We start from the raw sequence: 72089 nt of genomic DNA on the forward strand, positions 1-72089 counted from the left end.
TTGCCATTTGTTTCATGCCTGGCTGTAAAACATTTGGCTCAATAGATCTGGGTAAAAGGGCATCTGTTAATCTTCCTTCCTTCCTGTTAGCCTTTGAAAAGCTGACAAACTTGTTTTCTGACAAGACACTGTTAATCTATGCAAGAATTCCTGGGCTCCTTTCCTGTCTTTAGTTGTAGTTTCTTTGAAGTCCAGGAAGTCTTATTAGCATCTTGGTGTTAGTTCCAGATTCTCCCAACAGTATCAGATTCAAGGTGGGAGGAAACCTGGGAGGGGTTTTAGAACTTAGGATGAATTCTATTGGATGATTTGAATCTTTGTAACCTTTTGATATTGTAATAAAAAGATCTGGCGAAGGGGAGGAGGCAGGCACTTTTCCTCCCAGAGATTTGCTGGTTGAATCTTTGGTCCTTTGTCTTTGTTTTCAATGTGGTATTCCCACATTTTGGTGCCCTCTCTGAGGTTATTGGAATGCCAATGCAGCTTCTCTGAGGCATCCATGAAAAGAGGATCAGGTAAATGATCGCTCTTCTGATTTTGGGCTTAACAAAGCTCCCTAGGTGCCATTAGACTCTGTCTGCAAACAGAGGGCTTTTGGACTGAAAGATTCTTATCGTCCGGAACCTTGGACAGAACCTGTGCGCACAGAAAATAGGTAAGAATGGGGGGAGATCTAAGTATTTTGCAGAAAAAACGTAAAAGAGATTTGCTCTTTTTGTTAAGTCCTCATGGTCACAATCAGGTGATGTCCCCACTGATTGACCAGTTATTGCATGAGATTTCTCATGTTGCGTCCTTCTTCCCTGAGGAAGGTACCCTAGATCTAGAAAAATGGGACAAAGTGGGTTTGGTTTTGAGTAAATCTGACCGACCCTCTGTTCAAATCTTACATACGTGGAAACTTTGCCGATCAGCTGTAGCTAGAGTGGCTAATCCATTGCTTCAGCTTCAAGATGCTTCTTCAGCATCCCCAAGCCCAAGGATTTTGCCCCCTTCTCAACCTCCAGAGCTGGGAAAAGATTTTGCTCTTAAAGCAGCTTCAGCCCCTGCAGCAGCCCTGCCTTCCGCCAGCTCCCTGTTGCCTGGGTCTGGTTTAGAAGTAATGCCACCTTCTTATTCTGTGGGTTCTCCTTCTGAGGTACCACAAATGGCAGTGCAACAAATGGTTAGTCAGGCTTTAAAGGAGGATGATAGTGAGATAACTTTGGATGTTCTGCCTTTAATGGCTAACCTTCCAAATGAGCAAACAGTCATGGTAAAATCTCAAGAGTTGCCTGTTATTCCATTGATTTTGACTGAAAGAGAGCAGCAAATTGCTGATGATGATAGTTTTTTGAATGCAACTGAGAGCAGACTTCCACTGAGAAAGCTCTCTAGCCCTGATTTCACTGAGTTGCCAATCTCTGTTAATGTAAGCAAGGTCAAAGATTTTTTTCCTGTATTGAATGAGCAAACATGCATTGTTGAAGATGGCTGGCAGGAATTGTTTGATACTCCACAACAGCACTTTTTGGTTGTTACAAAATATGCTGGAGACTCTTTTCCTGCTTCCAGTAAGCATCAAAACTTGTCATGCATGGTAAAAAGGTTTCTGCAGGAAGTTTTTGAGTTTAGTACTTATCAAAGCAGTTTAGGGAAAATCTTTTTTCCAGAGCAGCTCTGCCGTGTTTCAGTTAGTAGAAGATCTTTTGAAATTGCTGCATATGAACCAGATTGAAGGGAAGATTTAAATTTGCATGTCTTTCCTTGAGGAAAATTTTTTTGTTTGGCTACCAGAAAAGTTTTGCTAGTGGATGGTTTTTATTTCTCAGCTAACCAGAACTCTCTTTGTTAGAGAAGCTTGTTAAAGTTTTAATTCTTTAGTTTTCAGTTGATTGTAAAATATCTGCTTACCAGCAACCAGACTGGAAAAAATTGAAATTTGATATTTTTGCTGCATTGAAGTAAATTCTACATAGCATACATACAGTGAATTGGTTCTGAGTTTTTAATACTTATCTCTTGATAGCAGTATTGTTTAGCTTCATGTATTTTTATGTTTAGATATGCAGACATGAGCATGAGAGTAAATTTATAGGCTCAATTCTGCTCTATGTATTTAGTTTAATTTTTTTTCTATCTATATGTGGGTGAGAGATGTAATTGAGGATTGATTTTACAGAATTTTCCTTTTCAGAATGTCTAAATGTTCTCTGACTTAAATTTCATTTCTAAGGAATACCAGCATCAAAAATTAATGGTTAATGTTCTTTCTCCAAGACTTAATTTTTTTTCTCCTAGCACTGAGTGAGATGCTATTAGACTGGGACATGCATTTACGTTCCTCTTCTTTGTGTGTGAGATGTTGGTTCTTTGTTCTCATTTCATAGGTTTACACTCTGCACATGCTCAAGCACCCTCTGGTTGTGATTTTTTCTTTAAAGGAATCTCCAGTGGCAAGGTTATGGGTTAATGATGTTTTTATCCATAATAACTATTTACTCTAGCGTTATCTTCAGAATTTTGTTTCTTAATTTTTTATTTGCTGATAAATGTTTGATAATTTCTTCTATTGATATGATGTATGATATTTTAGGATGCTGTAACTGGTGTTTAAATGGCAGGTCCTGATTCCTCAGACTTCCAGGAAATTACATGAAGGAAATTTATTTGAATCCTAAATAACATGTTTTTCTTCTAGGTAATGTTTCAGAAGTGCTGAATATGATTGTTGGCTGTAATTTTCCTATTTAGTCTTTGGTGGTATAAAGTTGGTTAACATGTCTGATTTCTTTTATCTAGCTTTTTTCATGGTTTTTATTGCTGTAGTTTTCTCCCATATTAGATTAGTCTGAAGATGGATACAGAGCAACTGCATGATTTCTTTGTTTCTTCTCTGTTGTTTTGTTCAAGTCAAGTTGCCAGTCCTCAATGAGGAGAGCTAACAAAAGTTTTATTTTTAGCTAGTGAACTTGCTTCAACATATTTTTTTTTCTCATTGTATGTTTTTGGGTAATAACATGTTTTCTTTTCCAGAAACTATTCTCTAACTAGCTTTTGGGAATGGGTTACATAAATACTTTGTAAAGATTTCTTTCTTTGTAGGTTTTTTTCAATTTATCTACATGTGCTCTTCTACATTCCTAGGTCCTTTGTTCTCAATTCCTCCCTTTGGGGGGTGGGGGAAAGGGCTAATCAAGTTTTTTTAGGTTTGCTTTTACCTCTAGTTGGAGAAAACTTTACTCAAGAGTAAATTTACCCACCAGGTTTTTTTCCTTCACATTTTTGTTAATGAACTTTTCCTGAATGCCAATGGGTTTTTAACTTCAGTTCTTATAAGATACTATATTTTAACTTCCTACGTTTTTTACTTTTATACTTATTAGTTGCATTAATGTATTTTATATTTCTGCTTTTGTGGATTTCTTCTTTCTGCAGCTTCTACACGAAAAAATAAAAAATAAAAAAAGAAAGGTGAAATATGGGAATTTAGCTAGGAAGCTACAGAAATATGTTAGTACTATAATACTATTATTTAGTCTTTCACTTATCTCAGTTTAAACTTTTACTATTCAACTTTAATTTAAACAAAATAAAATAAAAATAAAATAAATAAATAAAAAACTTTTTTCTATTTTAAGTTTTTATAATATATGTTTTAATGGTCATAGTTTTCTTTTAATATACTATTTTAGGATTATTTTAGGTTCTTTTCCGGTTGCTGAAACATCTGCTGATTCAAATATGGAAGAATAGGATTTTTTGCTAACATTGCTCAAGCTCATAATTTTGGGGCAAGGGCAATTCTGCTTACTTTAACAGGTTCCTGTGGAAAATCCAAGTTGATGTGGTGAGGTGGACCTAGCACCAGATTCCTTCTACAGAAGTTTCATCCTAGTCCTAACTGAACAACACAGGCATAACTGGACAAAGTACAAGGAAAGACAATTTGGAGAACCCTGAAGACTTGATGAGTTCCAGATATCAAATGTCAATTACAGAATGCAGAAGTTCCAGGAAGATTCAGAGACTTTCCAGAGACTTTTAGCTAAAGACTTTCTTGTACTTATCAAGTTATCAGAACATACCATCTATCAATTGATTGCTGTGATTTATATTAAGCCTATTCATTTATTGCTTATGATCTTCTGTAATCATTGTGGTTGTATTTTATGATTTTGTTTTATATTGATAGTGTTGTATGCTTATGTCTATTCAATATTTTCCTGATATGATGTAGTCTAGTTTCAATCTTGGTATTATGGGTAATTGTTTATTTCAGGATTGCTAGGGTTTATAAGTTTGCTTAGGTAGAATTTATGATCACATATGAGTTATTAATCTCAGTTAGTAATTGATGTTTTCATATTGTATTCTTTCTTCATGTTCCCTTTGTCTTTCTCAATCTACCTCAGGAATCTCTTGGATCTCTGTTATTCAGGCATCATCTACAGGAATGTGATGAGGATGCGATGCCCTTATTGTCCTAAAGGCAGGAAACTTTCTTCTGCAAGCAAAATTAAATTAAAAAGGATGAGATGTAGTGGTGACTTTCTAGTGATCTATGGAAGGGAATCAGGTACTCATAATTATGTGTGCCTGTAGAGGATGTCTGAGCTTCGTGGCTCCCTTGATATACCTCTGCTGCCTGAATTATGAAAATCCTGGTCTTGGACATAGGTTTCTGGGATGATTACTGACTCCATCTCTTTCCACCTTTAAAACACGTTTCAGTCTGGGTTGCAAGAAACAGGCATTTGTTGCCATTTGTTTCATGCCTGGCTGTAAAACATTTGGCTCAATAGATCTGGGTAAAAGGGCATCTGTTAATCTTCCTTCCTTCCTGTTAGCCTTTGAAAAGCTGACAAACTTGTTTTCTGACAAGACACTGTTAATCTATGCAAGAATTCCTGGGCTCCTTTCCTGTCTTTAGTTGTAGTTTCTTTGAAGTCCAGGAAGTCTTATTAGCATCTTGGTGTTAGTTCCAGATTCTCCCAACAGTATCAGATTCAAGGTGGGAGGAAACCTGGGAGGGGTTTTAGAACTTAGGATGAATTCTATTGGATGATTTGAATCTTTGTAACCTTTTGATATTGTAATAAAAAGATCTGGCGAAGGGGAGGAGGCAGGCACTTTTCCTCCCAGAGATTTGCTGGTTGAATCTTTGGTCCTTTGTCTTTGTTTTCAATGTGGTATTCCCACAACATACCAATGCCGACTCTCTTAGATAATGGCATTGCTCCGAGTAAAGTCCCACCCCCTCCGTCTCTCCTATTCTACGTCATCCTTGCGTCGGCTGATCTGAGCTTTCTGTTTTCCTACTCTCAATGCATGCCTGGTCCTGGGAGTGGTGGGTTGGAAATGCTTTCTAAAGACACTGAGCCTGTCAGCTGTTTCGCCCCTGGTGTGTCTTCTTCCTGCTGATCCTCTTCCAATATTTCCCAGCTTCTCCCGTCTGGAGCCTCCAAACTATGACCTTCTGCAAACCACTGTTCTGAATCTATACTGTCCTCCTGTTCTCAGGAAGCTTCAGGAGGCAGAGGTGGAGCTAGCTGCTCCAGCACCCAGAGCAGCGCACATGCTGTGCACCTGGGAGTGGGGCTAGCCACCCTCATGGCCAGGGTGAGTGTCCCGAGGGGGGGGTGCTGCCCGCAGAAAGCATCCTCGGGAGTGCCACCCAAGGCGAGAGGTGAGCATTCCGGGGGGGGGGGGTCCGCCTGTGGCGAGTGTCCCAGGGGAGCAGCGCAGCAATCTCACTCACCCCCCCTCAGGGATGACACCCGGGACGGCCTGCACCCACCTTCCTCTGCTAGTGTCAGGAGGAGAGGAGGTTGGTCCGTACCATTCCTCAGTCCAGCCCCTGACATTGGTGGAGGAGGTACTGATATTCTCCCCTGGCTGTTCTAATGCCGGACGAGCACCTGTGCCACAGCTAATCCTGAGCCACAACCGCTGCCTCCCCACGGCTGCAGGAAAGCAGCCATTTCCACCGAAATATACAACACATCCATTCTTGTATAATTCCTCCTGAGCAGTTTTCATCTGAAAAAACTGGCCACTTAAGGGCTGACATATCCCTGCCCCCACAACAATGTACCTGGAATGTGTCATGATGCATCATCCTTTGGCCAATGAAACACAGAAGATCATAGGCAGCTACTTTATACTGAGTCAGACCACTGGATCACTTAGTTTAGCATCGTTGGCTAAAATTGGTGGCTACTGTCCAGGGAAAAAATTGAACCTGGGTCCTTCTTCATGCAGAGCAGATGCTATACCGATCTACAGCCCTTCCCCCAAAGAACATGACATTCCAACTAATTGTAGCTAAAATTTCTATAAAAACAAAAACCAAAAAAGCCTTTGGAGAGATGCTGCTGCCCCTCCTTTTATTGGTAATCCACACTCGCTCTAAAATTTCAAAACAACAACAACAACAAAAACTTTTGTCAGGCCATAGGGAATGCCACCAAAGAATATCCTCCTATTTTTGCAAGTGTGATAGGGCATTCTAGCAGAAGGAAGATTCTGATCCTACACCTCCACTGCTTTGCAGGGTATCTTTGGGGGAGGAACGGCTAAGGAGCCCCTAATATGGTTGGATGGTGTTCCCCTCCTTCCAGCAACTCCTGCAGCCAAGCTGGTGCCAAATGTGTTGCTCTGCTTTCCTTTGGACCATATCAGCAAAGCCAAGAGGGGGATCTTGTCATCTGGGCAGCCCAGGACCTCCATACACAGTGCCCAGGCTTGTGCAACAAATTGGTTTGACTTTGCCTTCAGGGGTGCACTCCATTGTCTCTTGAGACGGACAGATGCCAGCAACAACAAGGGAGGGCATTCTTTGCCCCAAGCCAGTCAGATGCGCATCAGTTCACCCTTGGTTTAGGGAATTGGAGATATTGCTCATCACAAGATTAGGTCAAACCAGGATATATGCAGCTGCGATCTTCTTGCAGGCCCAGTATCTGTCTCTTGTCAAAGATGTTTCAACACACTTTAAAAAGTTTCTTTTCAAATGCTGGTTTGAATTTCATCTGAAGGAACATAATGAAACAGAAGGGGATTGCTGTGCCCACTTTGAGCTAATGCATTATGATCTCTCAACAGAAAGACTTTGATCTCAGACCCTTCACAATTTTCTTTTCTTTTTTTTAAAAAAACTTTCAACTACCATTGAAAATCGTTCCCAGTGTGTTTTGCTCTAAAGTGCAAGAATCTTACCAAAGTTCAAAGTAATGCATTTTCGCTTTGTTTCATGTAGCGAGTGTTTTTATTTGTTGTTTTATTTCTCCCTTGATCTGACAAGGTGCAGACTTTGCTTTATTTTCCTTATAAATGTATCTTGACCCTCTTTATATTTGCTATATAGAAATCCAACAGTAAAGGAGTTTGCGCCAAGTGAGCAATGCTCCCCAGCTAGATATAGGTAATGCACATAACTCAGTAAATATCCCACACATGCTCTGCTACATTTACATGTTCTTAACCACCTGTAATATTTCATATGAAATATTAGCACAGTATGCTTGCCTAGTCACCCACGGGTCAGGTTACATTGGTAGTACACTGGAAATAGGAAATGTGTTTGGTTACTTCCATAAGTTTTTTATTCCCAGAAAATACATATTCAAATGTGGATTTTCTATTAAAGCATCATTTACATTAGCTCTTTGATACATTGATTGCCTGTAGTTTCAGTAGTGCAAAATCTGCTGGATAGCTAAATTCTGATCCTCAGTCCAAGATTAGCACCTTTAGTATTGGAATTTACAAAGATTTTCAAACATCCTAATGTGATCCCTAGAATATGAATCTGAATATGGATCAACACAGAACATCTACAACTTTTCTGAAACAATTCTCCTTTTCTGAAACAATTTTTAAAATATCCTAAACATGATTTTTGCATTAAACAACTTTAAAGAAGCCGCAACAAAATTTGAGATCAAGAAAGGGGGCAAGAGGGCAGCAATGAAAACAGATTGTTTTCATTTCAAGATATAAATAGGATCAAAAAGTTGTTTGCAACTATTAGAATATTGTGTAAATATTGTGTAAATATTCTAATGCATGACAACCAAACCACAGAGAAATCAAGATGCTATGTTATATCTGTATTGTTTATCAAAGAATTTGGGCATAAAAAATCCTTAAAATATGGGACATAGTTTCTTAAATATGCAGTGCAGGTGTTGCTTAACTTGTGTGTGCCAAGGCCCCTGTGAACCACAGTTCCCTAATCTCTCTGTCTCTCTCTCTCTATATATATAAATGTAACATGTCCATGTTTGTGGCCGATGACTTTTCTCCAAAACTGCTTGACCGATTGCGTTGAAATTTGGACACAACTTTCCAGTCCAATATGTGAGTGTTTGCATAAACTTAGATTACACAGATGTCACACCTGTCACAGGTAAAAACACAATTTTGTGAAAAAATAGCGCCCTCCAGTGGACATCAAAGGAACAGACACCATTTGTGACTGGCACTAATGGGATGTGGGGTCCAATGACAATCTGGAGGAAATCAGGTCAGTAAAGATTGCTTAATGCCCTGTGGTTCAACCAAGAGATTTTGGCACTGGAGCTCACACTCTGTTCTCGTGTTTCACTGTGGCAGCTTGAAGGCAGGAGGAATTTATGGCCTGCCATCACTGCAGAGTTCCACAGGTTTCAGCTTGGAAGGGATCAGCCTGAGCAATGTGATGCCTTCATTGCAGACTTAATTCAATCCCTTTCATTCAATTGAAATTAATGGCTTGCATCACTGCTGGCCTCCAACCCCCTGCCTTGATAAAATCGTGAGTGATGAAACATTAGTTTAAGGAAGGTAGTTACGATTCTCAGGAAACTTCAGTCAGCCCCCAACAACACATTGCAGGCCCAGGCCACTGATTCCACACACACACACACACACACACACACACACACACACACCACTCAAGTAAGCTACCAATAAACGAGACCACACAGTTGAATGGGATCAAATCATGCCACAACTTTATTGACTACGTAAGCATTTCAGTTTCCGGACTGCCCACCAGAAATGACATCAGGGTCAACCCAGCAGCGGGGATTCCTATGACTTACATCAAGAAGGGGGATCCCCGCAGGGATCGCTGCCTCTAGGAGTGCCGAGGCCCCAGCCCCCCCCCCCCAGTCTAGGCAAATGGACAAAAGCGACTCCATCAGGGATCCCTTTAATGCAGGCTTCCTCAAACCCGGCCCTCCAGAGGTTTGGAGACTACAGTTCCCATCATCCCTGACCACTGGTCCTGCTAGCTAGGGATCATGGGAGTTGTAGGCCAAAAGCATCTGGAGGGCTGAGTTTGAGGAAGCCTGCTTTAATGGGATACCGTATTTCTGGAGGGGAAAGAAAGGGTATGACCGCCCCTCCAACCAAGACTAAGGTTACCCAACTGCCAAAGTTGTGATGATTGCTACGAGGTAGGCAAAACCTCCAGATTATAGCCAATTCACCTACCTGTCCCCGCAAATACAGTGACCACCACAGGCCACAGCAAGGTCAATTCAATGAGTAAATGCAAAATTACCAGAGTGGGTGGGTTGATCCAACGAAGAAGAGTTGGGTGTCCAGGGCTGGCGTGGACGGATTTAAATCCCCCAGGAGTGGACCTGAGGGGAGTCTTATTGTTTCCCCATGCCCACCCCCCAAATAGCCCAGCCCTGCACGCCAGCCTGCCATTGGCCGTGGCTAACGTGGAGCAGGATTTCTGTGCTTTGCTACCTCTGTGCTTGTGCAAAACCAGAGCTTCCTCACAGCTCTCCTAATTAAGGCTCAGCAAAACAATTAATTTCTACTTGACATGTGTTAATAACTAATACTATATTAAAAATGCGGCATTTGTCATTCTACACGGAGAGAATAAGTAGTGCAAGCAGCTAGAGATTTGCCGATACAGGTATGGAAACAGATTGAGAATGACAACAAAACGAACCATTTCATATGTTTGAATTTTATCACCTGCTGTCGTGCCGCAATGGTGACAAGCCCTCCCAACCTTTCACAGAATGGTAAACGGTTTCCATCGGGGAAACAGAAGCAATTGAAAAGCAAAACATAAATATTATCTGTTGCGAACCTTTAAAAAAAATAAAAAATAAAGCTTGTCAATTCTCTCTTGAAGCACAATAGAAGGAACACAGCTCCTTTTCTGTGGCAGGTAGAAACATGGAAGCCGCCGGCTTAATAATACTTTTTGCTGGTGATTTTTCTTGAAATACCAGGGCAGTAATTTTGACATCAGTGGAGGGCTGTTTAGTTATCTGGTACCGGTATGTGCCTCAAGCAACAGGAGCTGTCTCCAGGCATTTGCTTGAAGTCATGTTCAGCAAAAAATAGGGGTAGGTGTGCGCTTGCTAGCTTCAACCCCCAACATTCTAACCCCAACACTACTCCACTTCTGTGTTGAGAGGAAAGGTCTGAATGGAAGGTCTGATGAGGATTCCAGATCATGAGGATTAAATGCATTCACACCACCACAGTGAGAATCCCACTTCAGACTTCCCTTCTCAATGCAGATTTGGCAGATAGGGATGTCTGTTCTCTCTAGATGCCCAATGAGGACTAGAGTGAGCTGCTTATGTACATGACAAACTTGCCACCACAGAGTCTGCGAGGACCACAATGAGCCCATCCGGTCTCCAAAACACCAAACTGGGAGAGACCCTGACCATGGATCTTGCTGAATCCCAGGAAAACTTAGCTGCATTTCCGTCCTTGTCTAAGTTATTCAGAATCACCTCCAGGACTCCAGAAGCAAAAGTGATAATGAATAGGAAAACAGGCTGCCATCAGGAATACCTGCTTTGCTCCTCAGGGTCTTCCTACTTCCAACATATTCACTGAGGAAGTCTGTAATGTGGACTGGGCACTGTCAGGAGCATTGTTGTCATCTGTCAGAGCACATGGATTTGACAGATTTGTTTGTGGAAGTCATATAATTAGGAAAATAATCAAGCAGAGGCTAGGTACTCCCATTTTTTCCTTTGACAGGTTTCCCACTTCAGGCTAGCAATATATACGGGAACAGTTCTTTTCAAGATTACTTGAATATCTGATTAAAATCAAAAGTTTTTATTTCAGTTGACTGAATATCCTTTATTTAACCTCAATGTGCTTTACAAAAATAAATTTTACTATGCAGTCAGAAGTAAACACTACTAACTTCAGTGGAGCTATATTCACCGTGTTGGTCTGACACAGTAGGAATATATATATATAAATTGTCCAGTAGCACCTTAGAGACCAACTAAGTTTGTTCTTGGTATGAGTTTTTGTGTGCATGCACACTTCTTCAGTGGAGCTGACACTCCGGCAACTCTGCAAAGAATTGTAACCATACTGACAGTAATAAATTGGATATTATACCATGTAATTCTGCTCTTAGGTGTGTGGGTGTATACATGTGTGTTTAACAGGACACGGGTGGCACTGTGGTCTAAACCACTGAGCCTCTTGGCTTGCTGATTGGAAGGTCGGTGGTTCGAATCCATGCGACGGGGTGAGCTCTCTGTCCCAGCTCCTGCCAACCTAGCAGTTTGAAAGCACACCAGTGCGAGTAGATAAATAGATACCACTGTGGTGGGAAGGTAAACAGCATTTCCATGCACTCTGGCACTCGTCATGGTGTTCACTTGTGCCATAAGTGGTTTAGTCCTGCTGGCCACATGACCCAGGAAGCTGTCTGTGGACAAACGCCAGCTCCCTTGGCCTGAAAGCGAGATGAGCACTGCACCCCATGGTCACCTTTGACTGGACTTAACTGTCCAGGGGTCCTTTACCTTTTACCTTTTTAACATGTGTGCATAATAATGGCTGTCTGCATTCTTGGACTCTCCTTGGGAACGTGGCTTTCATGATGAGCTCTTGCGTGTCCCAATTTACCAATACTCTGTAGCGTTCGCACCCTCATCTGTGTCTTAGCTCTGAATGCCTTTTGTGTCTCCTTCTCTTGCTGTTTGATCACCCAGAAGGCTGCCTGCAGCTGTAAGACCTGGTGCAAGGGATTGCCAATCACCTGGCTGGCTGCAATGCATGGTTGAGTCGGCACTACAGGGTCAGGATTCAACCCTGCAGGACTCAAAAGTGGTGGTTGCAGCTCACAGTCTGCTCAGGGTAGACTTGCATTAAACGTCAAACAAATCAGCAGAGGCAGAGATTATTTGTTTAATTGTTTCATAGCAACCACACCCAACTTCCAATTAGAGTTAGAAAGCTTCACGCAAATAGTATGTGTGATTTTGGACCCACACATATGCTGTAAGGACCACACATATGCTGTAAGGCAACACCATGCAAGGAAGTTTTTTTAAATGGTTTCAAATCCATCATCAATAGCAATGTAACAAGATAACAAAGAATTACACACACACACACACACACACACACACACACATTGAATGTTGGGCTCATTGTAAGAGCTGATTGGTAAGCGGGGAGCTCTGCCAGCTGACACCTGACGGATGAAATGCCGGCTTCTTTTGTAACCTGATCATTGTTCCTATTTTTAGTAAACAGGATTTAAGCACCTGCTTTGCTCCTTCATAATTTCCAACATCTGTGGAAGGCTCCTTGTACTTTGTCATTCACCAAGTATCACAAGCGATTCTCTCTGACTGCTTCATTTATCATTGTAACACCTGGCTCTGCATTTTGAATGGATTGTTTCAAAGATTCTCTGTTTGGTGTGTAGGGTATTATGGTCCAATACACTTTGGCCCCACGCTAAGAGGCAATAGGAAGATATGTTGAATATAGCCTGGGCCAAAGTGTATATACAAGGCACCATCAAGGTCTAGCATCTACAATGGAGGCCACACTGTCATGTGCTCCTTCCACAGTCTGGAGTACTATACATAAGTCAGGAAAAAATGTCTGTCCTAAGACTTTGTTGCCTTTGCCTGTTTGTTCTCACATACACTCTGTATTATAAATCTGCTGCTCAATCCTATGTGTATTAACTCAGAGGTAAATTTCACTTTGGTCGATGGAAACACATAGGATTATATGCAGGGGTCAGCAAACTTTTTCAGCAGGGGGCCAGTCCACTGTCCCTCAGACCTTGTGGGGGACCGGACTATAATTTGGAAAAAAATATATGAATGAATTCCTATGCCCCACAAATAACCCAGAGATGCATTTTAAACAAAAGGACACATTCTACTCTCGGTAGTGGCTCCCACCCTGTGGAACGCCCTTCCATTGGAGTTCAGGGAGATGAACAACTACCTGACATTTAGAAAACATCTAAAGACAGCCCTGTTTAGGGAAGTTTTTAATCTGTGATATTTTAATGTATGTTGGTACTTGTTGGAAGCCGCCTAGAGTGGCGGGGGAAACCCAGCCAGATGGGTGGGGTATAAATAAAATAGTAATAATAATAATAATAATAATAATAATAAGTATAAGCACCAGGCAGGCCCCACAAATAACCCAGAGATGCATTTTAAATAAAAGGACACATTCTACTCATGTAAAAACATGCTGATTCCTGGACCATCCGCAGGCCAGATTTAGAAGGCGATTGGGCCGCATCCGGCCTCCGGGTCTAAAACCCATTGAACTCAGTGGGATTTGCTGACTGATTCAGCATATGCATTGCTAATCTTCTTGCATTACTTACCAATCATTGATCTGCATGCATAAAAATTGTAATTTTGGATAGAAACTGGGAAATAATTCTTTTTAAAAAATCAAGTGGACCTGCCAGCCTGTGTGATACATAATTGTTATGCTGTGTGATTTTAGGACTGTTTACCCAGAACCATTCTATTTGGCAAATGTGCATAGGATGACTGGGGACCACTTGTGATGCCATAGAAGCTGTTGGCAGCTGAATGGATATAAAGGAGGACCAAGGGAAAAGCCTCTTTCTATTAACCAGCAAATCTTTTCTGTGAACCGCCTTGAGACCTCCGGGTATGGAGCGGTATATAAATTCAATTAACAGCAGCGACAACAACATTTCTCCAGTGAAAATAGGGACATCCTATTCCATCGTCATCATCATCATCACAATAAAAATCAATTTCTTATTTATACCTCACCCATCAGACTGGGTTGCCCCAGCCACTCTGGGTGGCTTCCAACATATATAAAACCATAATAAAACATTAAACATTTTTTAAAAAACCTTCCCTATACAGATGTCTTTTAAAGGTTATCTAGTCACCTATCTCCTTGGCTCAGGCATCACATAACTCCATACCCTCCAACATTTCTCCGATGAAAATAGGGATGTCCTAAGAAAAAACTGGACATTCTGCAATCAAATCAGAAACCGGGACAGCTTCTGTAAATCTGGGGATGTCCCTGGAAAATAGGAAAACCTTGAGGGTCTGTTCTCATATTGCTTTGGAAAGTGCAAATCTGATTCGATCTGCTTTAAATGCTAACTGCATCAAAGTCCCCCTCCATCTCTACTCAGAAATAAGCCCTGTTTTGTGCAATGGGGCTTATTCCCAAATTAGGAAATGGGTGGGCATGTGAAAAGGCCAGATGATGGATGAATAGGATGTGAGCGTCTACCCACATGTCAGAATTTTCACTTTTGACACTGGCCCACACATCGCTTCATGCAGCTCCCAACAGGCTACCCCCAAGGACATGAAGCCTTTGAGTGGGGGGGGGGTCCTCCCATCTCTGCATTATAGTAATCAATGGGGACTTATTGTTTTGATTTATGGCATTTGTCTTTTTTATTTTTAACTTTCTGTACAGAGACTACAGTTGGCACTTTAAAAAAATGGTTTGCCTGCAGGCTAACGCAATGGAGTTTCTTTGTGTGTATCATATCACAGGGTGACATTTCTAGACATTTCATAATGCAACTTTTCATGATGAAGTGAATGTTTAAAAATGTACCTAGAAAGGCAATGGCACGGCACTTTGTCCTTCATTTCACTTTCTTTACAGCATGATTGCAATACAATTTCCTATTGTTCAGCCACTCATTTTAGCTGGTTAAAATAACACTAAATTTAGATGATTAAGAACAGTGTATCATATGAAAAAGGTAAGGAGAATTTCACATTTTGTTTACAGGAACCTGAGCCAATTTAGAAGGTTCTGAACAGAACTGGAAATGAAACACTGGCATATCTTTTCGTAAATGCAAAATTACAAAACGTCTGTCTAGTTCTCAGGAACTCTGTGGGAAAGCAAGCAAGCTCAATTTCCAAAAAATGAAAGCCTTCTAAGCATAAATCTCTTGAGTCTGATGGGAAAATAATTTGGTTGCCACAAAAGAAATGTCTGCAGTTAGAATGTTAATGTTAGAATGTCTGCTGTTTACCTGTGCATTGAAAGTAAATGGTCAAAGCTAATTTGAGACGTCTATCCGGCAAAGCATGTGCCTGTATCATTTCCAAACATTTGAATCATTCCCCTTGATACTTTAACACAAAACAGCCACTCTTTCGCATCATGACATTAGGAAAGATATGAGAACTGATTCTATCTCGAAACCGGGATTAGAGCCTAGAGAAAGGGAGGAAGCTGGTGTGACTCTATCCATCAGATGTTTTAACACAGTGATGGGCAACCTTTTGAGCTTGGTGTGTCAAAACTCGCCAAAAAACTGAGCATAACTCGGGTGGTGTGTCACTTCAAGGGGAAAAAAAAAAACATAATTTTGTGATATTTATAGTTTAAATAACAAAAATGTATTATTGTAATATATAACTGTATTTAATAAACCAAAAACTAATTATTTAACTAAACCAAACCAAAAACCCCTTATTTATCACAAAGTGCCCAGAGTTGTTGAGCTTTTTGGGGGGAGCTGCTGATCAAAGTTTTGGAGGGTTTTTTGGGGGTGTGTGCAAAAGTTGCTTTGCTTTTTTGGGGGGGATGCCCCAAAGCTGCTGCTTTTTGGGGGGGGAAAGAGAACAGAAATAAATGACGAATAATACCTTCGCTGGAACTAACACGCAGCACCAACATAGTCTGCCAAAGCGCCAAAAAACACAGCACAGAACGGATTTAAAAACGAACACTGTTACACCCAATCATAGTCTGCCAAAGCGCCAGAAAAAACAGCACAGAAAGGGTTAAAACCAATCTCTGGCTACCAGCAACAACAACAACAAAGGATCCGGGTTTTAACAGCGGAGACAAGCTCTAGCGGAGACAAGCTGTAGGAACAAATGGGGGGAAAACAACAACAGGCTGCTTGCCAGCAGTGAGGGCTCTGCGTGTCACGTCTGACATGCGTGTCATAGGTTTGCCATCACTGTTTTAACAACTGCCCCGACTCTAGCCAATCTTCCAACAGTAAAGTCCTGTGGATTGGGGTTTCCAAACATGGGTGATTGAGGTAAGATGTATTAGATCCATTAGTTGCAAGTGACTTTGATTCTTCAGTAATAGCAACCAGGTTTCTAATTACAGTTTGTGGTGTTTGCCCGTTCTTTTGGAAATGTTTGTACAGGGGGAGAGAAAGGGTTAATAGGTAGACCAATAGAAAAGCCCAGAGGCGGAGCCTACCTGCTTCTAAAAGGCTTAAACAGAGGTTTAGACAGTTGGGAAGATAGTTGGAAATAGAGAGACAGTTAGTTTGGTTGGTTTATTGTGGGCGGTGGTAGGCATAGGAGTCAGAGTGGGTTAGAGACAGAGGGTAGACAGAGAGCGTGAATCAGATTACAGTGTTTCAAAGTATTTAAGACTTGTTTGCGTTCACAGTAATCTGGAATCTTTGTTAATACGTTACAACCTGACTGAGTCTGAATATATTTATCGGGGAAACCTGGTTGGTGGCACTGGAAGAGAATAGATGTGGTGGCACAGGGTCAATAGTCCGTGGAATGACCAGGGGCTCTGTGTGAACGCCACACAGTTGTACCTTGGTTGTTGAATGCCCTTGAACTCGGACATTTTGGCTCCTGAACGCTGCAAACCCAGAAGAGATTGTTCCAGTTTGTGTTCTTTTGGAACCCCAACGTCCGATGGGGCTTCGCGAGCTTCTGATTGGCTGCAGGATTTGGTTTTCGAACGTTCTAGAAGTTGAACGGACTTCCGGAATGGATTCTGTTTGACTTCCAAGGTACGACTGCACTTGGGTTCTGAATTTCTAAAAGTACTGTAGTCATATTAAGGCAGCAAGCAGATATGAAGAATTTCAAATAATCAGTTTCCACCATCAATTCCTTAATTATTGCACTGTTCTGTGAAGAAAACAGAGTATAAATCTTCTAAATAATAGCAATGATAATCCTTTAGGAAATGATTTATCCAACAACACGATGACACTCCATGGTGACTTCACCACAGCCACAACTGCCTTAAGGTTTGACCCAGAAGACTTAACTTGTCATGTGAACTGAACCTGGATTTCTAAGGCTTGTTCTTGGCTCACCAATTGTGGCTTGCTTGGAAGAAAGCAAATCACAAGAGCTGTTTCGGGCAACATGATGAGCTATGTACACAATCATGTTAAACCATAGTTAAATATTAGCTGTGCTTTAACATGATGTGAAAACAGCAACTATGTTCCAAACTACTGTCTGAATATGCATAGCAGGAAGTAGACTGGGACTTCAAGAATGTTTGTTCCCACAATTGTTTAACTGTCCTGGATGAGCCAGGCATTCACATGTGCAAATGGATGTGTGAGTCAATTGAAATAAATCCTTTCTTTGGCAAATCCTGAATACATTTTCAAGCAACTCGTAAGTGGCTTCATTCCTGCAGTGAATGCCTCGAACAATTAGGCCAAAACTAAAACAGAGAACGTCGTCTGTTCTTGTTAAAGTAACAGTTGCACATACTGTATGTTCAAGACCCAAGACCCACTTCCTGTCAGTAGACAGCCATGGATATTGCAAAAAAAAATACTGCCACCAGCAGCAGTCAATTATATGGAGCAGCAAGGAAAAAATGAGCAATTGTATAAAGCTGAGAAGGGAAGCAGGTTGGGGGTTGAATGGAAGTTTCAGGATTATGTCTCTAATATTATTGTGTCTCTAATATTATGTCTCCATTGATTATTATATTATCATTTCAAATTTATGCAGTGTGGGGTTTTTTTAATAAAAAAATTCTCTATGTTTGCTTTTGAAATGACAGTCTCACTTCTGAAGAAACTGTTTTTATCACGTGCTGAAGGGCTGGCAAGTCATGAAGCTATGCTCTTCATAGCCTCTGCAAATGGGAAGAATCACCTCCACTAAAACAAAATATAAAAAGCTTTAACAGCTTTGCAGTGACAGACTTCATAGGCCACACAGTCTGTGTGAAATTGGATTCAGTGTGATTATTTCTGGGCAGTAATTCAGAGCAAATAACATCAAGAAAAACCTTGCGTAAATCCTGACAGAAAAAAATGGATTTAAATCAAACTAATAGCTTGCAAAACACACGAAATATGCTTTGTACTGTGCCTTGGAGATACATGGCCAAATCCATATTCAAAAAGTACGGGGGGAGGGGGGAGACAAACTAGAGTGATTTGAAGAATAAATTACTTGTCATAGTGATCTTTAAAAATGCCAGAATTTAATGCAAAAATATAATCCTAACATTTATTGCAGCAAAAATAAATGTCAACATATTAGACTTAACTGGCTAAGCCTTGTGGTAGCATTTCCACAAAGTGAAAGGAACATGACAAGCTGTATTTCACATTTATTGGAATGAGATTTGGTCTTCTTTATCATAAGCAGTAGATTAAAACACTTTATTTTAATTTACTTCACAGTACTGAGGGGGGAAAAACATTGACTCAGATAAGCAGCAGAATACTATATCCAGTCCTCAGTGAAGCAATCAATCAATCTCAGAAGCTAAATATGTAATTTGACACCACTCGGCTTTGCACTAGAATGCCAACAGTAATATAAAAGAGTTGTGACATATCTCACGCTGTGATATTGAATGGCAAAACTCCTGTTTGCTTCAGTAGAATAGAGACATTTAAATGAATAGCCCAGTAGTAGCTTTCCCCCCTCCCCAACCCAACATTGTGGGGATGGCCTTATAGCCATGGCCTTCAGCTCCCAGAGCAAAACTAAGATACTTGGCTTTTGTGGATAACTATCACAAGCAGGCAGCAGGGACCCAGGTGGCGCTGTGGTTAAACCACTGAGCCTAGGGCTTGCTGATCAGAAGGTCGGCGGTTCGAATCCCTGTGACGGGGTGAGCTCCCGTTGCTTGGTCCCAGCTCCTGCCAACCTAGCAGTTCGAAAGCACGTCAAAATGCAAGTAGATAAATAGGAACCGCTACAGCGGGAAGGTAAACGGCGTTTCCATGTGCTGCTCTGGTTTGCCAGGAGCGGCTTTGTCATGCTGGCCACATGACCTGGAAGCTATACGCCGGCTCCCTCGGCCAATAATGCGAGATGAGCGCGCAACCCCAGAGTCGGTCACGACTGGACCTAATGGTCAGGGGTCCCTTTACCTTTACCTATCACAAGCAGGCAGCAGGTTTGAGAATGGTTGTCAGATCTTCTAAAAAATTAAGTTAATTGGATATCCAAGATGATCTCTCCCCATAGTATGCAGCAACTTTTAGATTCACATTTCACTGTTTGGAGAGGGATGCACAACTTAATGAAGAATGTGGTGCACATTGAACTGTTTTACAATAATATGGTTTGAGCCGAGTTGGATCAACTTCACACAAAGTTCTGCTGTTCCTGCTAGCATTAACGAAGAAGCTCTTGTGACCATGTCTTGTGACAAATATGCCCTATGACCAGTGCCGGATTTATGTATAAGCTAAACAAGTTACAGCTTAGGGCCCCACTCTCTTGGGGCCCCCGAAAAAATTTAAAGGGGAAAAAACTGGATGTACATTTCCAAAATATAAAAAAGAACTAAAATAAAACCTACATACAGCAACAGTGTTTTGTGTTGTGTAGGCTCCTATGATATAAGTACAGTGGTATCTCTAGTTACGAACTTAATTCCTTCCGGAGGTCTGTTCTTAACCTGAAACTGTTCTTAACTAGAGGTGTGCTTTTGCTAATGGGGCCACTTCCTGCCACTGCGCCGCTGGCACACGATTTTTGTTCTCATCCTGGGGCAAAGTTCTCAACTCAAGGTAACTCTTCTAGGTTAGCGGAGTTTGTAACCTGAAGCGTTTGTAACCTGAGGCATTTGTAACTTGAGGTACCACTGTAATGGGCCCCGCCTGCTAGCCTGCTCCCTAAAATATCACTGGTTCTCAGCAGGACGCAGGCTTGCCAATCGGAAGGTCGGCGGTTTGAATCCCTGTGACCAGGTGAGCTCCCATTTTTGGTCCCTGCTCCTGCCAACCTAGCAGTTCAAAAGCACAGCAAAAGTGCAAGTAGATAAATAGGTAACACTCCGGCGGGAAGGTAAATGGCGTTTCCGTGCGCTGCTCTGGTTTTGCCAGAAGCAGCTTTGTCATACTGGCCACATGACCTGGAAGCTGTCTGTGGACAAACGCGGGCTCCCTTGGCCAGGGTACCTTTACCTTTACCTTTATATACAGTGGTAGCTTGGTTCTCAAACTATATATACTTCTTTTTAATTGTGTTTCACTATTAATATACTTCTTCTTAATTGTATTTCAAGTTCAACAATTACTTTGATAAAGGGGAGCCATACTGGGTTGACTAAACATCTTCCAAGACAATAATGCCCACTCACATCACAAAGAACTCATAACCCACCTACTCTCAGCAGCCAGGAGCATCATAGCCAGACAGTGGAGGGACCCGTCAGGAATAAACATAGACCAATGGTACCCAATAGTATGGGAAACAGCCTTATTAGAAAAACTAAGCAAAACAGTCATACCTCATGTTGCATCTGCTTCAGGTTACGTCTTTTCAGGTTGCGTCCCGCAGCAACCTAGAAGTACCGGGGTGGTTACTTCTGGGTTTCACCACTCACGCATCTGCGGAAGCGCTAAATCGGGCCCCGCGCGTGCACAGACGCGGTGCTTCTGGATGTGAACGCGTCAAGTTGCGGACGTGCCTCCAGGACGGATTACGTCTGCAACTCGAGGTTCCACTGTAAACTGAAACTGACACAAGGACAAATAGAAGAAGACGCCCTTTATCACATACACACACAGCCCAACAAGACAACAACAGAGTTGCCATTTTAAAACTTGGAAACCCATCGCCACAGGTTACCTTTCAAGTCTGAAAACTATGGGAAGCACATCTGGCACTTGGAGTATCCCCTCTTACAACTATTTTGGACTCCCCAAGGTTTCACTATATAAGCAACTTGAGCCAATATAAACAATGGGCAAGAGCAGGAATATTCAGGAAATGGAGCATTCTCTCAAGAGGATACCCAATTACTGAAGAAAATTTTAAGAAATGAATTGGGAATATTTCAGCTAATTGGTTGAAATACAACAAATTTGTTTGCTCATTCACTTGTTTGGAAAAGTGATGGGCTTTGATCCCAATGGAGAAAGTATCTCAATGCTTTAGATTGATGTATACTCTGTGGATGTTATCTGAACCTTTACTGTAAGAGATATTCCAAGTTAGTTTTGATGCTGTGTGGGTGCCTGCATACAAGACTTAACATCTGTGCATGTATGGGCCTCCGAAGTCAACATTTTGGATTGGGAGACCTTGGGCTGGTCACCGTCTTTCAGACTAACTCACCTCAAAAGATTGTGAGGATAAAATGGGGAGACGGAGTACCCTGTATTCTAGATTAAGCTCCTTGGAGGAAAGCTGAGATATAAATGTAATAAATAAATAAATAAAAATAAAGCCTCATGTGTTTAAAATGCAGCAGAAACACACACTGAAACAGATTTCATAAACCAGCCATTAATTTCAGGGCACTAAAATATCAGCTTGTAACCTTAACTGCAATTAACACATTTTTATAACTCTCCAACTCACAATTCTTTTCAAAATGTATGATATAACAGAAGCTCCCACTATGGTTTTGATGTGTTCCTTAGAAAACTAAGTATTGTTTTCCCTCCAGAATTTGGAACATGGGGACAATGCCGTGGAAGTCCTGGTAAATCTTTGGGGGCATAAAATACCACCTGGTATTAACGACTATATTTTTCAAGGACGCGGGAAATCATATGTAGAGTTATGTCCCAAATTTCTGTCTTCTTCCATTAGCGGAACATCTCACTCTAATCTGTTTATTTATTTATCCATCTATAGCCAAGTCTGCCAGCCATCCTTCACTACGTATTTATCACCGGGTAGTTTCCAATGTAAAATCTAGAAACATGCAGAAAACTCCCCTAATACAAATAAAGGCACACAGCACTGAAAAAGTAAAATCTGATATAAAAGAATTGCAGCTAAACAGTGGCAGTTTATAGGGACCTACGATGAGCCCTGTGCATGAGGCCAAAGACCCATCTAGATGCCTCTGGGAAGCCCACAAGTAGGATCTGAGTAAGACAGCACATTAAACAGAAAATGGCAGTCAGAGACCGGATCACCACTGACCTGTTTTAACGCCCCGCCCCAATTAGAATGTTATTAGATATGTCATTCTAAAATGTCATAGGCAGGGGCAGTTTTAGGTTTGACGAGGCCCTAAGCTGCTGAAGGTAATGGGCCCCTTTATATGTCCAGCTGTCCTTTGTTGCCATTGTTTTTATGTTGAATATAAGCTATATGTTACAGGTAGGTAGCCGTGTTGGTCTGAGTCGAAGCAAAATAAAAAAATTCCTTCAGTAGCACCTTAAAGACCAACTAAGTTTATATTTTGGTATGAGCTTTCGTGTGCATGCACACTTCTTCAGATAAGCTATATGGTAATTTATGGACCTAATAGGTATCTAAAGCATACCTGCCAAGTTCCTGCCTGAAAAATAAGGGATTGGACCGAAAGTAGCAGACCAGAAGTAGCGCTGCCGTCATTTTGGAACTGGACGGAGCATGCTCAAAGCGACTTTTGATGCTGCTCTGCCCTGTTCCAAAATGGCCACCACACCAGAAGTCGCGCTGCAGCCATTTTGGAACTGGGCAGAGCAGCATCAAAAGTCGCTTCTGAGCATGCTCCGCCCAGTTCCAAAATGGCCGTCGCACCAGAATAAACCGGGGGAAACAAAAAAAAAACCCCTGTTTTTTTGGCTGGGAACAGCTGGAAAAATGGGGGTTTCCCGAGGAATAGAACCCAACAAGACAACAACAAGAATCCATCAACAGCATACAAATCAATCTGGCTAACCTGATTCAAAAACACACACACACTCCACTCACACATGAAAACAAAGTTCAGCAGAGCCAATCACAAACAAACAACCACACCCTAGGCCAACCCCAACCTCTCTCACCACCAAAGGAAATCAAGCGAATAGTAAAGAGAACCTGCACAAGCGATGCTGACACAAAACCCCACACATACATCAAGTAGAATAGAAACATTGCCACCCCGACCCCACCCCAATCACCATGCCCCTCCCCCTCTTTCCCCCTTTTCTTCCCAATGTAACACTAACGTCTCAGCAAATGAAACTGATTTGTAGAAATGTAACTAGAAAAAAGAGACATTGCACATATCTTTGGAAACCAAGAAATCTTTAATAAAAATATATGTTTGTTTGTTTTTTTAAAAATTGCTACTCTGAAGGGATGCAGAAATCCAAATTGAAGGTTTCATGACAATGGTCTCCATTTGCATCCAATGTAGCACTGTGGAATTTCAGACTAGCTTTAAGAGCTGCTTCAATTGAAATGCCTCAAAATACACTTTTAAATGAAGCATCCTCATCACCTTTCTGCTTTGTCTGTGAAGTGCCCTTTACTTCTCTTCCCTTTGGTCATGAACAAGTTTAATAATTTTTGCTACCTTGCACATTGTTTCTTTGGGACTGGCAATGATAGGAAATGGAGTAGAAATGAAAACTTGGGTAAAATGTGCACCTTTTTATATTTTAGTGTTTTACGCATTGAAGTTTTACAGATTGGAATTTAGTTATTATGAATGAGGTGTAGTTCATACACTGTGAGATTAATAATAATAATAATAATAATAATAATAATAATAATAATAATAATAATAAATTATTTATACCCTGCCCATCTGGCTGGGTTTCCCCAGCCACTCTGGGCGGCTCCAAACAAAATATTAAAAACACGATAAAACTTCAAGCATTAAAAACTTCTCTAAGCAGGGCTGCCTTCAAATGTCTTCTAAAAGTCAAATACAGTGGCACATCAGTTTACGAACTTAATCCATTCCGGAAGTCCGTTCTTAAACTGAAACCATTCTTAAACCGAGGTGCGCTTTCCCTAATCAGGTCTCCCACTGCCGGTGTCCTTCCACCATTCGTACACCAAGGTAAAGTTTGCAAAACGGGTCACTACTCTCATAACATAGAATCATAGAGTTGGAAGAGACCACAAGGGCCATCCAGTCCACCCCCCCTGCCAAGCAGGAAACACCATCAAAGCATTCCTGACAGATGGCTGTCAAGCCTCCGCTTAAAGACCTCCAAAGAAGGAGATTCCACCACACTCCTTGGTATCAAGTTCCACTGTCGAACAGCTCTTACTGTCAGGAAGTTCTTCCTAATGTTTAGGTGGAATCTTCTTTCTTGTAGCTTGAATCCATTACTCTGTGACCGCTTCTCTGGAGCAGCAGAAAACAACCTTTAACCCTCTTCTATATGGCATCCTTTCATATATTTGAACATGGCTCCAGTTTTGTGGAGTTTGTATACTGAATATTTCATAAACAGGGCTGTAGTACCACTGTATTTGTTTATTTCCTTGACATCTGATGGGAAGGCATTCCACAGGGTGGGCACCACTACTGAGAAGGCCGTCTTCCTTTCAGGTCCAGTCCTGAAAGACAGCAGACAAAGACTAAAGTTTGTCTTTAGCCAAACCAATCTAAATGTAATGCTATGCATTTTGGGCTCTTGGTGCACAAGAGAAAGGTGGCTGTTTGGTTGCAACTTGCATATGGTACATGACAGCTTCCTAACATTTTAATTAATTCTGCGGAACCTTCTTTTCACCCACCATTGGTGCATCGGTATTGTGGGTCACAAGGATCTCTGGAGGCAGAAGAACACTGTAGAAACCAAAAGCATGGAAGGATCATTTAAGTCATGGGTGTACCTGTAGATAAATTGCAGGGATCTGAGCACTTGACTTTCAGAATTATAATCTTCACACCAGTTTTAAAAAATCTGCTCTGTACTAAAAACCACTGCAAACACAGTACATAAAAGCAGCTGGGATGTTGGCTTCCAGCTCTCCAGTGCCTGCCTTCTATTGCAGCTTTCCAACCCTGCTAACAGCAAGCAGTGTAAATATAGAGGCAAGCAGATATAAAAAGCACACAGCATTAAATGTGGAGCACTGTACATGGTTTTAAAGGCATTTCTGGCCATTGCTAGCATGACCAAAAATAAAAATAAAAAAAATCCCATCCACCCCAAAACCTACAATTACACATTGAAATTTCGAAATATGTGCTGTGAAAATGGAGAGCTGCAACTTTATAGGGATAATTACATTTCAATGTGAATCTACTTAGCACTCTTTGGTAATAAATAAAGCTCTCAAATGTCTAAAGCGTTGAAGTGTTTTGTATAAATATCTGAAACGAACAAAAATATGTAATTACATACACTAAGCATATGCTACTACCAGAGAGTGACAAGTAATTAGAAGAATCTGGTTCCCTCTCCCCCTCCCTCTCCTACTTTTAAATTTGGAATCTTCTGATTCACAGGCAACATTTAACAAACTAAAGACACGTGACATATCAGCTACCTGAAGCCTTTTAACACCTGCGCAAGTATTAACTACTTAAAGGTACATTTCCAAATGTCCTGAGAATCCTTACCAACCTGCTAACATTTCACAAGGTAATAACATTTGCATGTATTTCTAGGCAACTGCTTCTGTAGGTAACGTGAATAAAATTATAGCTTTCTCTCCCCACCTTAAAGATGCCTACTGAATACGAATGCAGCAAAAAACATTCACTAAAAGCCAGTGATGTTCATGGAATAATATGCTGTTTTACATTCCCTGTAGTTTATCAAATAAATTATGTTGTGTCCTGATTTTATGTTTCATTGCCCCCTGCTGTTTGACAAAGTTGCAGGTTTTAATCCAGTTCTGTTTAGTTTCTAATTTGGGCTTTCTCTCTCTCTCTCTCTCTCTCTCTCTCTCTCTCTCTCTCTCTCTCTCACACACACACACACACACACAGACAGACAGACAGACAGACACACACACACACACACACACCCATTTTTTTAAGATGCTGTGGACATGCAATATGCCGTACTGGATATGGTTTCAAATTGATTTTATTTGTCTCACCTAAAGGATTACAACATTCAGATAATAGGTCTTAATTATTCATTTCAAATGGATTGTTCTGAATATATATAAACTTATCTTATGTGCCTATTATTAGTTATTATATTTGCATTTCTACATGAAAATATCATTTGTTGTTGTTGTTTAGTCGTTTAGTCGTGTCCGACTCTTCGTGACCCCATGGACCATAGCACGCCAGGCACTCCTGTCTTGCACTGCCTCCCGCAGTTTGGTCAAACTCATGTTCGTAGCTTCGAGAACACTGTCCAGCCATCTTGTCCTCTGTCGTCCCCTTCTCCTAGTGCCCTCAATCTTTCCCAACATCAGGGTCTTTTCCAAGGATTCTTCTCTTCTCATGAGGTGGCCAAAGTATCATGGGTAGGACTAAATAATGGGAATCTACTTTCATTTTGTACTTCTCTTTCACACATATCAGAGTCTACTGTTGTTGTTTTATCACAGGCGAGAAAATTAGATTGCTTGTGCAGCCCAGCTCAGGCTTCTTTTGAACTAATTAGAAGCAGTGGCCACACCGCTATCAAATTCAGCAGAAATTTAATTGCCCAAAAAGTTCACTTCTGACTAAATTAGGAAACTTCTTTAAAAGAAAGGAAATTGATTAGCATATCATGAGGGCCAGATTTCTCCACAAGGCTTGAGGGTTATTCAAACCACAATAGCAGAAACTCAGCTAAAAAGTAGACTGCAAATCTGGAAAAGGGCCAAGAAGATGCCAGCATAGTTAACAAAGAGAGGCAAAAAAAGCAGAAATGGGTTTCCCCCCCCCAAAAAAAATGGAAACACGGTCCAAATGAGAATGAAAAGGAACATAGATTTTGGCAAAAGAAATGGAAGTAGACAATTAGGGGTGCTAAACAAGAATTCAAGAAGCTCATTGCTAATAACATTCATACCCTTAAAGATGGTGGAAACTGAGTAGGGCAGTGGCTGGAACTATGGGTGAAGGTTTGCTGTGCAGAAATGGCCACTTATACAGTCCCGGAGTGGACAGCCGTAGGCCCCAATCCCAGCAGAGCAATACTGGGCAGTTGGCTGGCAATTGGGGGATTCCCCTGGCCACTTTGGTGGGTGGACTTTCCCATTGGCCAGTGTTTGAATTTGGGCCAATCCAGCCAAGCTGGGTGGGCATGGTTTGGGAGCAGACTGAAGTGGAACTGGCTTCACTCTGGTCCACCCCCAGCCAATAAATGCTGGCTGCATCTGACCTCAGGACTTCAGAGAAGCTGAATGAATTATTTGCATCTGACTTCCACTGCAGAAGATGTAGGGGATATTTCTATGTGCCTGAACATTGCTCAGAAGAAAGGAATTGACGTTCTAGCCTAAGGATCCCCAAACTTTCAACCCCGAGCTTCATTCAGATGGTTAAGGCAAACCTGTAACATTACAATTAAAAAGCATGCAGTGTCTAGCAGAGTGCATTACAGTTGCTACAACAGGCAGAAAACACATCAGTTTGTTGAAGATTCATTCCCCGTGTCTGCTGCCATGGGATTGTTGTCTATCACATGACTGTATGTGTTTTTCATTCCACAGAGTGGGAAGTGATGAAGACAGGATGTTTGTGTTACTGTGTTTCCTGAAGTGGGACTATTGTCCTTTGTTCACTCTCTTTGCTGCCTGATGCTAGAGAGAGAGGGAGCCATGTTGCAGTGCTCTGTGTGTGTTTATATGTAAGTAAAATAGATTAGCCAAATGGTGAGTTGCTGAGGTCTGTTACACAATTGTGAACACTCTGCGGATCCCTGACGGTGTTGATGTCAGTTGGTATCAGTCACTGTGATGTTCGGGCTGGAGAAAGCTTTTGAAGCTCCCGAACAATCGACCAGGAGGCAGAGAACATTCCAGTTGGGCATGTGTCTCTGCCAGGGGCCTCCTCGTGAGTAGGAGATCCTAACACAGTTCAGGCTAGGTTTTGGCATGGCTATCCTAAAATAATTCCTTCTCCAGGGGAAAGGCAAGAGGAGTGTGACCTTGTTGTGGCTGCTGGATCTCTCAGCGGTTGTGAGAGTGTTGATAGTGGCATCCTCCTGGACTGTCTCTATGAGTTGGTATTTGAAGAAGTGTGCATGCACACGAAAGCTCATACCAATAACAAACTTAGCTGGTCTCTCAGGTGCTACTGGAAGGATATATATGTTTAATTTTGTATGAGTTGGAGGGTTACAGACACTGTTCTGTGGTGGTTCCTTTCCTACTTGTGTCGCCTATCTCAAAGAATAGCTTGTAGCAACTCAGTTGTGGAATGCCTCAAGGCATTTTTTTAAAAATTCATGCTATTTAACATCTATATGAAGCTGTTGGGAACTATCACCAGGAAGTTGGGAGCATAGTGGCATCAGAATGCTCACATCATCTTCGTTTCACTGCAGACAGGACTGAGTCACTTCTATATTCCTCAATATGAATCATGTGAACAAAGGTCATGTAGATTGTGCCGTGATTGTCATTATTATACCTACACTAGACTTTCTTCAAATGGCCATGGAAGCACACATACAATTTAATTGTAGGCATTGGGGGGGGTATGAATCTTGGTCCTTGGTGTATTATTTTCTGCGTCATTGTGGCAGGAAAAGCAGCAGTTGGCTTGATCTCTACTATGTGTGGGCACCACCAAATCAGCTCTTTGACTGCTTCACTCTCAGTTTCAGAGACATAGCATCTGCCCCAACTTTGCTGCCATTGTGTGTACCCGCTCCCATCAAAACAACCGCAATCCCAAACTTCAGAAATCTCTGGCACTGTGAGTCCAAGGCTGAGATTGTAAATTCCTTAACTTGCTAACGGCAGAGAAATCAAACTCCTTTGTAAAATGGTCAGCATTTTATTCCCAGCCACAGGCTTGAGTGCAGTCGATTTCATAAGCTGTGATAGCATGTAGAAGAAAAGTGTCGGGGCTTATGTGCAAAAGCTGATAAAGTCATCAAAGCACTGTAACGTTAAGAGAAAATTTAATGATTCCCAATCATTCACTCCCTGAATTGGATTACTCTGCGGACTTCACAACACATTCAAAACTGCTTACTCTCCAGATGAAGGCCTTCTGGTGCTGTATGCCAAGACAATAGAGATTTCAATGACACACACACAAAAACCCAAGACAGGCAGCAAGCGATGCTGCAGAATTGCAAAGCAGGAGAAAAAACAGCTGCAGCTAATGAGTACAGAGGTTCCATTGCTTTTTTAAAAAATATTACCATGTCATGCTGTGTTTTGGGAACAATGGCGGTGGGAGAATAAAATTGTTATGATCTATGATGATTTGTCAAACGTTGGAAGGAAGGAAGGTAGGTAGGTAGGTTTTGGCATTGAGACTGTTAACAGTTTGAGGTGGGAGGGAATCTCCTTTTAAGAAGCAGGTTGAATATTCATGAGAAAGTTTGAAAGAGGAACACAACTGAAGATGGCAATGGCAACCCAGGGTAGTGAAACAGCGAGCCCTGAGATCAAGAACCTCCTCTATAAGTCTGTTTCTGAGGTGATATGATTAACAGTGGGCACTGAAAGGAAGCCATTAAAACTAGACTGTGAGCAACAGACTGTCCCTTCCTATGATCCTAAATTTCATGGACCACTGAGACTCCACACACAGAGTTTATGGTTCACATCATTCTATGGAGGGTTTTCACAGATGATGCTAAAATTGGTCCAATACCCCAAGCAAAAGCTGAGCTCAAATGAACATGTGAGCTTAATTATTCCACTGAAATTACTAGACATGGTCCAGCCAACAGACATGGTTTCAGTTTGTCCCACTGAGAAAAGGGAGGTAGAAATCTGTACACACAGCCTGATCCTATGTATGTATGTATGTATGTATGTATGTATGTATGTATGTATGTATGTAAACACTCAAGTGTTTACCCCACACCACCGTGTTCAATAAGAGTTACTTTCAATGTAAGTGTGCAAAAGATGGAAGCCTTAGGGGTGCTTCATTTTGGACCTAGGTCATGTTCTCAAGATGATGATGCTGTTGTTGCAACTGCCTTGGACAATTCTAAGAAACTTCAGTTGGTTCAAAATGCAACAGCCAGGCCACTGACTTTGTATAGATCGTTTGAGGCATATCCTACCAGTGTTGAAACAGTGCCATTTTCAGGATGCTTGCATTACCCTGTAAAAACAACAACAACAACTTATCATTTATACCCCGCCCATCTGGCTGGGTTTCCCCAGCCGCTCTGGGCGGCTCCCAACAGAATATTAAAAACACAATAAAACATCAAACATTAAAAACTTCCCTAAACAGGGCTGTCTTAAGATGTCTTCTAAAAGTCAGATAGTTGTTTATTTCCTTGACATCTGATGGAGGGGAATTCCACAGGGTGGGTGCCACTACCGAGAAGGCCCTCTGTCTGGTTCACTTCTTGCAGGGAGGTAACCGCCAGAAGGCATTCGGAGATGGACCTCAGTGTCTGGGCTGAACGATGGAGGTAGAGGCACACCTTCAGGTATACTGGGCCAAGGTCTTATACAACTTAGGAACACACACACCCGCAGCTACCATCACCAAAGAAAGAAACCACTAGTTCCCATATTAACTTGCCCAAATGTTAATGAGGTTCTACTACAGAGTCTCTCGTCTACTGTGGTTAGACGAGGATTATCTTTGGGGGCACTCAAGTATAGAATGCATTTCCTTAGCTTTATGTACCTAAACCCCACATCGATGGGCTTCTAACACCAGCTTAATGCATTTCTTTCTTTCTTTTTACAAAACATCTGGTTTAATGTTGCCAATTTGATATTTCAATATTTTTAATCAACTGTTTCAACCATCTGGACACTTTTATACACTGCTGGGCTTAAAAAAAAAGCTCTGATTTTTATCTGATTTAGTTATATGTGTTTTGTATATTATCTGTAGGTCACATTGAACTAATTTTTGGAGAGTTGCAGGATGTACATATGTGTGTGTCTGTGTAATGGGCAATTATTGAAAATGTCAAAGTTAATGTCATAAAAACATCTTGGCGGCAACAGCAGAGGAGCTGGCAACTGAATCATAAAGAAAATGGAGGTGAACTTCAAACATCTTATTCCCTGCCTTTTATAACTGAAGCTACATGCTAAGAATCTTTAATTTTTAAATTTTCAACACTAATTTGCTGGGGATTTGGTTCATGGAACACTGTTAATTAGCAGCTGCTGCATAGAGGCGAGCAAACTGGACTCTATCACCCTAAGACGTGTTTTGAGATGGGAAGCCAGGCATAAATTTAAAAAATAAATTGTATAACACCTTTGGCTAGGATGTATAATCAGTCTACGGGAAACAGCAGCACTTAGCCTATGGCACGTGAAATTGTCTTCCACCATAGAAAAGCCCTCATGTTTCAGCCAAGGAGCGCCACAGAGTCTCACTGCTTATATAACCAGTTAGCCTACTGTAGTTTATGTATACAAGGCCATGCTCAAGTTAAAAAGGTCATTATTCTTCCTGTAAAACACCTTATAGTTCCATGAATCTATGAATTCATGGCGTCTCCACTAACAAGCTCTTTAAAAAAAAGTCTGAAGCCTATCATTAGTAAAAAGAATTATACCATCCTAAATCATGATCCATTGTGCCAGGGGATTTAATAGGCCACGTTACAGATGAATGCACGTGTAATTTTTGCAGCTGCAATAATTTATCAGCAGATAATTATTACAGAAACACTCAAGCCAGATCATTATTCTGAATAGTGCATATCCTGTGGCATGCAAGGTATGAATCCCAACAGCAAAAATGTCCATAAAGCAGGTTGGGTATCATATATAAGCAGAAATCAGAGATGAAGCAATAGGCAACAAGGAAGAGAGTGGGAATCCTTACTGTCCCTGGGATCAGACTCCACACATTCAAGGGATGAGGGCATGCACACCAGGAAGGAGATGGAGCCAGTGGTGTAGTATGGAGAGCCACAGGGGCAGTTGCCCCAGGCCAAAAATTGTCAGGTTTGCAAAATATCAACACTCGGTGCTGCGTTAATACAGCCGCGTGCTTCCGTCACTGGGCTCAGCTGAAAACAGCTTCTCCATGCAAACTAGGAAGTGACCTCTCCAGACAATGGAATGACTCTTGTTTTCTTACCTCTACGACTGCAATCTCTTGGGTGACACAGATGCCATTGGGCAGTTGAACGATCATGCACACTCTATCTGTTTTGCTCCCCCGCCCCCATTCTGCCCCGGGCTCAGGCAACCATGCTACGCCACTGGATGGAGTGAAGAGGAAATTAGCACAAACCCAAGATTTCATCTTGATTTTCCTGAGAAGGTTGTGTCCTCATTGTCCTCATCATCTGGGGACTGTATGCTATGCTGCAGCCTGCTCAATGATATCAGAACCATTGTTTGTTAAATAATGCTTCCCTCAGTGCTTCCCTCAGTGGGAGAAATAGCTACTAGCGATCCAGGCTGAGCTGCAGCCTTATTTAAGCCTCAGTCTAGAGCAGCCTAGTGTCCTTCAGAAGGTCCTCGGCTAGATGTAGGAACACTTCCCCCTCTTTTGGGTTGCTTCCACTTAGGTTGCAACCGCTCTAACCAACCAACAGAATTACTGTACATCCAAAACCTACACAAAGTAGCATGACATATATTTTGTTTTTTGATTATAGACAGGCAGTATTTGAAGCCATGCTACAGTCAGCAACTTTGAGGACGATCTCATTGGCAGAACAAGGGAAGGTGTAGAGAAAGGCCACACATGGTCAAGATCCACAGAGCCAAATGGAGCTTGCCAGCAATATATTTCATCCTGCCAAGTAGTTGGCAAAACTATTTCATTTTTATTTTTTGCAATCCCAGGCAGATAACAAAGCCAAGAGCTTTAGTGGTGGGTTGCCAAATAAATGGCCAACATCCTGGATTTGGCAAGATCGGCTACAGGAAGTGCAGGCAAAACTAGGAAATCTGAAGGTGAGCACAGAAAGAATAGCAACAGACAGCAAATTAATAATAAATTAAATAAATTGTATACTGGTTTTTACAGAAAAGTGGTCACACAACGGTTTATAAGCACAAAGCGGCAAATAATGTAGGAAGAGCCAATGAATGACAAATAATTTGTTGGGTCTTTTAAACAAACAAACAAACAAACAAGAGATAGCCTCTTGGTTTTTTTTAAAAAAATATTTTTATTAAAGTTTTTTTGGGTCACAAAAGTACATACATCGTCTCTATTTTCAGATTATAAAATCCTTTTTACAGATCAGTTATATTCAATGTGAGACTTCAATGTATATAGTATCAGGTTGGAGGAGAAGAGAGATGGGGAGAGAGAAGGGGGTCGTAAACTTTTTTAAAAAAATACATAGTGTATGTGTAAAGTTCTTGTGTCAGAGTCATGTGAATTTATCTATTTTCATTGGCATTGAGAGAGGTTGGGGAAGGAGTTGTTTGGTCAAGTTAGCCATATCAATTTGTATGCTGTACCTTGATTGCAGAAAGTGAGGAGGAATTAAAGAACGTTTTAATGAGGGTAAAAGAGGAGAGCACAAAATATGGTTTGAAGCTCAACATCAAGAAAACTAAGATCATGGCCACTGGTCCCATCACCTCCTGGCAAATAGAAGGGGAAGAAATGGAGGCAGTGAGAGATTTTACTTTCTTGGGTTCTATGATCACTGCAGATGGTGATAGCAGCCACAAAATTAAAAGACGCCTGCTTCTTGGGAGAAAAGCTAAAAAGCAGAGACATCACCTTGCCGACAAAGGTCCGTATAGTTAAATCTATGGTTTTCCCAGTAGTGATGTATGGAAGTGAGAGCTGGTCCATAAAGAAGGCTGATCGCCAAAGAATTGATGCTCTTGACTTATGGTGCTAGAAGAGACTCTTAAGAGTCCCATGGACTGCAAAAAGATCAAACCTAATCATCCTGAAGGAAATCAGCCCAGAGTGCTCACTGGAAGGACAGATCCTGAAGTTGAGGCTCCAATACTTTGGCCACCTCATGAGAAAAGAAGACTCCCCGGAAAAGACCCTGATGTTGGGAAAGATTGAGGGCACAAGGAGAAGGAGATGACAGAGGACGAGATGGTTGGACAGTGTTCTCAAAGCTACCAACATGAGTTTGACCAAACTGCGGGAGGCAGTGGAAGACAGGAGTGCCTGGAGTGCTCTGGTCTATGGGGTCACGAAGAGTTGGACACGACTAAATAGCAACAAGAACAACAAATGCTGTCAGTAGGTTCTTGGTGGTATCTTCTCAGACTGAGTATGTTATGAAGCCGAGCCACACCAGGGTGAAGGCATCCTCTCTTTTTTTGTCCCTGTGTTAGGTTCAGTTTCTTGATTAGCTATTCTAGTAAGACAGTTTCCCATACAGTTTGGTACCAGTGGTCCATGTTCACTCTTATAGACGCCATCACAGGCGAAAAGCCACAAATTTTGCCCTAGGCATTTTGAAGCCAGTGCTGCCAAGATATTAGTGAAAATTTACACTTGATGTTATATCATAGGCCATGGTGGCCTGTGGCCCTCACGATTTGTGGGGTGGAAAGCAATGATCCTAAACAGTTTTATTCTTCTTCTTCTTTGGTGATCACTTGTAGCCGAGTAAGATTGTCTTCCATAAACACGGTTTAAACAGTGGGTTTATAAGTGACTGTGGAGGCCGATTCTGGATCCACACGTCCTTCCACAGTGGGGACATAGGTTTCCGGGCAGGAATTGATCATGGTGAGGGTTTGCCAAGCGTGCTCTAGCTTGCTTCTCCCTTTCATCCTGAGTTCGGGCATCTTCAAAGCCCATGACACCTTTGGTAAAGGCTGTTCTCCAACTGGAGTGCTCACAGGCCAGTGTTTCCCAATTGTCGGCATTTATACTACATTTTTAAAGAAAATTGCCTTGAGACACCGGCATTATACTTTCCATTTTTAAGTTTGGAATGGAGTAGTTGCTTTGGAAGATGATAATAAGGCATCCGCACAACATGACCAGTCCAATGAAGTTGATGTTGAAGAATCATCGCTTTGACACTGATGGTCTTTGCTTCTTCAAGTACACTGGCATTAGTTCGCCTGACTTCCCAAGTGATGTGTAAAAATTGACATACCTTAAACAGTGAGGTGGAGCCAGGACCAATGCCAGGCAAAGCAACCCATTCTGGTTTTGTTCCCATCCTCTTCACTGCTGTATTCTACAAGGGCTACAATGAGACCAAGGAAGAAGATTGTGTTAGGTAGTGCCATCACACCCTGAACAGGTTGGAAGAAGGAAGGGGGACAGGTGGGGGCTGGATGAGGGGCAGAGCAAGATCTGTGGGGCAGTGACCCACGACCTAATGGAGTAGCATCCACTGATCCTAGGAACACTTACTGACTTCTGTGCATAAAAAGAATTAATGCATAAAATAGCCCTGAATATTTTAGAGATGGGTTATAAACTTATATTTATGGATCTTTCTATGTTTTGTTACTTTGAGTAACATCGATGACATTCATGTCACCTATGATTCTCCTTTATACAAAATCAGTGTAATTCTGACTCTAGTGCCTCTTCACGGCCCTGGAAGATGACTTTCCAACCTACCTTTTCTGATATTCCAATTCCACAGAGCTGCCATGTTACACATGAAAAGTTTTGTGCTCTTGAGATAAAGTTATGACTTCAGAGGATGGCAATTTCTGATATTTTCAGGAAAGAGCATATATTCACTAACTAGTTAACTTTAAATAAGGCATAAAAAGAACATTTTGATTTGCAAAAAGTTAAACATTTCAAAAAGTTAAACATTCATTTAGGGGTATTTGAAAATGTCCTTGACCTTCAGTGAAATGAAAGGCTTTTTCTGCCCCTTTATTTTTGGATTGCTTTGTTTGATTACCAAATTCTGTGAACTGACTCATGCTAAATATGATTTTGACTTTTTCAAAATTAAAAAGTATGTTGCAAGGTGAGCTCCTTTTAAAAAAAGTTTTATTTAAATTTGAAAGACCTTTAAGAATGTAATAACAGAAATGTTTTCATTAACTTTCCCCTGAAATACGTTGCCAGTTCACTGTTGCATTCCTCATAAATCAAATTATGTGTTTCTTTCCTTCCTTCCATTAACACCACTGGATGTGCCATGAGATCAACTCTTCCACCATTTTTAATGCAAAAGTAAAGAAAAGTCTGCACTTCTCAGAGGGGTTAAAAATCAATCCCTCTTCCCAGGGAGCTGTGCAAATTGTAGCTCTGTGAGGGAACTAGGGGGTCTCCTAACACCTCTCAGCACCATTAATAAACTATGCTTCGCAGAATTCTTGGGGGGGAGCCATTACTGTTTAAAGTGCTACAGTACTGCATGAAATGTATGGTGCGGACAGGGTCTCAGAGAAGTATAGATAAGGGGGAAACCACCAAATAATCCTGTTGTTATTGTCTTTATCAAGAAGTGCCTAAAGAGTATTTTCTGTAGATCATTATGACCTCATACTTTTCACCAGAGAATTAGCGCCAAATCCAAACAAATTAATATATTTCAGTCAGCCATCCACTGTGTTGATATCTAAGGAGCTGATGTTATTTCTGTTAATAACAGAATGTGATAAATGCAATTTTTATTACTGCAATGTCCATGCAACTGGCACTAAAGTCGAAACTTTTAATTAAAACTCTCTCAAAAAATGCCATATCTGATTAGACAGAATTAATACTAAGGAATAACCACCATCTATCGACCATCTACAGAATTTATCCTGCTTTCACCTGAACCTAAAATAGTGGCTGTCCCAAACTCAAGAAATAAGAAAGCAATTGTTTTGCAGAAAACAAATTCAAAGGAATTTTCTGCTTAAAAGAAATATTCAAATTAACAATCATAGATAGATAGATAGATAGATAGATAATTTAGATAATTTATATTCCAAATGAATCTCACTCAAAGTGAGATAGTTTCCAGATACAAACTATCTGGATAACCTATAGACAACTAGCACTAAAGTGAAACAACTAAAAATGCCATCCCAGATCAAAATATATTCAACTGGTGAAAAAATAGACTGAGGCTTGGCTATGCCGAACTCTTTAGATAGGAAATTCCACAGGTGGGTTCCATTACTGAAAAAATCCACCTCCCTCAGTAGATTGAACAATAGAGAAGGACAGAATATGGAACAAAGAGGCATCAGAAAACCCAATTGTCATGGGCTGGCCAATTTATATAAGTTTCACGGTTCTCAGTCCATGCAGAATCCTTCTTTTGGGGAGTCAGCTAAAGTAGGAAATCTAATTCAGCTCTCTCTTCAAAGTTCTGTCTTTCTCCTGGGCAGCTGGCTGCTTTGCTTTCTCCAAAATCTCTGAGAATATCAGTGATACAAAGCAGCCTGTATTTTAGTATGGAAGAGAAAAGCAAGATTTAAAGACGGATAGAAGTGAGAAATAAATAATAGAAATGTTCTCCACATTCTTATCAGTGTTTTATTGAAAGCACTGGAGGAAACGACCAACAGGATAAGGCAACTTTTCAGTCATCTATTTGTTTTATGTAGAAAGATTTACTCTATAAAGATTAGTTATCGCTCTGAAAACAAAATGCTTGTGCACAACTGCTGATTATCAGCATACAGCCTGGAAACATTGGTTTTCCTCAGATACTTATCCTAAGTAGCAAGTAGAACCTCACAAAAACTTGGCAGCAGCTTGAAAGTGTGTCCCCACTGATTTCAAGATTCATCAAATTATTTATATCTACCATAATATGAGGACAGGCTCAGGCTGGTGGGGCAAGTGCCCCATTTGTCCTAATGGACCAACCTCTACAAAGTTTCTGTAGAGTTAGTTATAAAGTTCTACCCTAAGAACCTGCCCCCTATATTTTTACATCATACCAGACACAGAACAAATCTATCAAAGGAGCCAAGCGATTTTTAAAAGAATAATTATGTAAATTTGTTACATAAATTTGGTTTCCCTTTAGAATACTGTAATTGGGTTAAAATAATTTATAAAAACCCAATGTCCCAGATTGTTACAAATGGAAGATTGTTACAAATGGAAGAATTTCAAATTTGATTAGTTTAAATCGAGGAACAAGACTAGGATGTCCTCTTTCTCTGTTATTATTTAATCTCTGCCTGGAACCATTAACAAGAGCAATAATTCAGGATGAGCATATCAAGGGTGTAAAGGACAACAAAGATAATTACAAAATTATATTATTTGCTGACAATATCCTTTTATTTATTACAAAACCAGAAGATACAATTCCCAAAATTATGGAGAAAATAAAAACCTTTGAAAGAATATCGGGATATTCCATAAATTGGACAAAATCAGAGATTTTACCACTAGGACCAAGGGCTACATCGTATAGAAACCATCAATTTCGGATGTGCAAAGACTTTATTAAATGCTTGGGTATAATGATTTCATCAGAGAGCCTGTGTGGTGTAGACTTGTAATCTGGTGAACCGGGTTCGCGTCTCCACTCCTCCTCATGCAGCTGCTGGGTGACCTTGGGCTAGTCACACTTCTTTGAAGTCTCTCAGCCTCACTCACCTCACAGAGTGTTTGTTGTGGGGGAGTAAGGGAAAGGAGAATGTTAGCCACTTTGAGACTCCTTCGGGAAGTGATACTCTTCTTCTTCTTTCATCAGATATAGACCGAATTGTAAAATTAAATTTGAATCAAATTATAAATGAGATTTCTTTTGATATTGAAAGGTGGGGACCTTTAAACCTTTCCCTTTGGGGAGAGGTTAATGTCCTCAAAATGAATGTTACTCCAAAGCTTTTATACATTCTTAGAGAATTACCAATATATATTCCCAAATTATACTTCCAAAAATGAATAACTATTTAGATCGTGTCTGTGGGGTACAAAGCCACCAAAAATATCACTACATAAAATGTAACTTCCAACTAAGGAAGGCGGCTTTAGGCTCCCAAATCTGGAATCTTATCACCAGGCTTACCTGCTGAGTAAAACTAAATATTGGAGAGCTAGCAGGAATCCCAACTGGTTTCTTTGAACCTCTTGTCGGGTGGACTATACTCAGTTCCAGTTTTATGAAATATCCTATTATCCTGGAAACTATTAAAGCACCTATAAAAATTTGGATGAATATAAATAAAAATAATAAGGATGACCCCTATCAGCATGAGAAATTAACAATGTGGGCCAACCCAAAATTAACAATTGGAAATAAGTAGTAATTTGGCAAAATAGGATGAAAAAAAGTATTTTGACATTGAATCAATTAATTGATGAAAATTGTAAATTTGTGGAATACAAGACTTTGCAAGTAAAGTACGGATTAACCAGTGAATGGCAATACATCCAATTGAAACATACCAGTATGCTGGAAAGGCAGTTTGGCCCTGATGCTATTGCAGCATCGGAAACACCCATGCTGCTACAAGATTTAATCTCTGCAACAAAAACAAAAACAAAACTCTACACATCCACTATATAAAACCCTAATCTACAGGAAGAAATATGATTTAGAATATCCTAGACAAAAATGGAGTGAAGAGTTAGGGGTACAGATAACAAATGATATATGGGAGTCAAGTATAAAATCAACAGAAATAGCCTCTATGGATCTAAGACTAAGACTTATTCAACAGAAAATAATATTCACTGAACTCCAGCAAAACTATACCAGAAGAAAATAACAAGTGCAGAGAACCGCTGGAGATGTGGGAGTAAAAATGCAAAGTTAGTACATATGTTGATTAATTGCCCGATAATAAGATCATTTTGGTGCGAGGTGAGGATATTCATAGCAAGAGCAATAAAAAGAAATTGTTATTTAGGGGAACCGAATTTAATTATAAATTATTTTCTGGAAATGTGGGAGATTTCAAGGGGTCAAAAAAAAAAAAGGTGTACCATGCTATGTTAGAAACAAAAAAAACTTGTTTTGATGAATTGGAAGAGCCGCAAAAAGATTCCATTGAGCACATGGATTGATAATATGGACAGATTAGCTACATATGAACGAATTGGATGTCAATGCAAAATAAGAATGGATAAATATGAAGAAATCTGGAACAAATATTTAAGCGATAAGGCGGATAGTGGTGGGGAGTAGGGGGGGAGAGAGAGGTGGAAAATATTGTTTAAAAAAAGGTGTAGTCATAGGTATTTCAGTGTATTCAAATCTGAATTGTCAAATTGTGTTATTAGTGTTATCATGGTTTTTGTTGTATGTGTCTTTTGCAGTTGATGTTTATATCAAAAATGATTATTATTATTTTTAAAAAAAGAATAATAGTTTTGACTCTCAGGTTGTTAAAGAGTGTTCGGGCCATTACTTCTCAATTTACAAAGCAAGCAAGTTGTCTTAGCTGTAAGGGGGGCGGGAATTACTTTTCTTAGATGAAGATCTAATTTTCTCTGCTAAGCAGGACATGACATTCTAGAACACAGATAAATTATAAAGGGGTTCCATCTCTCCCATAGTTCTGCTGCAGCCTGCAACACAGTTAGGTGACTGGCTAGATCAGTGGTCCCCAGACTACGGCCCCCGGGCCGGATGCGGCCCAATTGGCCTCCCAATCCGGCCCGCGACAACCCCCGCCACCCGCTGCCGCCGCCCGCTCTTGCGGCGCGCTGCGTGGCGGCGCGCTTCCAGATCTGAAAAAAATTGCCGAAAATCGTTTCTGCGCATGCGTATGGGCCTCTCCCGACCCAGAAGAGGTCATTTCCAGTGCATTTCCGGGTCGGGGGAGGTGCACTTCCGGGTCGGGGGAGGCCCATACGCATGCACACAAACAATTTTCGGCGATTTTCCCGGCCTGGAACCGCGCCACCGCGCCAGTAAATGGGTGTGCGCATGCGCACTGGCGCGCACTCCCCCACCCTCCGGCCCGCCACGCGATCGGCGCGGCGGGCACCGGCCCGAAGGCAGGTAAGTCTGGGGACCCCTGGGCTAGATAATTCTAAAGGAAATAGAAATACTGGACAAAGCAGACATCTCAAATATTTCCTTTTATACAGATGGACTGTGCCAGTCAAATTGAGTGTATTATGAGCATTACAAGAAAACAGAAAAATAAATAATTTGGGGTGGAGCTTGCACTGCAGTGCAAAGCTTCATGGGATCTGGAACTCTCCCTCTCCATAGCCCCTGATAACAAGGAGATTGTTCACCATTTTGTGCAGCTATGATTATCTCTACAAATCCACAAGTTATGTGCGTTGATGCATCTCAGTGACAGGCTCAGTGAATGTCTTGCAGGAGCTATTTACTAGATGTGTACTTTTTTCATGCATGACTATGAACTGTGAACCTAAATTTGGGGACAAAGCATACTGGCCTCAGGCATGTGCCTGAAACGCGTCACACAGGATCCTGTAAGTAGTGCTAATGCTCCTCTCTTCCTGAAGCAATTACAGATTACATGAGCCAATTCATTCATTAGGAGTCTGCGTCTCCTCTGTGTGGAGAGAGGACTGGAGATTTATATTGTAAATTGTATCGGAGGAGCATGTTGCTTATAAAAATACAGATTCAAAGGGTAACAGATAACTGTGCTAGAGCCTTGTTTTGGATTACCCCAGAGTTGCAGCATCTCCTTGTAGTTTCCCCCAAATCTGCTTCATGCCAGCAAGCAGTAAAATTCAGCTTTACTTCTCTTTCTGTCCAAATTCAAACTTAAAAACTGTTCCTTCTTAGTTTCTGTGGCAACCAGTCACCTTTACCCTTTAGTCATGCAAAGAGAGACTAAATAGACATGACTAGAGTCATCATCTTAAAAAAAAAAAAAAGAAATTCTGATTTGACCACTTACCCATCTCTTTCTACAGAATATCAGCTTACAGATATAACACCACAGGCTTGGAGCTCAAAGATGACATCCCCCAACCACATCACAGTACCTTTAAAAAGGCCTGAATCAAACTAAATGCAACCCACCAGCCATTTATAATGACTCTCCAAGGGCTCTGTAAATCTTCCAGGTTTTTGTTGCTGTTGTTGCTTGCCTGGGATTGCTAAAGGGGGAAGGACTGTCAAGCACTTGACAGACCATAATAGATGGCTGGTGGGCTGCACTCAACTCCACAGGTCACAAGTTGTGGAGGTCTGATTACCGTAAATAAAACGAATCACAAAGTTTTACCCTGTCAGTCCATAAAATCACTTACTGAAGACTTTTAAAAAATATATTCAAAGGGAATAAATATATTTGACCCCCTGCCTGCCTGCCTGCCTTAGAAGGAAACTATAAAAGACAGATTTATTTCCAAAGTTGGAGTATTTTATAATGCAGTTCAGACTCTTTAAAAATATTTTTTTAAAATAAGCACAATCTGTTTAAAGGTAAGGTAAAGGGACCCCTGGCCATTAGGTCCAGTCGCGGATGACTCTGGGGTTGCGGCGCTCATTTCGCTTTACTGGCAGAGGGAGCTGGTGCACAGCTTCTGGGTCATGTGGCCAGAATGACTAAGTCGCTTCTGGCGAACCAAAGCAGCACATGGAAAGATCGTTCACCTTCCCTCAGGAGTGGTACCTATTTATCTATTTGCACTTTGACATGTATATTTGCCAGGGATTAAGTCCAACCGAGTTGACTTCTTCGTCAACATATATAGGATTCCACTGCAATTCCCTAATCTCACATTACTGTTTAGGTAATTTAAGTCAAACATTTCCCCTGCTCATCCTTTCCCCCCTCCTAAATCTCCAAACGAGGCTCCCGATAATAAATATGCCTTGTATCCGAGGAATCTTTTTATAATGAGGAAAAGAACAAAGGAGATTATTATTTTTCTGCTGTCTCCACTGCGATGGCAAAACAAACAAACAACGAAGCCCCCACCCACTTACCCAAAAAAGCAAGGCTTGAGCAAAATGTGCTAAAAACAACAGAATCATAAATGAATTCAAGCTCTCTAAATTATTGTATAACACAGCAGTGCGCTTCTGAAGCCGTGTTCACAGAAGTCCGCATCAGCATTCCCACAGCAAACCTATGCTTTGCTTCGGGCTGCATTCTGGCATTCACACAGCCTCATTCTTGGTGTGAGGGATGGGTACGAGCGCAACACAAATCCCTTTTCTTGAGTCACACACACACACAAATATATACCATATGTTGAGTCACAAGTTGCACACACATTTACACATTACTTTTCTTATTCACTGGCATAATTTAGAAAGGAAAGTATTTCCTATTTCTTTCTTTCTTTCTTTCTAAAAAAAGAGAGATTTAGAATGAAATTTAGCATGAATCCATGCTTGGATGTGTCCTAATTATTTTTGATGAAAAGGAAGTCGATGAGATTAACAGAAATGTGGTTCAACTATAGATAGATAGATAGATGAGATAGATAGATAGATGATAGATAGATAGATAGATAGATAGATAGATAGATAGATAGATAGATAGATGATAGACAGATAGATGGTAGATAGATGGTAGATAGGCCTACACTGTGGAATTAGAAGTCTGGACTCTGTTGAGGTGAAAGCACAGCTGGACTTCATGTCCTTGCTCGAACAGAAAACCTCTCATGTGCAGTGCCACCTAGTGGTTATTCTATTTAAGGAGTTAATCTCAGTAGTCACATATTAGATGATTTTAGCACAGGGTTCAGCAAACTTTTTCAGCAGGGGGCCGGTCCACTGTCCCTCAGACCTTGGGGGGGGGGGTTAGGGGTGGACTGTATTTTGGAGGAAAAAAATGAACAAATTCCTATGCCCCACAAATAACCCAGAAATGCATTTTAACTAAAAGCACACATTCTACTCATGTAAAAACACCAGGCAGCCCCCACAAATAACCCAGAGATGCATTTTAAATAAAAGGACCACATTCTACTCATGTTAAAACATGCTGATTCCCGGAACATAATGAGTGTTGAGAATGACAGTGCAAAAAGAAGGCGGCTTCAAGCAGCTTCACCACAGGCAAATATTTTAATGGAAATAAGTCTTCCGGTTCAAAAATGTTGCACCTTCAAATAGGCAGGATTTCCCACCAAATGAGCTGCCTACTTTTCTGGAAATTCCAGGGTGAAATTCAGGTGGAAAAAAAATGCATAAGCACCCCTTATGAATAGGAATTATTCCATATGTCTGCTGTAACCAAACACCAGCAAGTGATCTGGGAAGGAGACGTGAGTCAGTATCAGCCATGAATTTTAGTTTTATCTTCGCAGGGGATCTGCTGAACACAAGAGACTTTCAGTCTGGCACAAGGCTACTGATCTTACTTCATCTTTTCATAATTCATACTTGTGATTTGTTTTTTTTAAATCTATTGTTGCAAAGTGTTGCTCCTCTCCAATTTGTGTCCCGTAAAGCTTTCTATCCCCTCTTAACTGCATTTGAATGATAGGACTCATGTTTTCATAATCTGCCTCTTGATTTTGAGACTGTGGATTCTCCCTCTACAGCACTCCTCGAAAAAGTAAAGAATGGCAGCAATGCAAATTGGCAAGAAGGTGGGATTTTTCTTCCAAGAAATAGAAACTGCACAGAGCGGGAGAACATAATTAAATGTCACCCTCAGGGCAGAATGTTCAAAAACTTCATTTGGTACCATTACTGGCGCATTCATTTTCTAATTTGGGACTCCAAAACATAAGATGGAGAGGGCTATATGATTGCTAGCATATGATGGGAATGAAGTATGAAACTTCTGCTTCCACCCTACCCAAATCAAGACAACAGCTCTGCAAAAACCTAAGACTATAAAACAGTTACTTCCCTTGGCTGCTACAGCTGCAGACTGATTAAAACTCAGCAGGAACAGCTATAATAAACAAATACCACCTGCTGCAAGAACAGGTGTTTGCATCTTCATTTAGAAACCAAATGAAATGAGGAGATGCAAAGGGACAGGCACAGATCACTGCCTAGGCTGACATAATTTGTCACCACTCGTCCTTGAACTCAATGCCATGTTTGTTATTGCCTTGCCAAGACGGCCCCACCAAAACATCAGACACGTGCCTAACCAACAAAGCTGCAAGAGTGGCATGTACAAAAGTTCTTCAGCACCAAAGAGAGGCAAGGCATATAGAAACACAGAATTGTAGACTTAGAAGGGATCCCAAGGGTCATCTAGTCCAACCCCCCACAATGCAAGAATCTGAGCTACAGCATCCATGACAGATGGCCGTCCAACCTCTGCTTAGAAACCTCCAGAGCTCCCTCCACTGTCAAACATCTCTTATTGTCAGAAAGTCATTCCTGATGTTTTGTTGGCATCTCCTTTCTTGTGACTTGCTTTGAGTCCTATGCCCTAGAACATGACATTAGGACAGCCATTTGGCTTGCTAACAATTGGGAAAATGTTAGGGATGATTACGGATTTTATTTATAACTGATCCCCCCCCCCCGAGTTTCCCTCACAGAAGGTGCTTCCTGCCCACCCATACTCTGATATGTTCCTTAAATTCTCTTGAATTATGAAGGTGGATTTTGTGTAGGAGCATAAATGCTGTTGCTGCATATTCTCTGTATTCCCCAACCAGAAGCCCTGAAGCAACATCAGCAGCCCCTGACCTCGTTTCATGCAGCCTCTGAGGCCTCTGAGCTGACCAATTCATTGACCTCCTACCTGTTGCTCATCATGACAGTTCAAAAATATAGGCAATTGTGTTGATCTGGAAAGCTCCCAGGAACAGCAGTACATCACATAATAGCCAGTTTATTCAGATTCTATGACAGTCAAGGGTCAGTCAGGGTCCCATCACCTCCTGGCAAATAGAAGGGGAAGAAATGGAGGCAGTGAGAGATTTTACTTTCTTGGGCTCCTTGATCACTGCAGATGGTGACAGCAGTCACGAAATTAAAAGACGCCTGCTTCTTGGGAGAAAAGCAATGACAAACCTAGACAACATCTTAAAATGCAGAGACATCACCTTGCCTACAAAGGTCCGTATAGTTAAAGCTATGGTTTTCCCAGTAGTGATGTATAGAAGTGAGAGCTGGACCATGAAGAAGGCTGATCGCCGAAGAATTGATGCTTTTGAATTATGGTGCTGGAGGAGACTCTTGAGAGTCTCATGGACTGCAAGAAGATCAAACCTATCCATTCTGAAGGAAATCAGCCCTGAGTGCTCACTGGAAGGACAGATCGTGAAGCTGAGGCTCCAATACTTTGGCCACCTCATGAGAAGAGAAGAATCCTTGGAAAAGACCCTGATGTTGGGAAAGATTGAGGGCACTAGGAGAAGGGGACGACAGAGGACGAGATGGTTGGACAGTGTTCTCGAAGCTACGAACATGAGTTTGACCAAACTGCGGGAGGCAGTGCAAGACAGGAGTGCCTGGCGTGATATGGGCCATGGGGTCACGAAGAGTCGGACACGACTAAACAACTAAACAACAACAACAACATGACAGTCAAAGAATAGTGAGCTGGCAAATAGTTGTATGGTGCGAAGAATGTTATGCTGAAACAGAGAATGTTATGCTGAGAATGTTATGCTGAAATAGCTACTCAAGTGGGATTCAAAGGTATACTGCCTCTGCTATGGGAAGTATAATCTTTATGATGAGTGTATTCTTTGACCACCCAATCACCCATTACTTTGTTTAAGCGAAGCACATTCCAGAGTTTGCTGGTTTGGATTAGTGGCAAACTATGGTTTGTCTTGTCACAAATCTGGGGCGGGGGGGGGGGGAATGTTAAGTCGAACATGCAAGGGGAAAGAGAATATGAGGCTTTTTCCTGTGATGAGAAACCTTGCTTTACCTTTGGATGTGTGCTGACTCTAAGAATGCACATCTAACTCTTGGGGGTCTGTCTTCCAAGTAACTCTGGGGCTTCCGAACCAAACCTAAAAGCAGGCTGAAAGGGGGTACAATATGAAAATACCTGGCTATTGCTGCCTTGGAAAGCATCAGTTTCTCAGTTCTGTAGAAGGTGCAGAGAGGCTGATTAAATATTAAAATAATATTCTTATGGTACAACTTATCATCATGGAATATCAGCCCCATTGGGCTTCAGCTATATTGCTGTATATAGCTGCACAGACATCATTAGTGGGACTATGTAGAACAGTGGTTCATTTGCAGCTCAGAGATTTTCTCCTCCAGGCTGCAAATCAATGCAGGATGTGTATCTAAAATTGTTCCGAGGAGCTATTAACTTAAGGCATTGTGAGCACCTTGCTTTGCAGAGATGTCCTTTCATAAAGGCTACATCTGTATATTATCTGTATTAAATGAAGGAAGGGAACTCTATGACCACTATCAATATTCAAGGTGAAATCATGGGTTATACTATTTTAAAAAGCTCATATTGCTCTTGGATGTTACAAAGCTTTCTGGGGATGGCTTAACCTCTGATTTCCCCAGAGAATAGTGTTACCTCTAGACGTGCAAGATTCTAACAGGTATCTTAAATCTCAGTAAGAGGTTCAGGGGTATCTTAACATACAAGTGTAATGGTTTGTTCTACCTTCGTGTTACAATTTTGAGCGCTAGCCGGACAGGGAGCCATGGTCAATTTGCAGATTAAGTATAATTACTTTTCTTGCTGGTTTTCTTTTGAACTTGTTCTTAACATGTGGGCTGCCAGAACAATCTCCTAGGGCTGTTCCACACATGACCTCCACCTTAAATGTAGTAATCGTAGCTAAAGCTTGATTCCTATGCACTCCTACCTGAAAATATGTAGTGTTCATAAAATTAATATAGAGAGATCATGAACTAATTTGGTCATATACTGGTTGAGTCGGATACTCCTGGATGGATATTCAGTTGAGTAGGGGACTCCTAAACATAGCTGCCAAGTTTTCCCTTTTCTCGCGAGGAAGCCTATTCAGCATAAGGGAAAATCCCTTTAAAAAAGGGATAACTTGGCAGCTATGCTCCTAAATTGGGCCATCTTGGAAAATAATTTCTGATATGAATTATACGGGCTGCACATTTTGCCTGTACACAACAATATGTTTCAAACAGACACAAAACCATTTTTTGCAGGCAGGCAAAGGACCATTTGCATTCCTTAAACATCCTGCCCTTTGTAGTAGATTCTGAAGGTAGTAAAACCTGTTTTCCTGCTGTTTTCCTGCCTGATCCCTTCAGGAATTTTTATTGCTCCTCTTTCCTCTCAACAAGTATGCATGCTCTTTTGTAGTGCTGATAGATATGTAGATAGGAGATTGCCCCTCTCCCAGCCTCATGAGAATTCTCTGCAACTCACCTTCCTTCCATGTGAGAACCTCTGGGAGGGGCTGGGGAAAGAAGGATGAAATGTAATTGGAGCGTTTGAATTCTGTGACGCGTTCTCCTATTGTAATAAAAAGGAGCCTAGGAGTGCAGGCGGGATCGCACTTTATTCCTGAGGGCTCTGTTAAGGGTCCCCAAACTAAGGCCTGGGGGCCGGATGCGGCCCAATCGCCTTCTAAATCCAGCCCGCGGACGGTTCGGGAATCAGCATGGTTTTACATGAGTAGAATGTGTCCTTTTATTTAAAATGCATCTCTGGGTTATTTATAGGGCATAGGAATTCGTTCATTTTTTTTTTCAAAATATAGTCCAGCCCCCCACAAGGTCTGAGGGACAGTGGACCGGCCCCCTGCTGAAAAAGTTTGCTGACCCCTGGCTCTGCTGGTCAAGCCCCTGCCTTTATCTCTATTTTATTCATTCATTGCACGAGTGGCACCCACAAAAGTAGGCTTCACTGAATGCACAGTAAACATGCATAAGGAAGGGCTTCAAGTCCCATAATAAATCCCTTAGTATAGAACTCTTTGTGCTGGATTAGATCCCAGATTAGGGATAGACTGAGTAGCCCAGTTTTGTTCTATTTCAGTTTCACATAGTTCCCTTCTGATGCATTTTGTGCATGTTTAAATTTTGCAGTGCAGCTCCCCAGACAAGGAATGTTTACAAAAATACATACGCTAGGGTATATATGAATTTATTGGTGGGGGCTTCCACAAATGTATTGCATATGGGGAAATAGCTTGCCAAAAAATGTATCCGCCAGAAAAAAATTGCACATAAACGGTGCAGAATTTTTGTTACCTTTCTTTAAAAAGAAAGAAAGAACTGCAAACTGATTTGGAGATGTGTAGAACTGAAGATTGGGAAAATGAAGAACTGTCAGTGATATATTCAAATGATAAGCAGATGAGAAAGAACAAAGCGACAATAGGGCTGAAACAGTATGTCCTAAAATGTTGTGCATGATCTTTGGTACTCTTATACAGGGCTGGCATGTCCATTAAGGCGAACTAGGCAGTTGCCTAGGGCACCAAAATGGAGGGGGTGCTGGCACGATGGGAGCGCTGCTGGCTTTGCAGGACTTGCTCTGCCGCGCGGCCGCTGCGCCCCGCCACCTACCCGCGTCCAGGGCGGGCAGCAGTAGCGGCGCCGGTGCCGCCCAGGCGTGCCAGGAGCGCTGAGGGCAGCGGCGTGTGGAGGACACGGGGGCGAGAGCAGCCCCTTCCCACAGCGCGCACATGCCAGAGCCGGGCCTTCGGCTCCAGGCACTGGCGCCACGCTCTACTTCTTGGGCAGGCGGGAGCAGATGCTGTTGTGCCCGGGGGTCCATGGCTGAAGCCCAAGGGCGGCCAGAGCAACCCAGCCGTCGACGTCGCAGGTAAGCGGGAGGGGCACTGGGAAGGGAAGCAGGTGAAGGCTGGGCCAGACCGGCAGGGAGGAGGCAGACCCCGGGGGGGGGGGCAGAAGGTGATCTCGCCTAGGGTGCAAAAAATCCTAGCACCAGCCCTGCTCTTATAGCCCAAAACATTGTAGCTGTTTTAAAAAAAGGAATGCAAGTGGGACATTTTTACAAGTCACAGTTACAAAACTTGGGATGTTAGGTTTTTGTGACAATGGACTTAACAAATACAGTACATTTCCTTGCTCCTTCCCACGCTTGAATGAGCCTCAATAGTGTTCCCCACTCAAAGCTTGGAATGTATATTTGTGCTTGTAAGATTTAATGTGAACTTGTGTGTGTGACATCCACAAGTGTTAAGAATCAGGAGCATTTCAAAGTGCTAGTAAACACTTTAAAACTACTTTACAATGCAGTTTCCAAAACATATCTCCCTCTCCCTTCCTCCCCCCCCCCCCCAACACAATACTAGGTTTGTTTGGCATTTCTACCTTGATATTTTCACTGGGAAGGCCATTTTAGCAAGAGAGTTCATCAATACACTTTGAAGTAGAAATAATGAACGCTGCAAAAAGCATACATATCAGTAACCATTCTCCATACAGGAAGGGTCTTGAGGGCACAGCGATATGGAATCATTCAGACTGCAGCTGTAAGAAACCCCATTTTTATCTACTTGCACAAAATTATTTCCATTCTTGATCTCTTAAGATCTGTGTGCGGTCAGACATGGGCCCATTTCACTGGGATCCCCATTAATTTAAGCTGGGCTTCAATCTTCCATAGAAATACAACAGGGACTTCTCTGCATGCACAAACGCTCCAGTCCCCAGGGAGTTTGCATGGCCTTGGGTGTTGGCCAGAAGCTGAGATAAAGCGGAGGCTGGGATTGATGGCTACATGGCTGCCACGTCCCCATGCCGCTGCCCCCAAACAGCCTTGCAAGGCTGGGATCCAAGGAGTGTGTTGTCTGCCTGCCTGTGCAGGAGGGAGCCCACACCAGCGCCCCGGCGCAGCTTGGCCCATTGTTGCTGTCCATGAGCCTTGGTTCCTCTGAAGCTGGGGCAGGAGCGCCAGGCTGGGCTGCATGGGGGGGCCTGCTTCACACCCCTTCAAAAATCCACACCCAGTGACATGGCCCCTCAGACACCCCCCAAGCCACATCTTCAAATATCTAAAGGGTTGTCCCAAGGAAGACAGAGCAAGCTTGTTTTCTCGTGTTCTGGAAGGTAGGACTCGAACCCGTGGCTTCAAGTTAGAAGAAAGGAGATGCCGACTAAACATCAGGAAGAACTTTCTGTCAGGAAGAGCTGTTTGACAGCAGAACGATCTCCCTCAGGAGGTTGTGGACTCTTCTTCCTTGGAGGTTCTTAAGCAGAGGTTGGATGGCCATCTGTCATGGATGCTTTAGCTGAGTTTCCTGCATTACAGGGGGTTGGACTAGATGACCATCAGAGTCCCTTAGAACTCTATGATTCTATCCCTGCCCAAGCCAAGTTTTTGTTTTGTGTGTTTTGTTTTAGCTCTAGGTTTTGTTCGTAAAGTTTTAGTTTAATAACAAATGAATCATTGTTGATATATATATATTCTCAACAAAAAGTTAATCGTATTTGCATATGTAACATATGAGTATTTCTATTTCTTTTAAAAATCTTTTTCCTCTCTTATTCTTTCTCTTTTTGTCTATCTTTCTGTTATGTTTTCACTATAACTTTTTATTTTATTTTCTAATCTTTATAAGTCTGTAAGTTTCCATTTGTATGTATCAGTAATATAATTCATTCATTCATTCATTCATAAATAAATAAATAAATGTGCATATCACCCAGCCCAATTATTATCATAAATACTATCTTTTAATGTCGAGATTTTCTTCTTCTTTGATGCTTATCCTTAAATACAGTGGCATCTTTTCCCTCCTGGTCTAGGAGGGAGAGGCCCTGACTGACTCCAGGTACAAAAGTTGAAGCTGCTGAACAGTCTTTTGGACTGGGATATCGTTTAGGGCATTGTTTGGGGTGGGGAGTTGTTGCTGTCATTAACATTACCTTTTTGTATATTAATTTTATATCTTATTATGATTTATGTGAAAATTGTTCAATTTGGTTCAATTGGAGATTTTATTTATTTCTTATGAACTTTTGTTATGTTCGTAAATGTGTGGGTTCCCCCCCCCCATGCTGTAAGCCGCCTTGAGCATGGTTTTAACTCTGGGAAGGCAGTGCACAAATAAAATGGCGTGTGATGCATTTAGAGAACTCCATTTCGCCAAGCTGGTTTGGGAAATGGCCCCAGTTAATTCCTGTCCACATTATTGGTGTTAAAATATCTGGTGGAATGTGTGTCCAGCTTCCGTCTGACCCAATGAGCTTACCATAACTGCTTGTTTTTAGGCACAAATAAACAAATTTGTTTAGGTACAAATAAACAAATAGCTCACCAATCCCCAAAAGTTTAGTGCTGCTCATGAAAAAGGCCTCAGGCATCCTGTAGCGGCAGGAGAAAATGGATCTTTCCCCACCTAGATGTTGCAAGATGTCGATAAATTTAAGAACTGCTCAGCGTTCTTTACATTGGAGACTCAGTGAATCACATTTAGTTTATTCGCTTAACAACTGCACATCGCTAATGAAATCTAACAACTCTGGAAGACCGGTATTCTTTCCCCTCAGATATGTGGAAAATGTACAGTTTGGTGTTATGTTTTCCTTATCTGACTCCCCCCCCTTCATTTTTTTTAAAGCAGTTAAATACAGACTCTTACTGAAGAGTCCCTGCAAAATAATAATAATTGGGGTCCTACAGAGCTATGGTAATGACCGAAGGAGCGAGGAAGATCAAAGGATGGGTAAATATCTTGCATAGAAGCATATTCTCACACTCTGTGCTTCACAGCAACAGACATAGTAATGAGATGATAAATAATTGAATGTTGCTGCTGGACCGGGGGGGGGGGGGGAGAGAGAGAGAGAAATCCCTGCATAGAAAAGAATTTTTTAAAAAATAATGCTCTTAGCTGAGATTTCCAAGACGATGAGGTGATAAATACAGCAATGATCGTCAAAGGGTGTTCAGGGAAGTTCTGTGGCGCAACGGTGGAAATGGGTAGATTTCATTATGAGTCTTGCATGCGCCTAGTACGAATAAATTGCAAGTGGAGAGGGAACAAGGGGGAACAGAGGTGTAAAAGTAATATTTTTGAAAGCTGATGTGATGGGTTTGTGTTGTGCACTGCGATACACTTAAGTATTATTGCGCCGAGCAAAACCACACATCAGATATTGTGATCTGTCTCCAAATAGCTGCTGAGCTCTCTGGTGTGTGCACTGAGGAGACAAAAAGATCACAGCGAGAGATGCCACCTCCCTCAAGAGCAGAAAATAACTACCTTAATTTGCATGAGACCAATGTGCCTTTATTTATTCAGTTTTAAGGGAGAGGCTTCTGAGGGCGCAGGAAGCCATTACGCTGCTAACAGCCATATGTTCTGCCTTTGGAACCTCCATATTTTGTCTCACCCTATCTGAGGCGATTCAGAAATTGCAAACCTGGTCCAGAACGTGGCACCAAGCTATTAGTTAGGGTAAGTCCCAGGAAAACTGTTTATCCAATATTAAGAAACTTTATTGATTAACATCTGGTTTCTGGGCTGAATTGAATGGGAAAGTTCTAATTTAAAACCCTACATATTTGGGGTTCATAGCGTTCTTCCAAGCATTCGCCTTGAGCAGAAAATTTCAAATACAATCCAACGAGCATCATTTCAAATTACCTCTTCTTCTTGGGCCAGACTTTTGCTCTTTAGTTTCATTTTCATTTGCTTTATTTGCTTTTCAGCATGCTTATCTGATCTAATATAATCCTTTTATGTATTTTTTTAAATAAAAAATCCCCATTAGAAGTTTCCTTTTTCAGTTTTGAAAAACTCCAAGAAATGTAGGAGGTTCAAGACAGCAAATGACCGTTCCCCACATTACTGGGAGGAGCGGCTTTTGCGTGGTCACACACGGTCTCTCCGGACTACGAGACTCCCGGCAAGGTAGCTGGCTTTGCTACCCCCGCCCCCGAGCCGGATCCCTGGAGGTTCGGGCCTAGCCTCGCCAATTAGCCAATCCCGGCAGGGGGGGGGGCTTGCCAAGGGGGTTGGACAGGTAGTGTTAGGACCGCCCCACACTCAGAGTAGAAGGTGTAACTTGCCTGTTAGCTAACTTACCTGTCAGCTCCAGGACTTCTCACACCCTGCCCTTCCTCAGTTTATGCCGCCTTTTGCAGTTTAAACTTCTTTACAGCTATGCAGGTGCTTCTGTGGTTCTAGATCAGGCACCCCCAAACTGCAGCCCTCCAGATGTTTTGGCCTACAACTCCCATGATCCCTAGCTAACAGGACCAGTGGTTGGGGAAGATGGGAATTGTGGTCCAAAACATCTGGAGGGCCGAAGTTTGGGGATGCCTGTTCTAGATGGTCGCCGTTGAGGGACCAGGAAGTAATTTCCCCGCATTGGCAGGTTTTGCCTTCCCTGTAGCAAAACGTCACAACTGTTGTGGTTTTTAGGCCTTTTAGTCTATCTTCCCTCAATGGGGGGGGGGGCGTGAAAGGGTGACCCATGCCCTGCCTTCGGCGGTGGTCCCATGGTTCCCCGTTAAAGGGGTATTTTGAGGGGAGGCATTGGCCATATGCCAATGGTTTGTCAACGCTCTCCCCTACAACACGGCGAAATCGGGGGGGGGCGGGCTCTCTGCTTGAACAGACGTTCTCCAGAGTCAGCCCAATCCCTACACATTTTGGGTAACCCTGATGTTCCCCAGAACCCTGGCCGGGGACTGGGAGGGATAAACGCCCAATGCCTAAGCCAAGGTCTTCCTACACCTGAAAGCTTAATAAAGTTGTGGCCAAATTTAACCCCATAACACGTCGTCCGGTGTCATTATTCTACCTGGGGCTCGACTGGGTTTGGGGGGGGTGTGTCTCCGCCTGTCCACGCAAAAGAACAAAAGGCCAATCAGTCCTGTGCAGAAAAGAAAAAAAGAATTTAATTGTATCCATATAATTAACATCAACACAGGTCTGGTCTAGTCACTTCTCTTATGCACTGGAAAGTCTTGGCAATTCAAATGGAGTTACATGCATGTAGAATTTGGCACCATGTCCTATAGTCATATTAAGGGTTGACCACCCATGAGGCAAGGTGAAGCAACCACCTCAGGTGGCAGAATCCACAGGGACAGCAGATCCCAATGAAGATATTTCTTCCCCCCTTTTTCCTGACACAGATCTTCACTCACCCCTTCTTCCATTGTGGGAAGAGGGAGCCATTTTGTGATTTGCTTCATGTGCCAAAATATCTTTGGCCAGCCCTGGTCATAAGTGAAGTGCTTGCAGAGACAGAACTGTTTCTTGGTCCTACCAACAAAATGTCTTAACTAGTTTCCTAAGAATCTGGCCATAGTTTTTGAATATTCTTTCTATCAGTTTGTTGCTGGTTAGGGTTGGAGTTTTGTGGCCCTGTGTTAGTCTCTTGTTTTGGATTAGGTTGGCCTGATATTTTACAAATAGCATCTGCGCAAAGAAGAAAGCCCTTTTCTTCCTAAAATGTTGCACTCACCACGAGTATAAAAAGTCCATTAAGATCAAATATCAACTCTCACCAAAGCGAAGTTATATCTAAAAAGTATTCTAGTGAGAAAAAGAGGGGATATAAAGGGGATGGATGAAAGGAAGCAAGAAGAAACGACCTAAATTTGCTGACTAACAGCAGTTCCAGGACTAAAAGGCCAGAAAATACATTTCAAAATAAACAAAGGGAAATGACAGCAATGCCTTTCAAAGAAATAGACAAAGCTCTGAAGAATTCTCTTCTGTCTTCTAGCTAAAGATGACATTGCAAGTTGTTCGACATGGGTTGATTAAGCTCCTGTCAATGTATATGGCTCTAGAAATTCATTACCATGGAGGTGGAGCAAATATTGTAAAGCCAGGCAGAAACTCATGAAAAAAGTACGCAGTAAATTTTATTAAATTTTATTTTCTACAAAGGGAAGAGAGAGGGAGGAATTTCAGGTGGAATAGATCTACCGTAAGGACACTATTAGTATAAGTAACCTTTCTGCTACAATCCCCCAAGAGAAACTGAGGATAGACTGGTGGAAACTTTAGTTCTCCTCCATCCATAACCTTAACCTAGACTATTTTGCAAGCCTTATAAAAAAACTGAGGGCTCTTTTTATAAGATCAATGAGATGCTGAAAGAACACCCACTATGCAAATATTTTGAGTACAAGTACAAATAATAGTTGTTGTTGTTTTGAAAAAGCTAACCTTCCCACTTAGAAACAAAGATTGAAACCAGGCCTTCAGCACATGTTCCACGGCTGAGCAGAGCAAATAACACATCACAAGAACCACTTTCCATAGTGGAGTAAGTTAGTTATCATTTGTATTTATATGTTGCCTCGTAAAATAAATGCTGTAGGTGTTGTGCTGAAAAAAATAAAGCATAACAATAAAGGAGTGGTGCAATAAGACACACACAATAATCTTAAAAAATCCAACCAACATAAAAGCCAAATGCAATATAAAAATATATTAAAAAACAGAGAGCACTATCAGATGCAGAAGTAAAAAATAATTGACCATACCACAAAGACGAAAAAACAAGATCTTAACTCAGCCTGGAGCTGAAAGGACAGCGATGTTTGTGCCAGGGAACTTCTATAGAGAGATCATTCCATAGCCAGGAGGCCACTGTCAAGAAGAGTATTTCTCAACAGCTAATGTCCTGGTCTTGTACATAAATTAAGGAGGGGGCTTTCTGTTTGGTACTGAGGTCCTAAGCCATGAAAAGCTTTATAGATCAAAACCAGGAACTTGATTTGAGCCTAGTATCATGCCTTATGTGTGTTCATAATACCATATTTAAGTGATTATGCTGAACTGAAATGCTGTTAAATCCACATTGAAAAGTAGCTTGGAGATTTGGTGGTAGGGCAATGGCTGAAAAGGAAGGTGGTGAAAAATCCTGGTGTTCGAGAGCACTGCATAGATGTGCACTGAGGGATGCTTGAGGAATTCAGTTACCATGAATTCTGATACAAACCAATCCTGATCCACACCTCCCAGACTAAAAGCATAAGAATTGCTTTGCTGGATCAAGGCAATTGCTCATCTAGACCAGCATCCAGTACACATCAGGGGACAAGAGGGATTAAACAGCTAAAAGAATGCTTGCAAAAAAATTAAACATATGAGAAAACATGCCTACGGACAAAAACATTGCATTTCTTAATTCCTACTATCAAGTGGTATCCAGCTATTCCAAGTAGACCCAACTGAAAGCACTATACATCAGTTAAGGACACCAGTTTCAGTATGACTTATAAATGAATAGCACACATAGTTGTTTGAGAACTTCATCTGCAGGTTTCTACATTTTTTGAAGTGATGGTTGGAGATCTGCTCAATCCCAATTCACAATGATGACTGAAAATGAGATGTGTGTTATTAACACTGCACAAGTTATTTTGGAGACTATTCCATTAGCTGTTGCTGTGCGCACAAGAGACAGGGCCTTTTCAGCGGTGGCTCCCTTGTTGTGGAACTCTCCTATGAGAAATGTGTTGGTCTGCCTCATTGACTATTTTTTAATGGGTCTTAAAGACCTGGCCGTTTATCCTACTTTTAACTGAATAATAAAGTTGGTTTCTATTCTTAAACTAATTATAACTACTGCTGCTAATTTACTTCCGGTGTAGTGAACTGTTCCTACATTTTTATGCATATTATTTGTATTTTTTGCCTTTTAAATTGCTTTACGGTTTTATTTGTGTCATTCATTTTATTGTACAGGATGCTGAGCTCCAGTTACATACTCTAAATGCCACCACTTGGAGCCAAATCTATGATACAGCTGCAGTTTTCAGAAACAACCGTGCTGCAGGATAAATGTTTGAACTAGACCTAACAGATTTTCATATTTGCTATTACTTTCTGTCCAAAACTATGTTCTTTCCAGATTTGTGCCAAATATTGTTCCCAATTGGATTTCTGAGCAAATATCATAATTTTAGGAGATGGGGCTAGAAATATTTCCTGGAAAATTCCTGACAATTGATAGTGAGACCTCTTTACTGTCGTTGTTTGTTTTATCTACTGAAACTTCAACTCTACCCTGCCACTATATACTTAGTTATTTCTTTCTTCTTCGTTAATTAGTCACACTAGTGATTTCAGACAAAAAAGACTCATGCACCTTGGAATGACATCACTACACTGCATTGCTTGTCAGATGTGGATGTAATAAAATCATTAAGGACAAAAAAATAATACTCAGAGAGAGAACGAGAGAGCGAGAGCAAATCAGTGTTTCAACATTTTCACAGGCATTGCCAAAATAAAGTAATCATAATTGGATGGGTGGAGGCATTTTCAAACACTACTGGAAATGTTCCCAATAAACAGTGGGCATATTCAGCTCAGCCTACTTATTCATCTTTAAAAATGGGATTCATAAAGAGCGGGGAAAGATGATGATAGCACTTTAGTTATTGACTTGAATTGCATTATTATAAGGAAGGTGTAAACCAGTTAGAAGTGAACAAATCGGCACTTTGTACCCATTACATTTATTTAACATTTTCACTTGAATCAATGTGCTTCTTTTGTGCCGAGCCGAAGCTGAAGACATGAAAAATTAGAACTTGGGGGAAGGAACTAGTTAGAATTTAGCATGCAGGGTAAATGAATTTGCAACTTGCAAATATTGTTGAAGCGTTTCAGTAACATCCAGTCTTCCACTATTATCTCGCCATGTAGCCCAGCTGGGCCAGATCCAGGGATGGAATAAGAGGCGGGATACCAATATTTGGGTTGAAATGGACCACAACTTTATTGATTACAGGTGTAAGTAGGCTTTCGTGAAGCTGATGTGTATGTATCTTGCATCGGCCAGCCTGCTTGTTGGCTGATGTATGGGTATGGGGCAATCCCAGAAGCTCAAGTCAAATTGGGGAGCTCTCCCCAGGGTTACCATTGAGAAGGATGCTATGGCCCATCGGTCCTCATGTGGTGTCAGGCATCAGAGGATCCAACCCCCCCCCCCATGGTAGGTTGCCAGGAATGGATAAGACAAGGAAAATTCTTACCAATGCTTTTTATTCAGTATTCACAGAGAGAGGCTTGGAAATGCAGCCTACTGGAGTAATAGTGTTGCTCCAAGTGAACCCCACCCCTCTGTCTCTCTTATTCCTCACTACGGGTGCTGGAGAAGGCCTTTTGCCTTTGAGTTCTCTGCTCTCCTACTTTCAATGCCTGCTGGATTATGGGAAGGGGGGGTCTGGAATGCTTTCTAAAGACACGGAGTCCGCCAGCTATCTCCCCTCTAGCGCTTCCTCCTCCTTCTCCTCCTTTCCCATTATGTTCCAGCTTTCCCCTTCATCTCCCTCTAAGCTGTTGTAATTCTGAACTGTCTCCTTCTTCTCTGGAAGAGTCAGGCCGGGGAGGCAGTCTTCACCATTCCTCCTCTGCCCAGTCCTGACGTGGATTCCTGGACAGATACTTCCTGGTGTGCTTTGGGGAAGCTCGCTGTTGAATGCAAATTGAATCAAATTTCTCCCCCATCGTTGGCACCAGCAAACAACAGGTCTTGTCAACACTGGGATCAGACCCTAGAACAAAGGCAGATGCTGACTCTGACACTGGATCTACTCACTATGACATGACCTAATAATGTCAAGGGTTCAGCCATCTGCTTGTCTCCCTATGTGGCATAGGCTGTCATCTGCCAGCAATGCCCTTCTGCATTCAGCGGAGGAAGGGTCCCTGTAATTATTTTGCATACATTTAAGATGTCACCTCGTTGTCATTGTCTGAGTGACAGAGTGGGTTCTTTGTGATGTCACAAGGAAGACAGACACAGCTTCAAGGTTTAATCTGGTTCCTTTATGTAAGATGATAAGCCGCTGCATGTTACAAACCACAGCAAGCAAGGAACGGGAAACTGAATTCACAACTCAAGCCACTCAACTCTCCACTACCAGGTATATGTGCCTTTTCTTCTTCTTGGGCTGGCCCAAGTTATTTTGGCACCTGAGGCAGACCCCAAAATGGCATTTCCCCTTCCTGTCATGGAGGAAGGTGGTCAAGGAAGATCTACGTCAAGAACAATAGTAGAGGGGAGAGAGAAAGATCAACATTGGGACCTGCTGCCCTGGCTAGACCCTTTCCTGCTGCCTGAGGTGGTTGCCTCACCTTGCCTCATGGGTGTGCCGGCCCTGGCGGGTATTAAATAAAGGTTGTTGCCTATTCCAACAGTTTGTACATCTGGCATTTCATTTCTTACTCGCCTCACTGCTCATGGCTTTCCAACCCTGTGTACATTTACCTGACAACTTTGGATAGCATGCATTTGATGAAGTACGTTCTGGTCAATGAAAGCTTGTGCCCTGCTAAATGTGTGTGAGCCTTTGTTTTCCCTGCAAGAGTCTTGGGCTACAATTCTATAAATACTTATCAGGCATGCATTGGACTGCAATATAACACAGCTACACTGCTGGAAGATTATAAGTATTATTTTTTGCTGTGGCATTCAGCAGCAGCAGCACCAAACCTATGGCAAGCTGGTCTCATATATCCTGGGAGTCATTGAGCTAGTTAAGGAAAAAAGTGGAAGGGCTGCTCATTCGAAAAAGGATTTTAATAGTATAGAACTGCATCTTCTGTTTCAAATCAGTATTTTATGGTGACTGTAGATGCAATTGGAATTCCAACTCTCTGATTTTTTTATCGGCTTTTTATGGTTATTTTACTTTTTATGTTTTAGGTCAATTGTAAGTCATTTTGAGCAAACTGGATGGAGGCAGGGTATACATTTATTAAAACTGTATAAAGTATTACGACTGTAGAATGCTAGGCTGCATGTGTAGGTGAAGACTTAAGAACAAAACATAAGCAGGACTTCAGAGAGTGGAGATCAAGTAGAATGGGGAAAGATTTAGGATCTACACGGGAGCTCTACATAGCAAACATGTGGGTTAGGTGGAGGACAACAGAAAAAAGCGCCATCATCAGAATGTCGGGGACTAGTAGACAGGGACGCAGGTGGTGCTGTGGTCTAAACCACTGAGCCTCTTGGGCTTGCCGATCAGAAGATCGGCGGTTCAAATTCCCGCAATGGGGTGAGCTCCCGTTGCTCGGTCTCAGCTCCTGCCCACCTAGCAGTTTGAAAGCACGTCAAAGTGCAAGTAGATAAGGGAAGGTAAATGGCTTTTCCCTGCGCTGCTCTGGTTTCGGTGTTCCGTTGCGCCAGAAGCGGCTTAGTCATGCTGGCCACATGACCCGGAAAAACTGTCTGTGGACAAACTCCGGCTCCCTCGGCCTGTAAAGTGAGATGAGCGCCGCAAACCCAGAGTCGTCTGCGACTGGATTTAGCTGTCATGGGTCCTTTACCTTTACCTTTTAGCAGGGTAGACACATCCCATTGACTCCAGGGAAAGCCATGTGAGTTTCTCTTGTATGGCTTGCAGCATAAAGCACACTTGTTGGGCAGGAGTATTTGTGAGGAGAGGGTGCAGTCAGCTTGGTGAGCTCTTCATCTGCCTCTTTGTCCTCACCATTGGTCTGATGTCACAGAATGTGGCCATATTAGATCTGACAAAGATCATATTAGATCAGTTGAAGTAAATATATGTCAGTATCATAACAAAATTAAATGGGTTGCTCTTATTTATTATTATTTTTATATACCCTGGGGTCTCAGGGCAGTTCACAGAATAAAATCAAGATATAAATCCACAAAATACATAATAAAAACAAAAACAACAACCCAATAACTCCCACACACACAAAAAACCCCCACATTTTAAAAGGGCATAGGATATCAATCAGGTCAACCAAAGGCCTGGTTAAAAAGGAACATTTTTGCCTAGTGCTTAAAGGTGTATAATGAAGGCACTAGGCGACCTTCCCTTGGGAGAGCATTCCACAGACAGGGAGCCACTGCAGAGAAGGCCCTGTTCTCGTGTTGCCACCCTCCGGACCTCTCGAGGAGGGGGCACACACAGGAGGGCCTCAGAAGATGATCTCGGGGTCCAGGGTAGGTTCATATGGAAAGAGACGGTCCTTGAGGTATTGCGGTCCTGAGCTCTTAAGCTCTGTACTACGCAAAAACAATTCCAATGCTAGTCCTACTCAAAGTAGATCCATTGAAACAGATTTGCACAGTTAACTCAGATGCATTAGTTACACTTTTGTAACGTGCTGTACACTAATGTGCTGCTCATGGAGACAGCTGCTTAAGCTTCAGCCAATCTGCTTGAGGGCACAAGTCCCACAGCTGGTGGATAACTTCTCAATGGCTGAAGACCCAGATACCTAAGAACCACCTACCTCACATGAGTATGCCCATATCTTGGATTCACTAAAGGTCCTCCTTTAGTTTCCATCAGTATGATACAGTATTAGGCAACTAGAGGGCTTTTTCAGCAACAGTATCCCATATGTGTAATGTTGTTGTTGTTTAGTCGTTTAGTCATGTCCGACTCTTCGTGACCCCATGGACCATAGCATGCCAGGCACTCTTGTCTTCCACTGCCTCCCGCAGTTTGGTCTTGCCATCTCATTTTTGACCACATCCAGCTTACCTTCATCCATGGTTCTTACATTCCAGGTTCCTATCCAATATTTTTCTTTACAGCGACCTTTCAGCTTTGGCCCAGCCGCTTCATCAGCTCTGAATCTACTTGTACTTGTCCTCCGCTCTTCCTCAGTAGCATGTTGGATGCCTTCCGACCTGAGGGGCTCATCTTCCAGCGTGATAACTTTTATATGTCTGTTGTCTTTGTCCATGAAGTTTTCTTGGCAGGGATACTGGAGTGGCTTGGCAGTTCCTTCTCCAGGTGGATCGCGTTTAGTCAAAACTCTCCACTATGACCTGTCCATCTTGGATGGCCCTGCATGGCATAGCTCATAGCTTCTCTGAGTTATTCAAGCCCCTTCACCATGACAAGGCATTGATCCATGAAGGGGTGTGTAATGTTATCCCTATAGAAATTCACCTGGCATTGAATTTCATGTCTTTTATTTGCCCAAACCTTCCAGCATGTTAGCATAGTTGGTTTTAAATAATTGTTGTACTGATTGTATTTACCCTGCTGTGCATTACTAGTTCCTGTGCTTTCATTATACAGTATTTGTTCCTCTTTTTTCTACCATTCTATGTGAGCTGCTCTAGAATTTATTTATTTTCTTTGTAAACCAAAGGATGGCATATAATTGTTTTAAATAAATAAACAAGTACATTCAGGCAGCTGATACAGTTTAGTGTGTGGTGTTTAAAAAGCCCTTTCTTCTTATAGATAAGTAAATTGATGGCATTGGAAAGATAACACAAAACAGCCATCAAAAGCATAATACCTTGGAGAAGCTGAAAAAGCAACATAAATGCAATGCACTCTGTGACATTTACACCCAATTTTCTCTCTGTGAACTGAATCTAGTCAATAGAGGATACTAATATAGGCAAATAATTGCACATTTCAAGTGAAAAGAGAAAAATCGAGTTGAAAATAAACACCTCTGACATTGAAGATTTATGACACTGAAAAAAGATTTTTTTAAATGTGCCTTTTTACTTGCAGGGCATATCAATAATTATCTACCAGGGCTAAGAAAATAGACCTGCAGTTGAGTCAATTATTATTACTAAATTAAAATAATGCATGGATATAATATTCAAACATTTCTTTTAATAAATGTAAACATTATTTGTTACAGTTTACATTCTCCTTTTAAGAGAGGTCTAGCCACTTTTGGCAGCCTAGGTTCCTCAGGATCTTGGGCATAGGATTGCTCAACAAGAGTTCTCCAACCATGGTCCTTGAGACCTGTTGCTGGGGCTGAGGTTTTTGATCTAGAGATCTAGGCACTGTTGACCAGGCAAGGGCAGAAGACCAAATACTGTAGTAGCCCATCCAGTCCTGGGGCTTCATGCTGCTAGACAATTGCAGGAAATGATGCTACAAGGCTTGAAGCATGGACACACTAGCTCACTAGGCTTGCTATTCATGAGCTGCTTGGTTTATCTCTAACAGTCCATAGTATCTTCTCTTCAAAGAGCTTATTGATGTCCTGATATATATTCATGTGAAATTAAGCAGAGACGTGTTAATGTAATAATGATAATAAGAATAAGAATAATTTATTTTTTATACCCCGCCCATCTGGCTGGGTTTTCCCAGCCACTCTGTGCGGCTCCCAACAGAATATTAAAAACACAACAAAACATCAAACATTAAAACTTCCCTAAACAGGGCTCCTTTCAGATTTCTTGTAAAAGTCAGATGATAGTTTATTTCCTTGACATCTGATGGGAGGGCATTCCACATTGCAGGCGCCACTACCCAGAAGGTTTTCTGCCTGGTGTAGTGAGGGAACCGCCAGAAGGCCCTCGGAGCTGGACCTCAGTGTCTGGGCAGAACAACGGGGGTGGAGAAGCTCCTTCAGGTATACTGGGCCAAGGCTGTTTAGGGCTTTAAAAGTCAACACCAACCCTTTGAATTGTGCTCAGAAACGTACTGGGCCAATGTAGGTCTTTCAGGACTAGTGTTATGTGGTCTCAGCGGCCACTCCCAGTCACCAGTCTAGCTGCCACATTCTGGATTAGTTGTAGTTTCCGGGTCACCTTCAAAGGTAGCCCCATGTAGAGTGCATTGCAGTAGTCCAAGTGGGAGATAACCAGAGCATGCACTCTGGCAAGACAGTCTGTGGGCAGGTAGGGTCTCAGCCTGCATACCAGATGGAGCTGGTAGACAGCTGTCGTGGACACAGAATTGACCTGTAACTCACAGTTGCAGAGGTGCCAACTTGGGCCCCAGACTGTGGGTGCCCAGCAGTGTGAAGGCCATGCCATGCTGTCACGACACCAGGACGCACTGTGAGCATGCTCTGCTTGGCCTCCCCCTCCACTCTCTACCCCCTCGGCAGGGCTGGGGCCTCAGCCTTCACTGAGGGGCTTCTGTTGGGGCCTGCCACGGCCGCAAACACAGCCCAGAAGCATGGCATCCACAGTGGGCCAAAACAGAGTCCCTGTGGTGGAGGTGGAGGCCCTGGCCCAGTTACCACAATGGTGCCAGAGAGTCAGAGTCATATTTTGTGGGTGCCCAGGCCCCCCCTAGAGTTGGTGCCAGTGCAGAGTTGTAAGAAGCACTGACACAGCAAGCTTTGGGTATGTTGGTGAAGAGGCACATTTTTGGACAGAGTGGAAACTGCAATGAGTCACTCAGTTTGAAGTTGTTTGTTGTCTGCTGGTGTGGTATATTTTAAGGAGGTTTAACAATGTTTTAATAGTATGCATAGATAGATAGATAGATAGATAGATAGATAGATAGATAGATGATAGATAGATAATAACTAGCTGGCACAGAAATGAAAGAATGAGTTCTTCCACTCAGTAAAATTTGTTTTTCCTCATTTGCTCAGTTCTACAACCCTTATAGTAAACAAACAGAAAATCTTGAAGTAATTGGAAGGCAGTGTTGCTGTCAGAAAAAGAAGCAATGGTACAGGTGACTGTGGTGATTATACTGTGCTCGCCAACCCCAGTCCTTTATACAAGTAGGAAATAATTAGCCTGGAGTACCTCGTTTTTGTTATGCAAGGTGGGTTTTCATGACATGCTATAACTCTCCTCAAAGGATGTCAGTGCACTTTTATTAAATACATTTGGAAACGGAAGTCTAAGGAAGATGAGAAAATAGGGCATCAGTTCTTGACTCAAATCATATCTCCTTGGAACATTTGAATATACAGCTGAAAAGAACCGATATCACTGGGACCATGGTAACCTGGCTGGAGGGATCCTAGAGGGCAAATAAAGAGCTTGACATATTTTTGCACAAATGGCCCACATTTCAAACCTCCAGTGCCAGACACTCTCTCTCTTTCAATACGACTTATGCTGCTAGCATGAATAATCAGGACAGGAGGCAGCTGGGAGCAATGATTTGAGGTATAAATTCGGTCTGAAGGGTTTCTTTCTGTGTATCCTTCAGCATCATGAGGGATGGAGTTTTTATGCAGCATCGCTGGGTAAAGTTTCATGGTTATAGTGAAAAGATTGATTGAAAAAGAATGACTCTGTGGCCACCACTGACCTTGTCAATGCCACAAGGAAGTTCTTTTAGTGGGACAAAGTCGATGGCAGATGGTGGGGATATGGCAAATACCCCTCTTGTGGATGAGTTGTAAAAAAGTACAACATGAGGCACAGCCTCAATATGGACTCTGCTCTAAGGACGTTGTGTTGACCGTCATTCTCATCATCAAACAATATTATATGACCGTATCATTGGATTTTGTCCTAGTTCAAGCTACTCCATTTCTAGCCCTCATCCCACAAAGCTAGGGTTTTCCCTTTCCTCTTCCTGCTACTTCCATAGCCCTGCAGGAAAGGGCCTAGTGGTGGATAGGAAAACCCTGAGGTCAAGCAACACATTTTGCTGAATGCTCAATGTCCTACTATGCCTCTTGTGGTTTTAGAACTAATTATAGCCATGATGGCGGTTGATATCAGGATCAGCATCACCTACAGTACCTGCCTCCATCCACCTGCTCACTTGCCCGCCTTCTCAGTCAAACCAAATATGCCTTTCCTGACAGCTTGGCCAAACCATGGCCCAGGTGAGTCACAGAGAATCAGGTACAACAGGCTGGTATAGACTCCCAGTGACTGTCCTGTTCTGGTGCCTCTTCCCTCGCCTCTGCTGCTGAGCCCAAAACATTGGTGAGTTGTGCACCAACAGCACAGCAGGATGGTTTTTTTGAGAGCTTCCCATAATCTACCATGGCTGTTCATCCCTGGATGGCCTGAGCAGCCTGTGCTGCCTGCCTGGAGCTTCTGCTTCCTCCCTTATTCACTTGCATGGGCTTCCTGTCTGCTGTTCTGATGTCATTCAGGTGGCATTTCAGAAGTCACACAAACTGTAGTGTGACAACATCCTTACAATCTTATTATATAGCATACCATAAACATTGTACACTGGAGCCTGAGTTTGTTATACACATTATACAACATGGGGAGGGGTGTAAACTGAGTGGTTAGTGTGCAACCAGCCATTATGCACATTTGCCAGGCCTCATGGCAAATATGCACATAATTTATCCATGAAGACGAATCACACATTTTTTTCCTGGTCAATATACATAAACTCAGATTGAATCCATTTTCTAGTAGAATATTACCATCTTTTTCATGAAATCTGATTCTGGGCAAAGCTTGGTGGAAACTACAATCCCACTCTGAGTGCCAAACTTCAAATCACTTTTTCAAAAGTGTACAGAAACGGCCCACCTTTGTTTTGAAGACAAGGCAGTCATGAGAATCCAATCTGCAACATGCTCCCAATTGCAACTGGATCACTCTACTAGTTTCTGTCAAAAATCCACTACACCTTATTTTCATTTGCCTCTAAAGTGAAATTCATTGAGAAAATCTCCTTCAAATGAAAAAAAAAAAATCAGGCACGGGAGACGACTTTTCAGCAGGAAATGGCTGTGATTCCAATTCAGGTTAGAATTCCAATTCAGCTACCCTTTCTTAAAAATAAGTGTTGTCAGTTTAAACATACTCCCCACTCCACCCCCAGAAAAGGTGTGTTCATCATAATGTGTAGTTTGGCCCTGAAATACAATGGCTGACAAAACCAAGCGAGCAATAATTTACTGAGATTTACTTTTCACATGGGAAATCCCAACACTGCCCACCAGTGAGATAGGATGAAACACACTCACAAAAGTGTAAGAGGAGCTAATTAATTAAATAGGTTTGAATAGAACAGCATGAAATGGTAAAGTAGTCTATTTCATCCCCCCCCCCCTCCCCAATACTTTTTGTACTGTGGTGACTAATGTTTATTGATTCCCCCTTGTGAGATATTGAAGGATTCTTCCACAAGATGTCATGCTGTTTTAAAAGCTCATGGTAAAGTCAGCTCCTGCTGGTGTACATTAAAGGGCACCAAATGATATCCACTGATAATAGCACCATTAAGACGTCACCTACTGTGTATATTTGTGAATAGGGATGTTTCCTTGTTAATAGAATGGAAGTATTATTATTTTCTCCTTCCACATGGCAAGAGCCCAAGCAGTTTGACACCATTTATTTAATCAAGGGGGAGTAACCAGAGTCTGGTTTGGAATTGGAACTCTCCAGTGGAAAATTCATTTTTAATGAAATCCGGAAAAGTGTGACTCTGCCTTTTTTTCTTCATTTTTAAAAATACAGTGTTGTATTCAAAGATGTCACCAAGAATAGCTAAAACAGCAGTGGCCTTACATCCAGTCATCAAACTGGAATAGGAAAGCTACACACCACAATTATTTCAAAACATCTGTATGCATACATGCAGAAATAATTTGCTTCATAGTAAATACTCTAGGGTGTGATCCAGCTATGCTTTACTTAGAGTAGACCCATTAAATTAATAGGCATGACTAAATTAAAACCTAGTTGAATGCAACCCATTGAACACAATATATATGCATTCTATGCCCACCCCGGATCAAATTTGCTACTTTTATTTAAACTCTTTGGACTTCCCTCAAAATCCTTTTGGGAGGAAGTTTAAGCAGGAACTTCCACCCCACCCTATTATTGATCTATTTTTTGACTTTTTATTTGTGTGGCAATTTGGTGGGCGTGGTTAAACCTCAGACTAATATTAATAACAACAGCAACAATAGGTTTATTAGTAGTAATTCTGCTTCCTGGCCATTGTTTCCAAAAGGAAGGGTTAGAAGCTCTAGCAGAGGTGGTCAAGCTTCCCTTTTGAAATTTGAAAATTACCTGAGTCTTCCCCCTGGCATTAAAAAAAAAAATATTTTCGAAGAACTCCATGTAATTTTTCTGTGCCAAACCATGTTTGATCCTTCCTGAGATAACTTTCCCCCAGTCATTGCTATAAAGCAGGAACAACTGCTAGCAGGGCAAAATCAGTGGGTAGAAGTTAAAACCCCACCCCTTGCATGTCATCCCCAGAGTGGTTGGTGACTTTTGATCTTGCCCCCAAATGACACCCTGGCACCTTTTAAAATCTCCCCCATGTGATGTGATGTGACCAGTCATAAGCAGCTTGTGAGGACTTTGGCAGGTAATGCCCCCATTGGTCAGGCCGTTGCTTCTCTTGCTTCAATTCCAATCATCTTGTCATTAAATGGTATTTAAACTAGCATGTAATCAACAGAAACTTGCAGTGTAGATCTCAATCTGCCCTTAGTGCTAGGTCATGCCGAGAAGGGTTGTGGCTCAGAAAGCAGAGCTGCATGTTAGCTTCCCCAACGTTTGGTTATCATTGGATTGAGCCTGAATTGTCATTCCTAGGGCATGAGTAGGCAAACCAAGGCCTGGGGGCCACATCTGGCCCAATCACCTTCTAAATCTGACCCAGGTCTAGGAATTTACATGAGTAGAATGTGCCCTTTTATTAAAAATGCATCTCTGGGTTATTTGTGGGGCCTGCCTGGTGTTACTACATGAGGAGAATGTATGCTTTTTATTTAAAATGCATCTCTGGGTTATTTGTGGGGCATAGGAATTCGTTCCTGATCACTGCAGATGGTGACAGCAGTCACGAAATTAAAAGACGCCTGCTTCTTGGGAGAAAAGCAATGACAAACCTAGACAGCATCTTAAAAAGCAGAGACATCACCTTGCCGACAAAGGTCCGTATAGTTAAAGCTATGGTTTTCCCAGTAGTGATGTATGGAAGTGAGAGTTGGACCATAAAAAAGGCTGATCGCCGAAGAATTGATGCTTTTGAATTATGGTGCTGGAGGAGACTCTTGAGAGTCCCATGGACTGCAAGAAGATCAAACCTATCCATTCTGAAGGAAATCAGCCCTGAGTGCTCACTGGTAGGACAGATCGTGAAGCTGAGGCTCCAATACTTTGGCCACCTCATGAGAAGAGAAGAATCCTTGGAAAAGACCCTGATGTTGGGAAAGATTGAGGGCACTAGGAGAAGGGGACGTCAGAGGACAAGATGGTTGGACAGTGTTCTCGAAGCTACCAACATGAGTTTGACCAAACTGCGGGAGGCAGTGGAAGACAGGAGTGCCTGGCGTGCAATGGTCCATGGGGTCACGAAGAGTCGGACACGACTAAACGACTAAACAACAACAGGAATTCGTTCATTTTTTTTCTTTCCCAAATATAGTCCAGCCCCCCACAAGGTCTGAGGGACAGTGGACCGGCCCCCTGCTGGAAAAGTTTGCTGACCCCTGTCCTAGGGCTTCGTTCAAGCAAGGTGCCTTTTGAAATAGGTGCAAAGAATAGTTTCAAGAATCTCAGCCAAGCGTCATTGAGGAAGGAGGATCACCTACATGTGGTTAGGCAGGGGGTGGTAACCACTGTATCCAAATTCAGATCTTCCAAGTCATGGCACCTGAAGTCAGTTACTTGAACTGGCGCTGTGTAAGCCAGTCACGGTGAAGCCATTGCTCTGTTGACCAGGCCAGAGAAACATGCTGCTATTTAAACCGGGCATGACTAATCCAGAAAGTTCATACTAATTTCAGGGGGTGGTACTGTCAATATCTGTTTCCTTCTGCACCTGAATAGATATTTGGAATATCTACAGTTTGTGGAAGCTTGGCTCTAGCCTCAGAGTCTGGGTCTCTTAAGTTCCTGCCCCTGATAGGCATGTGTATTTTGCCTAATGTTAAATTTGAGAACAATTTTTTGAGAGGCAAATAGCTCTAGCAATGCTAAGGAATACTGTACAGGAATAATTCTGATAAGGTTTCATGGCCTTTCTCCATGGGGAACATTGCATGCATTGGAACCTCGGGTGATGAACGTAATCCATTCCGGAAGACCTTTTGACTTCTGAAATGTTCAACTACCGAGGCGCAATTGCTGGTCAGCAAAATCCATTGAAAAAAATTGAGAAACGCGCCTCAGAAGTCATTCGACTTCTGAGGTGCATTCCAAAGTGGAAGCATTCACTTCCAGGTTTGTCGGCGTTCAAAAGCCGAAACATTTGACTTCCGAAGCATTCAACAACCAAGGTTTCCACTGTATCACTATTCCCAATTTGGCATTTTACACAGGTAAGGCAACCCTGTGAATTTGCTACACTGATACAGTTCCCGCCTTTCTTTTTGTTGCTGTTCCTTTCTTCTCATGGTCATCTCAAGATTTCCCCCCATGGGAATGTACTCTGGAAGTAACTGTGAGAAAGTTTGCCTAGAGAAACAGAAATAGGCGATATTTGTCCCTAACAAACTTTCCTGGGCATTCATGATTATCCCTTCACCCACCCACTCATTATCCATTGATCCACTGCACGAGATTTCCACAACCCTTTGAGACGGCCTGACCCAACATTTGGAAATCAATTCTCTGAATTCAAGAATAATAAAGGACTCTGTATAATCACATACCAGCCAAACAAGAAGAACATAAAAGCAGCAACTTCAAAACACTCCACTGACATTTTTTACATAACATTTGCTCCACTTTGAAAAGGAGCTTGTGCTATGGCTCAGAACTTGCATAGGAACGTGACAATACAGACAAAGCATTACAAATAAACATGTATTGTGTCTTCTCATATATGAAGCCAAACATAGATGCTGCTGGGTTTCTAAATATATCAAAACTTGCCTAGTACTTTCTAGCTATGGCCACAACAGATTGAACTGGTGGCCATCACTGCTAGCCTTCAAGAATGATTTCCTTTTTGTTTGTCAGAGATCAACAAATGTTTGCTTTTAGGAGCCCTACTGGCCACAAATAAATTAATTTTACACAGCACAACAAGGGCCGCCAGCAATGTTTGCACAGCTGCCAGCAAAGTAAAACATGTAACACAAAAGGGACCAACATGATTGAGTGCTCTGCTGACAGCTATACTGAGTCTCCCTTTCTTCCTTTCCAAATCCCTCCCTACATTTGCCAATATTTCACTTCCCTGCTGAGTTACGTGACTGTGAGAAGAAGAAGAAGAAGAAGAAGAAGAAGAAGAAGAAGAAGAAGAAGAAGAAGAAGAAGAAGAAGAAGAAGAAGAAGAAGAAGAAGAAGAGTTTGGATTTGATATCCCGCTTTATCATTACCCGAATGAGTCTCAAAGTGGCTAACAATCTCCTTTCCCTTCCTCCCCCACAACAAACACTCTGTGAGGTGAGTGGGGCTGAGAGACTTCAGAGAAGTGTGACTAGCCCAAGGTCACCCAGCAGCTGCATGTGGAGGAGTGGGGAAGCGAACCCGGTTCCCCAGATTACAGTGAGTGTTATATATGCCAAGTGGCATG

Source organism: Zootoca vivipara, chromosome 9 (genome assembly GCF_963506605.1).
Source record: "Zootoca vivipara chromosome 9, rZooViv1.1, whole genome shotgun sequence".
Classification (NCBI taxonomy): domain Eukaryota; kingdom Metazoa; phylum Chordata; class Lepidosauria; order Squamata; family Lacertidae; genus Zootoca; species Zootoca vivipara.